This window comes from Cannabis sativa, chromosome 9 (assembly GCF_029168945.1).
Source record: "Cannabis sativa cultivar Pink pepper isolate KNU-18-1 chromosome 9, ASM2916894v1, whole genome shotgun sequence".
NCBI classification, from domain to species: domain Eukaryota; kingdom Viridiplantae; phylum Streptophyta; class Magnoliopsida; order Rosales; family Cannabaceae; genus Cannabis; species Cannabis sativa.
Window position 1 is genome coordinate 57,393,999 of NC_083609.1, and position 69,939 is coordinate 57,463,937.

At 30.3% G+C, this 69,939-nt stretch overlaps 9 protein-coding genes across 17 annotated transcripts; 6 read left to right on the forward strand and 3 right to left on the reverse strand.

Annotated features, from left to right (window-relative positions):
* Nucleotides 1-2,668: 2,668 nt before the first annotated feature.
* LOC115721824 (binding partner of ACD11 1) lies at nt 2,669-6,018 on the forward strand. 2 transcript variants are annotated; one of them, XM_030650904.2, is made up of 6 exons: nt 2,669-3,072; nt 3,954-4,037; nt 4,328-4,431; nt 4,516-4,591; nt 4,793-4,876; nt 5,190-6,018. In XM_030650904.2, the coding sequence occupies exons 1-6, from the start codon at nt 3,067-3,069 to the stop codon at nt 5,772-5,774; spliced, it is 939 nt and encodes a 312-aa protein (XP_030506764.1). In that variant the 5' UTR covers nt 2,669-3,066; the 3' UTR covers nt 5,775-6,018. The 2 variants fall into 2 exon arrangements, with proteins under 2 accessions (XP_030506764.1, XP_030506765.1); XM_030650905.2 differs by lacking the exon at nt 2,669-3,072 and adding an exon at nt 3,138-3,616.
* Nucleotides 5,100-10,341, reverse strand: LOC115721811 (cyclin-SDS). 2 transcript variants are annotated; one of them, XR_004012696.2, is made up of 8 exons: nt 9,054-10,341; nt 8,793-8,960; nt 7,718-7,884; nt 7,166-7,294; nt 6,898-7,078; nt 6,770-6,817; nt 6,465-6,656; nt 5,100-5,906 (listed from the first exon to the last, which is right to left on the reverse strand). XR_004012696.2 is itself a non-coding variant. In XM_030650890.2 (7 exons), exons 1-7 carry the CDS (start codon nt 10,068-10,070, stop codon nt 6,627-6,629), a joined length of 1,740 nt encoding a protein of 579 aa, XP_030506750.2. In that variant the 5' UTR covers nt 10,071-10,341; the 3' UTR covers nt 6,242-6,626. The 2 variants fall into 2 exon arrangements, 1 of the variants encoding a protein (XP_030506750.2); XM_030650890.2 differs by lacking the exon at nt 5,100-5,906 and having other exon boundaries at nt 6,242-6,656.
* Nucleotides 10,342-15,836: 5,495 nt separating this feature from the next.
* Nucleotides 15,837-20,873, forward strand: LOC115721813 (vacuolar fusion protein CCZ1 homolog B). 2 transcript variants are annotated; one of them, XM_061104293.1, is made up of 11 exons: nt 15,837-16,054; nt 16,323-16,529; nt 16,741-16,834; nt 17,166-17,349; nt 17,455-17,493; nt 17,592-17,701; nt 18,281-18,376; nt 18,543-19,004; nt 19,621-19,776; nt 19,883-20,112; nt 20,714-20,873. In XM_061104293.1, exons 2-11 carry the CDS (start codon nt 16,345-16,347, stop codon nt 20,742-20,744), a joined length of 1,587 nt encoding a protein of 528 aa, XP_060960276.1. In that variant the 5' UTR covers nt 15,837-16,054; nt 16,323-16,344; the 3' UTR covers nt 20,745-20,873. The 2 variants fall into 2 exon arrangements, with proteins under 2 accessions (XP_060960276.1, XP_060960278.1); XM_061104295.1 differs by lacking the exon at nt 17,455-17,493.
* Nucleotides 20,874-23,179: 2,306 nt separating this feature from the next.
* LOC115721812 (putative pentatricopeptide repeat-containing protein At5g37570) lies at nt 23,180-26,605 on the forward strand. Of its 5 annotated transcripts, none has more exons than XM_030650891.2 (5): nt 23,180-24,432; nt 24,550-25,663; nt 25,966-26,092; nt 26,229-26,325; nt 26,414-26,605. In XM_030650891.2, the coding sequence occupies exons 1-2, from the start codon at nt 23,358-23,360 to the stop codon at nt 25,194-25,196; spliced, it is 1,722 nt and encodes a 573-aa protein (XP_030506751.2). In that variant the 5' UTR covers nt 23,180-23,357; the 3' UTR covers nt 25,197-25,663; nt 25,966-26,092; nt 26,229-26,325; nt 26,414-26,605. The 5 variants fall into 5 exon arrangements, with proteins under 5 accessions (XP_030506751.2, XP_060960281.1, XP_060960280.1 ...); XM_061104298.1 differs by having other exon boundaries at nt 24,550-25,365; nt 25,470-26,092; XM_061104297.1 differs by having other exon boundaries at nt 24,550-25,365.
* On the reverse strand, nt 25,501-30,257 carry LOC115721823 (ubiquitin carboxyl-terminal hydrolase 2). 2 transcript variants are annotated; one of them, XR_009684573.1, is made up of 8 exons: nt 30,001-30,257; nt 29,619-29,666; nt 28,916-28,962; nt 28,077-28,123; nt 27,832-27,934; nt 26,968-27,737; nt 26,032-26,245; nt 25,501-25,917 (listed from the first exon to the last, which is right to left on the reverse strand). XR_009684573.1 is itself a non-coding variant. In XM_061104300.1 (7 exons), the coding sequence occupies exons 2-7, from the start codon at nt 29,647-29,649 to the stop codon at nt 26,230-26,232; spliced, it is 1,014 nt and encodes a 337-aa protein (XP_060960283.1). In that variant the 5' UTR covers nt 29,650-29,666; nt 30,001-30,154; the 3' UTR covers nt 25,968-26,229. The 2 variants fall into 2 exon arrangements, 1 of the variants encoding a protein (XP_060960283.1); XM_061104300.1 differs by lacking the exon at nt 25,501-25,917 and having other exon boundaries at nt 25,968-26,245; nt 30,001-30,154.
* Nucleotides 30,258-32,669: 2,412 nt separating this feature from the next.
* Nucleotides 32,670-35,965, forward strand: LOC115721840 (V-type proton ATPase subunit e1). Its single transcript, XM_030650924.2, has 4 exons — nt 32,670-32,781; nt 34,372-34,542; nt 35,186-35,233; nt 35,595-35,965. Exons 2-4 carry the CDS (start codon nt 34,439-34,441, stop codon nt 35,659-35,661), a joined length of 219 nt encoding a protein of 72 aa, XP_030506784.1. The 5' UTR covers nt 32,670-32,781; nt 34,372-34,438; the 3' UTR covers nt 35,662-35,965.
* A 6,336-nt stretch (nt 35,966-42,301) lies between these two features.
* LOC115721830 (vacuolar iron transporter 1) lies at nt 42,302-45,755 on the forward strand. Its single transcript, XM_030650911.2, has 4 exons — nt 42,302-42,613; nt 42,719-42,804; nt 43,626-43,740; nt 45,209-45,755. The coding sequence occupies exons 1-4, from the start codon at nt 42,360-42,362 to the stop codon at nt 45,507-45,509; spliced, it is 756 nt and encodes a 251-aa protein (XP_030506771.2). The 5' UTR covers nt 42,302-42,359; the 3' UTR covers nt 45,510-45,755.
* Nucleotides 45,756-49,135: 3,380 nt separating this feature from the next.
* On the forward strand, nt 49,136-52,799 carry LOC115721831 (vacuolar iron transporter 1). The gene is made up of 4 exons (XM_030650912.2): nt 49,136-49,518; nt 49,777-49,862; nt 49,973-50,087; nt 52,253-52,799. Exons 1-4 carry the CDS (start codon nt 49,271-49,273, stop codon nt 52,548-52,550), a joined length of 747 nt encoding a protein of 248 aa, XP_030506772.1. The 5' UTR covers nt 49,136-49,270; the 3' UTR covers nt 52,551-52,799.
* Nucleotides 52,800-54,075: 1,276 nt separating this feature from the next.
* On the reverse strand, nt 54,076-56,960 carry LOC115721819 (heat stress transcription factor A-8). The gene is made up of 2 exons (XM_030650899.2): nt 56,439-56,960; nt 54,076-55,243 (listed from the first exon to the last, which is right to left on the reverse strand). Exons 1-2 carry the CDS (start codon nt 56,682-56,684, stop codon nt 54,281-54,283), a joined length of 1,209 nt encoding a protein of 402 aa, XP_030506759.2. The 5' UTR covers nt 56,685-56,960; the 3' UTR covers nt 54,076-54,280.
* Nucleotides 56,961-69,939: the final 12,979 nt, after the last annotated feature.

Consider the following 69,939-nt stretch of genomic DNA (forward strand, 5'->3'; position numbering starts at 1 on the left):
TGCTGCCTACATAGTTAATCGACTACCAACTCCTGTGCTTCAATTCAAAAACCCCTTTGAGGTGCTCTTTCACCAAAAACCTGACTATTTCTTTCTCCGAACGTTTGACTGTTCATGCTACCCTTTGTTAAGACCTTACCAACCAAATAAGCTTGCCTTTAGAACAACTCACAGCATATTTCTTGGTTATAACCCCTACCATAAGGGCTACAAATACCAACACCCTTCAGGTCGTATCTATATAGCAAGGACAATATAGTTTAATGAAACTAGTTTCCCTTATGATACTTATTGTCTGTCTCAATACTTCCACCAATATTGTAGTCAGGTGTCTTCCCTATTCCACCACCACCAAACACAACTACACCTCAAAAGACCACACACCCACCTCATTTACCTGATGAGTCATTTTTCAATACCTCAGTCACACATACAACAACATCATCCAACACATCAACCTCTCCCTCTCTACCCCAACCTGCTCCAGATCATGAACCAGAACTAGTTCTTATTCAAATTGACAATATTCAACCTGAACCACCTACCTATCCTGTTCCATCACAACAGGTTGCAAATCAACACTATATGATAACTAGAGCCAAGGCTGGGATTCGCAAACCAAAGGCTCCCACTGTGACCTCTAATATAAGTCTTGAGCCTAAGACACTCAAAAAAACTCTTCAAGACCTATTGTGGCTGAATGCTATGAAGATTAAAATATTGGCACTCATTAAAAACAAGACATGGACTCTTGTTCCATACCAATCAGGAATGACATTTATAGACAACAAATGGGTGCATCACATCAAATACAATCTTAATGGTACAGTGGATAAATTCAAATCACGACTGGCGACCAAAGGGTTTCAACAAATTCCTAGCTTAGACTATTTTGAAATGTTTTGTACAGTGATTAAACCCTATAAGGTCCTTGTTATGTCCTCTCTTGTTGTCTCTTATAATTGGCTAATTCAACAAATTGACATTAATAATACATTTTTCAATGGGGACCTTAAAGAATGTGTATACATGGCCCAATTAGTTGGCTTTCAAAGCTCCACTCATCATCACCACGTATGTAAGCAGCCATCTATGGCTTAAAACAAGAACCTTGGGAGTGGTTTGACAAACTCAAACACTCATTGTTGCATTGGGATTTTAGTAATTCTAAAGCAGGCACACCCTTATTTTTATCAAGAAAAATGGCAAGCTCATTTATTCCTCATATATGTTGATGATATTTTATTAACTGGTGCAGATTCATAATTTATTCATCACCTAATCTCCAGGCTACATCAACAATTCACTCTCAAAAACTTGGGCCCTATTCGATATTTTTTGGAGTTTGAAGTCACCAAAAATTCTAATAGACTATATCTCACTCAAGCTAAGTACACATCTGACTTTCTTGCTCGAACAAACATGGCAAAAGCTACAGCCACACCAACCCCAATGTGTCCAAACACCAAGCTCTCTACTACAATGGGTACTCCTCTCAAAAATCCAACTCTCTATAAAAGTGTGATTGGGGCACTACTCTAGTACTTAACCTTAACTCACCCAGACATAGCATTTGCTGTCAACAAACTCTCCCAGTTTCTCAAGGCTCCTACAAATGAGCACTGGTCAACTTGCAAACGTATTCTTTGATATCTTGTTGGCTCGGTTGACTATGGTCTCCACTTCGTATCAGCTACTACACTTGAGCTTGTTGCCTATAATTATAGTTATTTAAAATCGTGTACATTATAGTTATTTAAAATCACCTGTACGTTTTCTAAAAATTTACAAAACATACACGATTATTAAAAAAAATTAGTCAAAATAACTTATTTAGATGTCAAAATAGACATGGAGTCTACTAGGACACCCCTACTTTAGGGGTGCATTCAGAGCTGTAAATACGTATGTATTGTACTAGCCCGACCAATATTTTTCTTACTTTTTTTAAAATACAGGTCTTGTTGTGACAGGCCATAAAAAAATATGGGTCGTTTTATGCCATACGAAAATATCGATCGTGCCATGTCGTGCAACAATTTTATAAGGTAGGTCCGACACGGTCCGTAAGCCCAATAATTTCGTGTCGTGTTCAGATTCGTGTTGTGTTTTATTCGTACTGACTCATTTTTCTTAAATAGACCTACATGTTTTCTTATACAGCTCAAATTCATGCTCCATATTTTTGTATTTTTAATACAATTTATGAGCTAATTACTACAATATATGTGTATTTATAATTACTTTTATATTTTTTTTTTCATAATAGTGACATACAATCATACAAAAAATAATTATAAATATAAGAATTTTAATATTAATATCATTTTAATATTATTATCAAATTATTGAGCTTTTTAATGTATCATATTTTCAAACTAATTTATTCGTATTTACATGTCATACTTTTAGATTTGTCTTACCGTATCGTGCTTAAGCTCATATTTTTTATGACGTGTTGTGCTAATTCACAACACAATATCCTATTATACATAAATTTATATTTTTTCGTGTCATATCGTAGTACTAAGCTCATAACTTTTGTTTTTTGTATGGGATCATACTCGTATCTGGCAAGCTCGTATCAGTTTCATTATGAAAAACCCAAGTCATATTTACACCAATTGGTGCACTAAAGAAATTTACTAATGTAATTTTTTGGATAAAAAGAAAAACAACAATGTATTAATGAAAGGAGAAGACATAAAAAGAAGTGAAAGAAAGAAAGAGTTGAACTTGAAAAAAAAAAAAAAAAAACGCGTCTTATTACAATTAGAAAAGTAAAGGACATTGGCTACCCTATAATCAACGCCCAACCGCCAATATTCCCGCTAATTATTATTATTAATTATTCATTAATCAATCACATACATTCAGACAAAATTCTCATATCTTCTCTCCTTTTTCTTTTCAATGCAAAACTTAGAAAGACCCTTTTCTTTTCACCTCCAATTTTCCCATTTTCTACTCCAAAGAACAAATCTTTAGATCTAAATCTTAAACCCATTTCCATTCTTCTCTTATTTCATTCTTCATTTTTGTGGATAATCTATCGGGTTTGATTTAATGTCGGTAAGCTTACTACTTCTTTTAATTCTTTTTTGGATTATTTATTATTCATTTCTGATGCTTTAGATAAGATCCATTGTCTTTTTATCGGTCTTTTTTTGGCCAATGTACTTTCTGTCCACTCTGTTTGGTTCCTGAGAAAATGCGGTTAAAGGGAAAAAGATGGAAAATTTTCTAGACCCATTAATACAATTTTGAAAATTAAGTTGCAGATATTGACCATTGGATTGTGAATTGTGAATTGTGAATTGTTCACATTAGGTTTTTATTTAAATGCCCCCCTAACTTAACTTACCCAATATGTATACTTGAGTTTCACAAATTTGATTTAAGATTTTGTATTCATGTCATGATGAGACTGCTTTTATATAATTAAACTTTTTTCTTGGGGGAGGGCCTTTGATTCCACTCCTGAACAGAATGGTCTTTAATGAGCTTTACAGAGAGAGAAACTGCTTCTCAGTGACCCACCAATAAAATCTCATGTCTCTCTGCAGATGGTAACATGTGATGTGGGTAACAACACTAACAGTTATGGTGCCCCAAAGTGCGTGTTACTGTAAATATATATACATATACATATATATTATATAATGGGATATTAGAGTACTGACATTGTTGGCATCTGTATATGAGATCAGAGCATATTTCTCTTGTTTTGGCCCTCTAAAGGAATATAATTGGCACATCTTTTGTTGTTGTTGTTAGTTATTGATACTCTTTTTCTTTTTCATCATATTCTTCTCTGGCCACCATTGCTCTTCATTTAAGCAAAAGAAGTATTTATTGGTTAATAGTTATGTTGTTTGTCGTTTCAAGTTTGTCTTAACTTCTCTTTTTTTCTTCTATCATGAAAAGAAATTCATTAAAATTTTCATGTGTAGGCTCTGGTGGACCATACAGATCAAGGGAGTGGAGCACTTCTTCAGTCAACTACTCCACCAAATTGGACTATTCATGTTTCAGATGTGAGAACAGAACAATCTTTTTCTTATTAGAATCTAAGTTGTGACTTTTTTAGGCAAAAATTTCACAAAATACCAATTCTTGAACTAGAAAAAGTGAAAGTAATAACTAATATGGTGTTTCATATAAGGTCTTGTTATGAATAAAAGACTGTTTTTTCAGAATTTCAGTTTGAATCCAAGATCAGCAATTATGGTCAGATCAAAGAGGCATTAATTTAGTACTACTTCTTGATTCTTTATGGGATTGGATTAAACAGAAATTTATATCATTTTATTACTTTTTTTCACAGATAAGGACAGTTAAGGTTAGCAACATTTCTCTAGCTGTATCTGAGAGAGATATCAGAGAGTTCTTTTCTTTCTCTGGTGATCTTCAATATGTTGAAATGCAAAGGTCAGTTGTTTTTTGTTCGAACTGGTTGTGATTCACATGTTATTGAGAGAATTCATCTAAAGAAATTTAAGTTATATTTTTCAGGGAATCAGAAACAACCCAACTTGCCTATGTTACATACAGGGATTCACAAGGAGCAGATACAGCCATTCTTTTGTCGGTATGGTTATTTACCAATAATAATGGATATATATCTTCAAACTAAAGATATCTGAACTAGCAACCTCTTGTGTTTCATATCACATTATACAAAATAAGATAAACTTTATGAAACTTTGCTTCTTGAAAGCTTTTCTTCTGTTTTGATTGTGTTTGATCGAACTAGTCTTTTGCCATCATTTTTTTTTCTTTTCTTTCTCAGGGAGCTGTTATAGATAGTCTTGCTGTTAACATAACACCTGCTGAGAATTATCAACTGCCACCTGAAGCTCTTTTATCAACTTCAGTAAGTTCTACTGGTTCTATTATAGACCATATTTAGGAAATATAGATTACGTTTGGCTTGGAGGAATGGAAATATAAGATACGTTTGATTGGGAGGAAACTTAATATGAAATTAAAGAATTTATAATGTTTTTTTTTTCGTCTCTCATTAGAATGGTCATTTCTCATATTCAATAAATAGTTATTCTATCAAAATGGCAATACTTCATAAATCTTATATTTGAGTTTAAAGAAAACACTCTATTTATTTCTCTCATTTTCTTTTAATTGAAATTCCACTTAATTACATATGTATATTTGTTTTCATTGTGAAGGAAAAAGACCTAGCTCTTAGCAGCCCTGCAGTTAAGAAGGCTGAAGATGTTGTGAGCAGTATGCTTGCAAAGGGTTTTATATTAGGAAAAGATGCTGTTAACAAAGCAAAAGCCTTGGATGAAAAACATCACTTGATATCAAATGCTTCGGCCACAGTCGCTTCCATTGACAACAAGATTGGTCTAAGCGAAAAACTAAGCATCGGAAAGGCAGTGGTGAATGACAAGGTGAGAGAGATGGACGAACGATACCAAGTATCCGAAAAGACAAAATCCGCCTTGGCAGTTGCTGAGCAAAAGGCAAGCAGTGCAGGATCTGCTATTATGAACAACCCTTATGTATTAACTGGAGCTTCTTGGGTTTCAAGTGCATTTAGTGCATTTGCAAAGGCAGCTGAAGACGTAACCATATTGACTAAGGAGAAAGTCGAAAAAGCCGAAGAGGAAAAGAAAGAGACCATTTACAGAGAAAGAACAGCAATCATCAGTGACTTTGCTCATTTCCAGCTCGACGATGCCTCGGCAAGAGAACCTCCAACTGTCCCAGTTAATTCAGTTGATGACCAAAAGCTTGGAATTATATGATACAAATGAATTCGCCATCGATTTTTTCATTTTATTTTTTTGCAATGTGGAATTGTTTGTGGGTGTTAATACAAGATTTGTGTCATCAAATTTTTTGTTCGAATCCCTCTTGTCTGGCTATTGCAACGTTACCTGGAGAATTCATGTAATATTGTTGATAAGGATCAGTAGTAGCTATAGTACGAGAGTTCTGGAATTGTATAAATAAGCTTTTAGCATTTTTAAAATTATATTACTTTTAAAATATGGTTGGTAGATGAGGATGTAGTCCAGTTCATTTCTTGTTATTATTTCCCGCTTTAATTATGTTATAAATGTACTAAATTGGTTCATTCATCTCAATTTGTTGATACAAAAAAGGTCTTTGAAATGATGTGAAAACATTTGATTTGATTTGATTAGTTGGCATGTGTGATCTTGATGGAAAATAATTGCACTAAAGCTTAAAATATAACCACGCATGCTTATGAGGTAAAAAAAAATTGCTTTTTCTACATAAGCTTCTCATTGCTACATACTACATAGTAATGTAGTTACAAAAAAGGGGTTGAATGAATCAAAATTTATGGTATTGGTTAAAAAATAAGGGCTGATAATATGAATATGTATGGTTTTTTCAAAGTTTATAAGAAGTATTCAATCTATACTTTCTTTTTACAGTGAGAAAATGAATCGAAATTATTTTGTTACCTATTATATGATGATGGTATTCTCTTGTAGAAAGAAAGGTCAATTTGGTCACCTTTCAACCTTGTCTTTATGATGAATGAGTGTGTAAGCGAGCAGAATGGTATGGTAATTGATTGTTTTGATTATATGATTTCCTTTTAGCTTGTAATAGAAGCTGATCAATCATATATACTTCCACAAATACTCGAGGCTCTGTTAAATTATTTTAACACAAATAATAGTCATTAGACCCCTCAAAAACACAAGTGCAAAATCACTACCATTTTTCTTTTGAAAGGTAAGTATGATGTTTGATTGGTTCATACCTCAACGCATTCATGTAAATCGTTGCATTTTTTTGTTCTGATATGAGTCTGCAAAGTAAATTACAAAATATTAAATCAGCAAATTAGACCATTAAGAGCACCAATGGAAGACCAGTAATTAAATTTACCTCTATCACACGTTTAACGGGTAATGCTAATCTGTTTTTTAAACAGACCAGGATTACTACTGCAGCTGCAACTGTTGAGGGCATAAAGTACATTTGCATACGGTCTGGTAGCAATAGGGATGCCAAGTATTTGGCCTTCTTCTCCACCTCTTCATCAGCTGTTGCAGCTTTTAAGTAGAACCTGTAATAGTTTCAAAACAGTTTCAGTATAAAGTACATTAGGAAAACTCTTTGAAATGGTATTATATATGTATTAGTGTGGTTGTACCATAAGAAATTGTAGATGGTGGGGAGGAAACACCGGAAGTCGAGAACCTCCTGAACTAGCCATTCCATGGCAACAACTTCGCATCTGCTGTATGTATCTTTTCCAAATGAGATACTTTTTTGCCGAACGCTGAAATGTTCAATTCAATAGAGAAAACATAAGATGGTGTTTCTCACATCAGATTAGGCACACATTTTCATTACAGATAGCTTTGTGTTGGAGAATAGGGGCAAAAAAACTCCGATCAAAAACAAAATTAAACGGGAAGCTATTCATGATATAGGTAGTTATTAAGTTTCAACCTATCAATGCAATCATAAGCCTGAGTAAATTATTGATAAAATTCGGATTGAGAATTGTATGGTTGCTAGATCATTCCTAGTTAGTGATACACAATACAGAAGCTATCGTCATTTACTTTAAAGGGTATCGAATAGAGAAATTACCTATTGTTAAGTGATGTTTTATACTGAGTTTATCTTCTTTCTCTATGAAATAGTCTAAGCAAAGGATCATTGCGAAATTAAAGAGAAGAAAAGAGAGGATTAATACCTGTTATAGGGCTGATTTTCTTCCATTCTGGTTGCCAGAGCAAGACAAGCTATACCAACTATCTGAAGGATCCTTCTGTTTTTAAAGAACCCTTTGCTTAGAAATCGATCGAGCAAGCAAACTCCTAAAAACGCTGTCTCTTGCTGAAGCTCTGTTTCCTGGCAGCGCTGGTTTAACAAAAAAATTTACAAAAATAATACTGAATTAGAACAAAATTAAGAATTAAATCAAATACGAAGTATATAATAGTTTAGTTCAAATAAATAAATGGGCCAAACTAACATAACAAATATTTTCTAAATTTTAATAAATGTTGAATTAATATTCGACTGTTTCGTGGATCGAATTTTTCTTTTTTCTTCTCATAAGGTCTGTTCAAATTATATCATTGTGGTCCTAAAGATAATAATTAATAGCACACTTTTCGGTGTATTTATTGGAATTTTTAAGTTAAATGTGTACCCTTAAAAAAAACGCATACAATTAATCCACACTCTTCTCTCGACATGAGGACTGCACTAGTGACTTTTTTTAAGAGCGATGATGACTCTCTCACGACACGAAAGCCACGGACAACGTGATATTTAGCCATTATTAATATTTAAAGTGCTTTATTATCTATTTTCTATACATTTGCTTATAACAGAAAAATTAAAATTGAGCTAGTAACGAACGACTCACTCACGCACGAGTCACGTTGAACAGTGAAGGTGTTTAGTGTCTAGTGTCTACTACGAGATTTACAATACTCCGTCTACGTGCATATATATGACCCCTTTCAGTTTCGTGTAAGCCCAACATTGTTCATGACAAATACTTACGTGGCATTTTCTTATTGGACACTACGGTACTTGTAGAAAAACGTCACTGTAGAGTATATTTATCGCTCCAACCAATTACAGCTCTACTCTTACTTCCCCCCATAAACCAACATAATACATATGCTCAGCTCTCCCAACAGTTTTGGGCACTACGTCACGTCATGGTGATTTTTCGGTTCCCTATAATTACAACTAAATTGAAGTAATGAAATGAAAACGCGTTTCAAGAGATTGTAAAAAAAAAAAAAACTCACCCTGATAATCCACTGGATCATTTTACGCCGCTGGTGGAGGATAAGACTGCCGTACTCCGTCGTAGAGGAATATTCCTCTATGTAGTCACGCAAAACCACGCGCCTCCTTTCTCTATTTCTCAACATCTGGTAGCTCTCCTCTTCGGCCTCGTCTTCGAATCTCATGTACTAATTAAAAAATACAATTAATTAATAATTAAATAATAGAAAACGAAATATAAAATCAATTGTTAATTAATTAATTAAATTGGAAATCCTTACTTCAGACTGGTCTATGTCCTCTTCTAGGTAGGTCGAATCGAGTTCTGTATCTTGAGCAGATGTTGATCTGAAAAATCCACCTCTGTACTGAATGAGCAATGCGAAAGTAAGCGAAGAAGCTGAATCGCCTTCTGATTTCTCAGAGAATTCGCTTCCAGAATCGAAATTCGTCGGAGTGTAATCAGAGAAATCGAAGTCGGAAGTGTCGAGGAAAATCTCCGATTGAAGCTCGGAGCATGCAGTTTCGTGAGTAGACGAAACTTCAGTATCGGAGTAATTCTCAGCACAAGCAAGGTCTGAGCTAATGCCGAAGCTGATCTCCGGCCTCTGGTCTATGGTAGATTCAGAGTTCGAAACTGTAAAATTGTTATCCAAACAATTTCTCGAAACGCAACATAACTCTAATTCCTGTGCATTGTTGATATCTTGCTTCGTCTTCTCACCTAAATTAACTCCGAAACACGATTCCGAAGCTGAAATGCACGAAACAACTTCATTTTCCTTTGAAACAATACCATTTCCATCGCCAGAAACTTGTTTGATACAAGAAACTGAAATGACAGCCTTAGAATCTTCTTCTTCCTCCTCATCTTCTCTTCTTCCATCAAATTCCTCCACAATTTCATTCCCCTTCCCTCTCTTACTCTTCAACCTCAACCTTCTATCTTCCAAACCTTCATTTTCAGCACCGCAATTCCGATTCGACTCAACACAGGAAAATTCAGAGACCTCCGAAGCTTCAACACCACAACACGATTTCACCGCAAGCTCATCAAACTCTCGTTTCTGAAGAATCGACTTCCTCTTACAACTCTCCGATCCAACCGAAACTCGACTGGATTGACAGGAAACCTCACCATCACCATTACCAAAGTAAGAGCAAGAACTGGAATCCACTGAAAACGAATTAGCAAAAAAACCAGAATTCTTACTTCGATTCCAGATTAGAACAGGAGATATAAGAGTTCTTCTTCGACGAGGGAGTTCCGATCGAAGCTTCTTCTTCACCGATTGCATCTTACTAGATCTGCTGCTGCTGGTTTTGATTGAGGTGAGTTTCGAAATTAGAGAGAGAGAAAGTGGTTTCGAATTCGGTTTGAGAGTAATTAGATTGAGATATTTATAGTGTTATGGAGTTTAGTGTGGGAGTGAGAAATGGAACAGAGAAAATAGGGGGAGAGTGGTGAAGCGGTGTGTATGAGTTCGTGATGAAAGCGGTTATGGAAGTTGCCATACGAAAAGGCGTCTGGTCATTGGTTGATTTTGTGTGGGTCCCACTCTCATTCTCACACTACTAATACTACGTCCGTACATACAAATGGAAGGAAATTGAATATCTCTCTCTTGGTGTTGCTCTATGGGCCTTTATTGGGCCACTGTCTTAGCCGGCCCATTAGTGTTTCTTTTGGAGAAATTTACAAAAGTACTAGAATTTAAGTTAATTTTTATAAAAATATTTCTACACAGAATTTTTTTTAAAAATACAATCTTTCTATAAAATAAAATAACAGTAAAATACAAAAGAGATTAATTAAAGGGCATTTTACAATTTTGTATACATTATTTTAATTAATTACAAAATATGTGCAAAAAAACTTATTATCATTTTCTCATACACTTTTATATATAATTAAAACTTTTTTTCAATTTTTATTATAATATATATATGGTAATAATTATTGATTAGTATATATCAACCATAGAAATAGAAATATTAGTTGAATTCATCTTTGTTCTTCAACATCCTTCAAATCGCTTTGAATGTTGTTGAAACACTAGAGTTTACTTGCATAAACACTTCCGATGTTTAAGTTTGAGAGATTATTTGGAATATACGAGGGAATTAAATTTAAGAGTAACATTTCTTACAAATATATATAAATATATATCTATGAGAAATTCATGGGTGACTTTTTATTTTCTATTAATTAAACATACTAATTTAATAAACAAGATAATAATATTCACATAAGTTTATTATATCACTCTACGTGTGTTATGTTTATTTTTTTAGTAATTTTTTAGAAAATAAATAATATATATATACATAAAAAATTGTTTATCTTTATCTTTTTCTTTGTTTATTAATTGTGTCGTATTTATTTTTTTTTAATTAAATAATTTTTGGAATTTATAAAGTTATGTTTGTTTATTTATTTTTTGATGTAAGAATTATACTTCAATAAAAAACTTGTTCACTAAAACCCACCAAAACTTATCATAATCAATATATAGAAACAATAGAAAGAAAATATACTTATTTTAGTATAATATAAATTGACTATGTCTATTTTTATGTTTACAATTATAATAAACATACTAATAATATAAAATACTTTGTATATATATGTTTATTTTGTTTTCTATTTATTAAACATACTACTTTAATAAACAAAATAATAATATTCACATATGTTTATTATATCACTCTACGTGTCATGTTTATTTTTAGTAATTTTAAGTATTGATTTATATTTATATACATTAATGTTTATAATTTTGATATTGTATTTTATTACAAAAAACATATGCTGTTATTGAAATTAAGTTAAAATAACAAAAAAAAATAGATAATAAACAATCTTATTATGCATTTTATAAAATAACATATGTTAACTTGTTTATTTTTATAAAACCGTTTAATTAATTTTAGGAAATTGTTTATTTTGAGGTTTAATAAACATATTATAAATGTATGGTTTCATGTAATAAGTTTTCAAAATGTATAAATTTTTAAAATAACTTTCATAAGTTGATTTTTTTAATTAAATAAGCTATGTATACCATGTCTAATCATTTTAAATGAAAATACATCACGGTTGGCCGAACACTACCATATTCAATTTATTAACGAAAAATGGTCAATCCAAATTAAAGAAATTTAATACGATGCAACGTATAAAAACTAAATAGTATTTTTGAGAAAATTCCAAAAAAAAAAAAAAGTAACAAAATTATCAATAATTTAGAGATTGATTTTTAATTTTCTTTTTATCTTATACCAATTTAAGTAATGTTTCTTTAAGTATTGGAACATCAATTTTTAATTTATTTTTGGATTAACTTAAAAATATATTTAAATCATCAAGCTTTCTTAAACATTAATATATTGCATTCGGTATTCACTTTTAATTGACAACATTATAAACTATAATATTTAGATACACATAATAATAATCTCACCTAATAACTAATAATATTTTTTCTTTAATTTTTAAATCGCTTTGAATGTTGTTGAAGCACTAGAGTTTACTTGCATAAAGTTTGAGAGATTATTTGGAATATACAAGGGAATTAAATTTAACAGTAGCATTTCTTATTAAGAGTAGCATTAAGCGAAAAAAATAGGAAAAATATTACAAAAAATACATCAACACCAATTTTGAAATCTGAATTCATGCTTTCGAGTTCCTCTTTGGACAAAAAAAAATGTGTCTCGATTTTGAGCTTTAAGTCTTCTTACATATAACTACATATAATTATTTAGGAAACTTTAATAAAATATTTAATCAATTGGTAATGAGATGAGTAGCTTATTTTATGGTATTTTATTTCTAAACATTAATAATGTGAGATTAACTCTAATACATCTTTCTCACGTTTGTGCCTAAAAAGTGTGGGTATAACAAACGATTTTTAAAAGAACAAATTTTTAGGTGTACACATCGAGATATTTGTGGATTTTAAAATAGGTGAAAGACTCAAACTATGAAAACTGACACACATTGGTCGAAAGGTACAATAGAAGTTTTTAAGTTTGGCTCGTCTTTTTTTTTTGGACCGATGTCACTTTGAGCTCACAACAAATTACAAACGACTCTTTTATGGCTCGTGTTTTTTAATGACGACACTTTGGGCTCACAACGCATCACAAGTGACTCTAATATCATTAGATAAGGTGAAAGTAGCTAAGATGTGATTATAGTGCATGAGATGAATCTCAAAACCAATTAACTATGAGAAGAATAGTTCACTAACTCTAATATTGTTCTAATTTTTTTTCTTTTACTTATTAATATATTAGTATCATATAACATTTTTATTAATAATAATAATAATTATATCAAATTTAACTATTAAAAGTAATTTATAAGAGGAAAATTGATCAAATTTATCTCAATTATTGTTCATCATGTTGAATGTAATTAATTAAGTAGCCTTGCTTGTATTACAAGATTGAAGCCTAATGATGCATAAAACTTTTACTTTTGTAATGAACTACTTTAGTAGGCATAATTGCATGTATATATAATATAAGTATAACACATTGTTTAAATACCGCACACAGTTTTGCTGTGTTACATATCGTGACAATATATATTTTATCATTTCTTCCTATATCTATGTATGCAAATAGATATTATATAAACAAAAAAATATATATATATTAATTATTACTTTTCTTGATCTTTATTTTGGAAAAGACAAATTATATATATATATATGTAAAAATAAAAATATATTAGTGAGGTATCAAAAAACTCATCAACATCTATCAAGTACATATCCTCAATGCTAATCCAAAAACAATAACATTTTGGAATGATATATAATAACTATAATAAAAAAAATATCATATAATTTTTTTTTAATTTACAATTTAGGTCACTCCGGTAATTTTTATGTGAATTTTAATTACGATTTAGGTTGCTCTGTTAATTGTTACTTAGATTTTTATAAAAATACAAAAAAAAAAAAAACTGCTTATAAAAATATAAAAAAAAACACACTAAAATAAAAGAGAAATATGCTAAGAAATATCAAAAAATACCTAAAAATCTATAAAGACACTTAGAGATAGAAGCTAAAAAATAAGAAAAAAAAAACTTCTTCTACTATAAGTGAAAAAAAACTCAAATATATAAAGTAGTAGTACTTAATTCACCATTAGCATACATTATGTTACACTATTAATTCTATATTAGAATAGAGACTATTTCTTTAGGGTTCACATATGAAAGATTTGAAGAATATTAAATAAATCCCATAACAAATTTTTTTAATCAATAAACTAAATTAAAATGAATCTAAGCAAGACTGAGAACGGATACATTTTGATGGAGGCTTATCAGTACTATACTACTATATTTATTTGTTTATTAATTTCTATTGAAAGGACAGTACTATATATAATTATATAAATTGTTGTTTATCATATTTTCATTAAAAAAGAGAAACACTATCTTTTTCCAAGAATTGGATCTTTGATCTCCAATGCATAATCGAATCATGAAAACGAAAATAATACTATATAATAAAAGAGAAATGCTAATGCCTACCATCCTCCCTATATATTATTATCGCTATTGGTCAAATTAAGTATCAAATACTTTAATGTAATAACTTTTATAGAGTATCACTTTAGAGGTGTTAGATACTACTAGTGCCTAATAACAATACTCATAATATAAAGTTAATTCATAGGGTGCTTCCGTGAGTGCATAAATATTCACTTTTCGTGTTTTCAACATCTAGATAGTTATAATCTAAATATTCACTTTTCGTGTTTTCAAATATACTTTTACTTATATATTACATACTATCATCAACTCTTTCTCTCTCCCTCCCCTCTCTCTCTATCATTTGTTAATTCCACATATGACATGGCAGCGAAATTGTATAGTCATCACTAGTAGTGTCTAGCACCTTTAGACATGTCGTTTTGCGATTGGCTAGCGATACTCCCTAAAAATTATTATATTAAATTATATGAACCTGAAATTTAGTTGGACCAATAGCGATATTGATACATAGGAAGTTGTTAGACACCACTAGTGCGTTTTAGCATTTCTCATTAAATGTATACATAAAACTTTAAAAAATATTAATTATATTAATGATTATGAAAAGAGTAAATAAAAAATATAATATTTATTGTGGTGTCGTGTAAATTTGACTTATACTATATTTTGTTACAAATTTTATACAACTTTTAATATGTGTCAAATTTAGTCAAAATAATACTGGAATTTAACTATAAGTTTAAGAATTATAAGAAAATTCTATGACGCGCCCCCTAAAAAAAGAAAAGTGATACATCCTTATTTATTTCGACATTCAAGGTCAAAAATAGAATTCAAACAATATATCATACACATGACTGTATTATTTTATATGCGTGTGAAATAAATTGTTTGAACACTATTTTTTATATTGTAAATTATTTTAAATTTTCTAAAATTTTATATAATATCTTAAATAAAAAAATTCTCAAAACCCATTAACCCCCGAATTCGAAACTCGAAACTCGTAACCCGCAACATGTGAACAGGTTCAAATTCATTTTTTATTCACCCGAAACTCGATCAACCCACCCAATGTTCACCCCAATTAGAAGCACCCTATATTTACTAGGCTAATTAGGAAATTTTCCCCCTAAACTTTGACATGTACTAAATTATATCTCTTGAACTTTTAAGGTCGTTAAAAATTTCCCTTGAACTATTGAGATTGTTAGATTTAAAAACTTTTGTCTATTTTTAGTAAAAAAATTCTTATATGGATGAAAGTTCACGATGCATGATTTAGTAAATATCAAAGTTTGAAGGACATGATTTGGTAAATATCAAAATTTGGAGAGCATGATTTAGTACATCAACAATTACTGAAACAGTAAAATTGAATGAAATTAAACAGCCTTTAAATCTAATAATCTCAATAGTTTAGGGGAATTTTAAGGGCAAAAAAAATTTAAAAGACATGATTTAATACATATTAAAATTTAAGAAAAAAAATCTTAATTAGCTTATTTACTATAGTCCTATCTACCAAATTACCTACTATTCAAATAAAACTATTCTAAGTGGTAATTACAGTCTTCTCCTTCACCCTTCAAAACTCAAAACTCAAAACTCTTCTCTCTGCCTTTGAAGGAAGGAAAATCGGCTTATCGGCCGATTGATTTTTGAAAACACTTTTATGAATTCAAAAACACACATTTTCCAAAAGCAAATTCGAATCCCAATCTGATTTCCACGGCGCACTTCTCCACTGCTCCGGTGGTAAATATCAATTTCAAAGGACTTGCTCTGTGCTTTTGTATACAATATTATTTCGGTTTCAATTTCACAAACTGATATTGTTTTCTCAATTTTTCAAATGCTTATTATTGTGTTTTCAATTTTTCTTTTTCGTATTCCAACAAAGTGTCTTACTTTGGCCGGAAAAATTAGGGGAATTAGCTCTTTTTAGGGTTTTCAATTAGCATTTCCTGAGATCAGTATCAGTTTTGTCTTTAATATAATAATTATTATTATTTTTTTTAATTAGGGTTTATGAATTGGAGGGAAATATGGGGTTGTCATCTACTGCTACTACTACTGCTGAAGGGGTACAGTTTTGCATATTTGATTTGAGGAGAGGACAGCAAGAAGGGCAGGAGCTGGACAAGATATTGTTCTTTTATCCGCCTGATTTGCCCTTTTCTACCCAGCTTTCTGTGATTGGTCTTAGTGAAGGACTCATCACCTTTACCAGGTTAGCAGTCATGGGGATGTCTTTAATATTATGTGGGAAATATGTCAATTGAATGAAACTTACATCATATTTGTATATGAGTGTGTATATATGTTTATATATTTCCGTGTTAAGGTTGTTTGTTTTTAAAAGTGATAAAAACTTATTGGTTTGATAATTCCCTCTTAATGTTTTGATTGACTCTTTGATTGGTGGTTTAACTATTATGCAGAATCTTCTCTCCAGAGGCTGCATGTGAAGACATAGAAGCAGAGAGGCACTCCCATGTGTTTTTTGAGGCTGAGCCTGACATATGGATGGTTATGGTGTGTTATATCTTTCCCACTAGTGATTTCCATACATAAATCAAAGATATTTAACCTAAATAGTTGTTAAGTATTTGTCGAAACTGACACTGTTCAACTATTATCTCACTGCTGGAATTTCCTATTTATGAAATTAGACTTATTCATTGTTTGACTAATTTGATTTGTATACTTGAGGCGCATGATAATTGAGTCATTACTGTGTTCGGAATTGATTGCTTGATATTGTCTATTAAAACTTAAAATGAGATTTTGTATGAATTGCTAAGTAAGCTGGTTAGCAATGAGTTCTTTATAAGAAATCCTAATTAGTCAATATACATTGTGGTAGGTGGTGGAGAAAAGCAAAGAGTCTGAAGCTATTTGGCGGACTGATGCATTAAGAAAAGTTCTTATGGAAGTCCATTCTCTTTTTGTGATGTTTCACGGATCTATAAGAACATTGCTTGATAAGGGGCCTGGTGGAGAAGCAGCTCGATCTTATTTGTATCCATTTATCAAGGATTATTTAAGTGGTAAGTAACATTGCAATGATTTTTTCTACCGAATCAATGAAATCCAATTTTAGTTTGTGCTTGGTTCAAAATGTTTCATTTCATTGTAAAGTCACTAATTGCCAGCATATGAAAAGCGGTCTCCATTGGATGGGTGCTGCTGGGGTAATTCTGAAGTTGCAGTATCAATTGGATTTTTGCTACCTAAGTAATGCTGAAGTTGCTGTATTCATTCCTGATACTAGTTTTCCTCTCTGAGGCAGATTTTCTTGGAGGGAAGAAACTTCAATTACCATCGTTCCGTGACTGTTTGAAAGAGCGAGGGACTGTACAAATGTTAACTGTGAGCCGGGAGGCTGCACTGGAAGTTCAGGTTGTTTAGTAATATATATATATATATATGTATAAAATGAGTACATATACATCTGTGGTAATCATATCTTCGTTGTTATATTACCTTTTTTTTTTCTTCCCATTTATTTTCCTTTGTTTTCAGATGCGTAATGATGACCATGTTTTGACCTTGATGACTTATTCAAGTATTTAACATAATCAAACCATCAAGAATTCTACTTTCTCATGACTCTGCCCTTATTTAACAATACTATGTTATTGTTTGGAAAAACTATCAACTTAGAGTGCCGCTATAATCTTTTATATCCTATTTTATTTTGTAAACATCTCTTCCCCTTTTGTGGACCTTAGCTTATCAAAGATTTATATTTAAATCGTAAAATTCCCAACTTAACTGCTGCTTTCTTAGCCAATTTTTACTTTTGGAACATACTGCTTTTGTCTACAAATGATTGCTTTTGCTCCCTTTTTTCTTTGGGTTGAATCTTCTCACTATACTACTCTCTTGCTGAATATTCATATTTCCATGTAATGATCTAGAAAGTAGTTTATTGCAATTCTTGTAGTCAGTATTCTAATTTATTCAAATACTTTGCAGTCACTTGTCAAGGTAATTGAATCTAGCATTGGAAGCACGCTATGCCACTCGTTGATTTTCTTTCAGGATCTGCTGGTTTCTACATCACTTTCTTCTGTATGGTTCAATTTTCCTTACCTATTTGATCATTATTCTTTTATGTTTTATATCATTTCTATTGCATATTAGTCAGAAATTTAGGGAGGGAGATGTTATTGAACTGAACTTGCTTGGGATATGACCTTCAATAGTACTGAGTGTTACTTTTGTTTTTCCTTCGCAGGAAGATACAGTAAACTTATTTACGTATGCTGTTTTAAGGATGACCCCACGTGCTTTATCCGCTGGAGTAAGTTCATGGTCCTATTTAGGGAAGGGAACTTCACCTCACCTGTCCAGTGCTTTTATGATGGCCCACACTGGTCCTTTTCCAGAACAAGTATATGTCTCTCATAACACCACTCCGGCTCCTGCAGGAGATAATGGCCATAGGGTTATACGGCCCTTATGTCATGACAAGTGGTCAAAAGGGAAGGACGGTTTTCTTGTTACTGATATTTGGGGCATGGAGGCTGGCAGTACAACTCCTGCTACTCCAACAGTATTGCTTCATCAAACAGAGGAGAGAATGTATTTATGTTCACATCAGCATAAAAACCTTACTGTTATGTTTCTTCTTCCCGTGTCTTCCATCCCAAATGGAGAGCAAGGTATTTCAGTGGTGAAGCAGCAACTTCTTGAAAATGTTAGTTCTCTATGCTTATCTGGGAATATACTGTTGTGGTTTGAACTGCTTATTTTACTAATTTTGCTCATTCTCCAATGATGCCATTTTTTTCCCTTTACAAATTAAATAGAGATCAATAGATGATAGGATCCATATGAATGACACCTTCAAATAAAAGGTGGCAAAAATTGTAGAGTTAAACTTATACTTATCAATGCTTTTGAAAACAATTCCAAAACAGTATAAAGGTTTAGAATCCATTTAGAGTGTAGCCTTTTACTACTAATTAGAGTTTTAATTCATACAAGGACATAAAACTAGAAAGGGTAATGCTTTATTAGTAGTTATTTTCATATAATGACTTAGTTGGAGCAAACAGGTCTTCTGACACCCATCTTAGTATCTTAAGTATATATTGTGCAGCTTAATGAACTACAATCTTATTGACACACTGCATCTTTCCGCTGCTCAGTTTACGCCAACTTCTTTAGTTGTTTGTTTATTTTTAGAATAGAAGTGTGCAACCTTTATGCTGGATACTGATTGAATTTCAATTTATAGTCATTACTTATTTTATGTTAGTTACCTTCAAGTTTTAAAGTATGTTTAGCTGATTTTACTTTGTATTTACCAGGCTTTGGTAAAGATAGTAAAAGTTGAAGAAAAACTATCAAAAGGTTGGGGTGGTGAGAATGCATATCATGTTGGCGGATACCGTTATTTATTGTTGGATGGCGATAGAAACGTATCAAGGGCTTCTCCTCCCGGAAAAGTTACCACATTAACAAAGGTACTAAAAGGCACATATCTCTTGTGATCCAACCTTTTTCTTTCTAAATGTATTCAAACATCATTATACAATCTCTTTTGTGGGGTTCTTTTTTCCTTCATTGCAGGAATCTTTACTTGCTTTGAATAAGCTTAGAGAAGAGGTTGATTTGGAAAAATCAAGATCAAAATGGGATAAATCTGGCCATGAAAAAGAATTGGAAATTAGCATCAGAGCAAGAAACAGTGCTTGGGTTATTGCCAGGGTTACAAGAGGTAAGGAGCTATATATGGTACTGGAGAAAGCTAGTGAAACACTTCTTTATGCTTCTGATGCTGTTGAGAAGTTCAGCAACAGGTATATTTGTCTTTTCTCGATTCTTTTTCATGGTGAAATAGCTTCATTTTCATGCACTTGCAATTTTGAAAACAGTAACATACTTATTTGAATATAAGTTTTGGGGTGCTTCTACAATGCATCCTCTTAAAGAATGTACTGATGTTCTCTCTACCTGTTTCGACATATCCAAAAGAATTTAGAAGAATTTCTTCTAGTCCAATTTATTTATATATATATATTCGTACATGTTATAATTATTTAAAATATCTTATAAAATTTTAAAAAAATTTGAAATAATTTATAAATAGAAAGTAATGTTCAAACAGTCAATTTTACACAAAATAATCACGAGTGCAAGATACTATTTGAACTTTATTTTCGATGTGTTAAATTTTTCTGAATTTCTTAAAATTTTACAAGATGTTAACTATAACTTACATGATTATAAGAAAAAATTTGACTAAAAAATTATTTCAGATACCAAAACAGATAAAGTGTATCGATGCATTTTTTTTAAGGGAATACGAATTTTCCTAAATTTTGTATTGTTAAGGTTCTATTTATTTTAGATTTTCTGACAAAATTAGAAGCTTACTGTATTTTCTTTTGCATTATGCAGATATTGCAATGGAGTTTTTTCGTTGGATTAGGGAGAGCATATTCTTTTGTGCCCAGTTGTAATTTATTTCCTTCTTTTGTTGATATGAAATATGAATAAATAATTAATGTAACAAATCTTTAATTTGGAAACAAAAAGAAAGAAAAAAAAAACAGAAAAATAGATTTTCTGTATATGATATTAGATTGATCATTTTCTTTAGCTAAAATTAATAATGCTTTTATTCAAAAATAAATAAATAAATAAATAATAGAAAAGAGAAATTTAGACAGACTAAGCAAAAAAAATTGTTTTAATATTATACAAATACGAGTCTCTACAGATATATTATAGCTAAAATAATGAGAACCTATTTTAAACAACCAACTAAGGGCTTGTTTAGAACAATGTATAATGTATATTGTATTGTATTATATTAAATTAGATTATATATTATATTTTTATGTAATATTATGTAATGTATTAAGTTGTATTGTATTGTATTATATTAAATTGGATTATATATCATATTTTTATGTAATATTATATTAAATTTTAATTTATACTAAAATAATATATATTTAAGTATCCATAAAAATTAATACCACATATAGTTTTACATAAAAATATTGTATAAAATACAATTTAATATAATACTATACAATACAATACAGTGTAATAAGGCTTACCAAACGAACTCTAAATTATTAGGGATGTAAACGGGACGGGTGCGGGGATTGTTTCCTCATCCCCATACTCGCTTCTTAAATTCACCTTATATCTATCTCAATACCCGTTTAAACTAAAGTGGGGCGGGGCGGGAATTACCTGACCGGGGAAAGATTCTCATCGAGTATCTATTACATTTATATTTTTGAAAAAAAATGTCTGAAAAAGAATTAAAAAAAATAATCATAAGTAAAACAATAAACTTAAGTGGAATAGTGTGTATAGTAAAAAAAAAATGAGTATAATCAATATAAAGCCTAAAGCATGAAATTATTTTCATTGTAGTAGTTATGATTTTAAAATTTAAATATATACATATATTATATCGGGGTTGGTATCTATTCCCGCGCTCCCGTCCCGTTTCTAACTCGAGTATGAATCTTTAAACCCATACCTATCTTCGCCCCCGAAAGTCACTAAAATAGAAGGTAACAAAACACAATATTACAAAAATACATATATAACAAATATATGTATCTATAATTATTAAAAAAATATTAATTAAAATATAAAGCACCACATACGATAATGTACAAAGAAAAATGTTACAAATATTTAAAGTATTTTTCTTTAAAATAGTTTATGTCAAAGAGGTAATAATATATATGAGGTAAATATCATTTTAAATTTTATGTTTTGTAAATGTTATTGTTTGGATTTTTTATTTTGTTAACTTTATGTTTTGCAAAATGATACAAAATAAAATTTAATAATAATTTGATATAACTAATTTTTTTTTTTGAGAAAAAGCGTTTAGTTCATAAATTCAAATAAGTTAGACCTCTCGGTCGTTACAAAATATATTGTCAGGTAGAGAGGAAACCGGGATAGTCCCAAACACCTTATGAGCAAATGCCCATCTAGCCACATTATGAGCGGCAAAGTTACAAGTCCTGCAAACATAAGAAAAATTACAACTAATAAATAAAGGAGAATAATTAGTACAAAAAGAGACATAGTTTTCAATAGCCCAATGAGAATCAATCCCATTGAGAGCGTTGATAACCATCCTCGAGTCATTCTCCACAATACCTATTTACTATAAGTTGGTTATAATATTATATTATAAAAATAATAAAAATTAAGTTCAAGATTTTATTTTTTATACAATTTTAAAATATATATATATAAAAAAATAGATATAGTTAGGCAGATGGGAGTAACTATTTTAAAAAACTGATGATACAATTCATGTGAAAAGCTTAGATAAAACTTGTTTATCATTTTTGTCTCTAGGAAACAATGATGGTAAATTTGAGCAATGAACAAAATCAAGTACAAACAACATCAAGATCAATGTTGATACAATCTTGTTTCAGAAAGAAAATTTATATGGCTGGCAAGAAATAGTTCAGAAAAGCTTTTAGACTTAAAAGTCGAGTATAAGGTTTGCAATCAATTAAGGTTGTTAAAGCTATGGACATTGAAAGGAAATGCAAGCATTGAAAGGAAATAGAGATTAGAACTCTAATTACAATACAAGACATTCATAGTGATCAACAAATTTGGTTTGATTATTTATAATTGTAAACTTTTACATTCTCTTTACAAAATATCAAGTAACATTTTATTAGAGATTCAACAAATTAAGTAATTTACTGTGTAACTAAGTACTCTTGATATTTTTTTGATTGTAGCATTTTTTGAGCACAATGCTCCGACAAATTTTCAAGTCGTATTGTACTCACAAGCTAAATTTCAATAAAGTTACTATTTTATTATTTTATTATTATTTTTTAAAAAAATAAAAACACAAAAAGAATTGAAGTACCACCTTATATTCACTCAATATTGCTTAGCAAGTGAAAAAAGAATCCATTGAAGAAACTCTTCTTACATAGGAAAAGACAACCAGTCAAAGTCAAAAGTCATTTCTTTCTCATAACCAAAAGACCTTGTCTCATTCTTACCATCACCATCTTCATCTTCATGGTCAATGAAGTTTCCATGCTCTGGTTCTAGTGTTCCCCAGCAACTGTGCCACATATTATCATCATCACTTCACCACCATAATCATTACTTACGCACTCTTCCCCACTTGAAACAAACTCACACTCTACTACTCAAATTCTCCACTACTCACTCTCATCATCATCCTCTCAGTTACCATCTTTTACTGCCTCGATTACTCTCTCAGCTGCTTCTTCTCCAATCCCCTCCTGCTGCTACTGCTGACACTCTACGTTATGCCCTCAACCTGTTTGATGAAATACCCAACTGTAGAAATGAGTTTATTTGGAGCTCTCTAATACGTTACAATGTGGTACTTGATAAGTTCAAGGAATCTTTTGTTTTGTATGCTCAAATGCAACGAAAGGGCGTTTCGCCATCCGGGTTTACTTTCTCTTCGGTGCTCAATGCTTGTGCTCGCTTTCCGGCAATATTGGAAGGTAGAGAAATCAATGCCAAGGTTGTACAAACTGGTTTTTTGGGGAACAAAGTTGTGCAGACTGCGCTTCTTGACATGTATGCAAAATGTGGGTTTGTTAGGGAGGCTAGAGATGTTTTCGATAGGATGGTTGATAGAGATGTGATTGCTTGGACAGCCATGATTTGTGGTTATACTAAGAAGTGTATGATGGAGGAGGCTAGGCTATTGTTTTGTAACATGGGGCGGCGGAATGTTGTATCTTGGACTACTATGGTTGCAGGGTATGCGAATTGTGGTGATATGGAAGCTGCGAAAGAGTTGTATGATGAAATGGAGGAGAAGAATTTAATCACTTGGGTAGCAATGGTTGCAGGGTATGGTAAGTGTGGTAATGTTATGGAAGCTCGAAGAGTTTTCGATGAGATACCACAGCATGATGCATCTTCTTGGGCAGCAATGGTGGCTTGCTATGCTCAGAATGGTTATGCAAAGGAAGCCATTGACATGTATAAGGAAATGAGAAAACAAAATGTGATAATCAATGAAGTGGCAATGGTGGGAGCTATCTCAGCTTGTACACAACTTGTGGATACTGATATGGCAGCCACCTTAGTTAACCATGTGGACCAAGGGTGTTGTTGTAGGTTTTTTCTCTCTATTGTTGTACTATTGTTATTGTTTTGTCATCTTTGTTGATTTGTTTTATGTTCTAAAATTGTGGTTTTAATATTTTGTTTTTTGTAAAAATACTTTTTAGGTAGATCACTTTATGTGTCCAATGCCTTGATCCACTTGCACTCAAAATGTGGTAACTTGGATGAGGCAGTGAAAGAATTTAATAGAATGAACGAAAAAGATGTCGTCTCCTACACTGCATTGATCACCGCCCTCGGTGACCATGGAAAAGCCAAAAGAGCTTTGCAACTTTTCTCAAAGATGCAAAAGGATGACATAACACCAAACCAGGTTACATTCATAGGAGTGCTTAATGCATGTAGTTTTGCAGGCCTAGTTGAAGATGGGTGTCGATATTTTGAGCTCATGACTCAGGTTTATCGCATCAAACCGTTGAATGAGCACTATGCTTGCATCATTGATCTTCTTGGAAGGGCTGGGCTACTTGGAAAGGCATACACTTTCATTAAGAGAAACGGGAATGCCTCTGATGCAAAGATATGGAGTTCTTTGTTGGCATCTTGTAAGGTTCATGGTGATGAAGAATTAGCCAAGATTGCAGCCATACATCTGTTCGAAATAGAGCCTGAGAATACAGAAACTTATGTGCTTTTGGCAAGTATATATGCAGCAATGAATAAGTGGGATGATGCTGAGAGAGTGAGAACGATGATGATTGAAAAGGGCACACGAAAATCTCCTGGATGTAGCTGGATTTCACTCATGTGATGAAAAACCAACAATTAATTTTAACTCTCTCTCAGGACTGGATGGAGGCTACTGGTTCAGTATAGTTCCTGCTACTCCATCAGCATGAAAATCTTACTGTTATTTTTCCTTGTTCCATATCAAATGTGGAGCAAGGAATTACTGTGATGAAGCAGCAACTTCTTGAAATGTTAGTTCTCTATGCTTATCTCGGAATATAATGCCGTAGTTTGAACTGCTTACTATACTATTTTTCTTTCTGTTAGACAAATTTTGCTTTTTCCAATGATGCAGTTTTCTTTCTTTATGCAAAGTAAAATAGAGATCAGGGAAGTCCTTGCCTATCATTACAACACAATTTTGAAATTGCAGAAATTGAACTGTTTTGTGTCCTGTTCATATGTGATGATACGATCTATAGGGGGAACTGTAGAGTTTTATGCTTATTGAAGCTTTTGAATTCATATTGGGAAATGAAACTAGAAAAGGTAATGCTTTTTTTTTTCTTTATATGTATAATAACTTTGAGAAAACAGGTATTTGACACTCATCTTGAGTATCTAGCTTGCTGCATCTGCAGTAGGCACTCTCTCATAAATATATTGTGCAACTCCATGGTGCTCAATGTTAACTTCTTTTAGTATTCAAATGTTGCCTTTCTGCTGGGTGCTGATTGAATTCCAATTTATAGTCATTACTTAAGTTCTTATAGCCATTCTTTTCTAAAAAGTCTGCTAGTTACCTGCAAGTTTTAAAGTATGTTTAGCTGATTTTACTTTGTATTTACCAGGCTTTGGTAAAGATAGTCAAAGTTGAAGAAAAACCATCAAAAGATTGGGGTGGCGAGAGTGCATACCGTTATTTATTGGCGGATGGCGAGGGCTTCCTAGCCACAAAAAATTGCTACTCTAACAAAGGTAAAGCATCCTATAGCACAAATCTCTTGTAAACCAACATCATTGTATTTGTACAATCTCTTTGGTGGGTTTTGTTTGTTGCCTTGGCCCTCCTAGTCTTGCTCAAAATTTTTTTGTTTGATTTGGAAATATCAAGATCAGAATGGGATAAATCTGGCCATGAAAAGGAATTGGAAATTAGCATCAGAGCAAAATACAATGCTTGGGTTACAAGAGAGAAGGAGACATATATGGTATTTTGTTTTCTCCTTTAAGCTTCTAATTCATTGAGATTCTCTGACAAAACTAAAAGCTTATTATATCTTATTTTGAATTATGCAGATATTGCAATGAAGTTTTTATAATAATCTATGGGATTAGGAGGATATTCATATGGGGCCACACTCTTTAAGAGTTTTTTTTTTCCTTTGGTTGATATGAATAAATAATTCATTTGACACTCTTTGATTGTAAGAAAAAGAATCTATTTTGGTGTATAAATTTATCAATTTATTGATATACCATATTCCCCTCTATCTCTCTCACCCACCCACAAACCTGCATTTTTTCTGAAATCGTAACCGAACGGTCCAAATTAATCTGACTATCGACACCGAATTCGAGAACCATGCCTATTCCTAGGTATTGGCTAAAGAATGCAAACAAAGAAGATTAAAGTATATCACCTCAAGTTCACTCAATATTTATTGCCTGGTATGTTAAAAGATCCATGAAACTCTTACAAGAACAGATAAACCAGTACAGTTAACACCTTTAATTCACTCAATATATGCCTTAGTAAGTGAGAAAGAAGAAAAAAAGAAAAGAAAAAAAAACCCACAAACCTCTTTTTCAAAAAGATAACCAATACAATTAACAATCTATGCCTTTATTACCTAGTGCTAGTACCTCCAGCCTTGTGCTTTGCTTTCTCAATAAGTGGTTTCAACTGCTTCTTCTCAGCAAGAATCTTGAGAAAGTTGAACAAAAACGGTATGTAGTTGTGTTTCCTTCGAATATTTTCGGTTCTCCAATTCTTGAACTTCTCCTCCTCCATCACAATCTTGTCAGTAGCAGCCTCAATCCCTGAATTTACTTCTGAAAGAGATTTGTTCAGAAGTTCAAATTTGCTAACGTCTATCGGTCTTTCCACCCGTGCTGCGTTCAACTGCTGCAAAATACCCTCCCTCCTCCTCTGCAGCTCCTTCAGCTCAATAGTATAAGTCTCTTTTCTGTTCTTGATAACTGCCATTAAATTGAATCTAATCTCACTCTGGGAGTATTTTTCAATGCGTTCCTGGATCACCGGTTGCAACATCTGCAACCAATCCTTGCCACCCGAGCACTGTCCAAGACTAATGGGTCCCTCCTTCAATCCATCAAGCTCATACAGCACGCCATCGACAGGCAAATAGCTTATGAAATGGAACACATCATCGTCTTTTTCCGCTGCCTTCTGCTCCTCGGGAATGAAAGGCTCAGGTCGAGCAAAGCTATTATGCGCCAGACGTATGGTTTCACTGTTATTTATGGCCAAACCTTTGAGTTCAGGAGGAAAAGTCTTTGTGAAATCTTTTAATTTCGATAGTTCGGGGCCAATGTCAATATCAGAACAGTTCAACAGTATGGACAATATTGCCTGGGTTGCACAAGCATTATTGATAACCTAAAATGACACCATGAAGACAAGACAATGTAGATAAAACGAAGCTTAGTACATACTTCTTCAATACAGCAAGCCAATTGTCGAGGCAACTTACCTGGCTTGCGAAAAACAGGTTGGGGTTTGGATCTTCAATAACACGTCGGTAATCATATTCCCCTGGACGCCATTTGAATAAGAAAATCAACCCATATACAGGCCTGTAAATCCACAAGGGAGAAAAAACATAGGTGGTACTATAAATAGCACATACGTGGGGCATTGTTTACCATGAGAATATGGACAACTATATCTGCTTATAATTTAAAAAAAAAAATTCAAAGAACTAGAAAAGCAGCTCACCACAGATCTTTTAGAGAATCGAAGTCCAATGAATATAACTCCTCAACCTGCAAAAACATGCCAAGACATCATATTTTGCCATGCAAGTGTAACAACAATGAGAAATCCACATAAACAACAGCAACAACAACAAGAACTGAACCATTTTGTTACTCAGGAGGAAAAAAGTTCTACAGTAACCTCATGGCTGGAAATTAGAACTGGCGAAAATCATGAAATGTGCTAGCTTAAGAAACAATTAGTTTACATTTTAGTTCTCAAAAGAACTTCTAATTTATAGAGCCAACTTTCTTTGATCAACTGAAGTTGGTAACTACAAAGTTGCTAGATACATTGATTAAAGAAAGATAATAATAAAAACACTATGCATATACATGGGACAAACATATGAATATAAATAGAACATGAGAAATATAGATTGATATGCATTACAACCCTTGGAAAACATTGCATACTGTGAAAGATAAATTAACATTTATGGGTCATACTAGAATATAATCCGATACTGATTAATTACATTATATAGAAGTTTAACAGCAAAATGAATTATGGAATTGTAAATTTCTTTTGGACTCTCATATTGTCAAACCTAAGCCTACTTGTGAAAAAAATGAAAATTTGTTATAGATAGAGAATATAATTAAGATTTCACAATAGGTAATTAAATAAGTGGAGTGATGTGCATTGCATTAAACAGGTTTTCATTGAAAAATAAAAACTGAAAAGGTAAACATATGGGTTCAATTAACATTGAAATAACTGAGAGAGTATAATTATGCAAAGCATATATTAAAATTGATATTGTCGATTAAATTGACTGAGGGTAAATGAAAGCTTACCTGTACACCTTTAACTTGCATTTGTTGTATAAGTTCTGTGAACACCCCTGAAATGAGACAATATGGTCAGAACTTCTTCCATGGTAGTAAATATTATATTATGTTGAAGCACTTGAAATATGTTGTAACCCAAGTAGAGGATGTACATATGAGAAGGTCTTTGTGCTAAGAAGAAGAGGTAAACAACATAAAGCTAATCTAAAGAAGACACTTTGGGAAGAAAAAAGATGAATCCCAATGAAATCAGAAAGCACAAACAAAGCATAAAAGAGAAAGTGACTAATTGGCTAATTCTAATTGAAGTAAACATTTAAGGAATGAAGATTATGGTTCTAGAAAACCCAATAATCTAAAACATGATTAGAACTCTCTCCAAGCTAATGTAGAGCAAATATCAAGAAAGTAAAATGTTAACTTCTACCAAATATAGATATGGTTCTAGGAAGGCATTCTTGTGTTTAATAGTAAATGAGATTGTCATTCTATAGCATTTTCCTTAGAGTCCAAGTTCTCTAACATTCCAACATGGTCTTTATGATAATAATCGTCATATTTCGGGAAGATTCGAACTTGGAACCTCATAAAACAAAGAGGAGTAGTACCATTAAGCTAAACCTATGAACCCTCATATTTCACCTCATTATAACATAATAAAGATTTATGAAGACCAAGAAAAAGTAAATAAACTGCACAAACATCGTACCTGGATCAGATTCAATTGTGCACCAAGACATTATGGGAAATTCTTCACCTGTCATGAAAAACACAAAAAAAGACATTTATGAAAAACTAACAGAAACTAGTAAACACAATTTGCTATAACATTTAAGTAAAAGATTACTTAATCTTCGAAGCAAAACATAAAATTTTCAACAACCAAGTAAGTGACATTTGATAAAGATTTGAGAACAAATAAGGAGTCTCATCATTCATCACGAAAGAAAACATTTTGAGAAATCAACTTACAAATTACAATAACCTAAGATCGGTTACATAAAGTAAAATTTCTGGGAAAAACATATAAATAGAGAAATGAAAAATGAAAAGAGTTAACATAAGATAATAAGAGATGAAATGTAGGGAACCGGAAAAGTGGATTGATGGGAGAACAGAGGCGCCGGCAGAGAAAGAATTTGGGAAAAGAGAATATGAGAGAGGCAACTAAGAACTGTATTTGTACTTGTCTGAAGAACAAAAGAAAAACAAGAACAAGAAGAACTTTTTTGATATTTTGGAGTGAAAAAGGAGAGGCCAAATCTTATAACAAAATAAAATTCAAACTTTCTTCTTTTCTTTTTCTTTATTATTATTATAATTAGAAAATTATACAATACACCTCAATATAATACACTTTATTTGTTTTGGTATGTTGGAAAATTTTTCAATCCAATTTTTAAGATCAAAATTTTAAGAAATTTAGATTAATTTAAGACATCGAAAATATGGCTCAAAAAATCTATTTTGCACGCGTATAAAATAAAAAAGTTTCATGTGCAATAAATTATTTTTTGACGTGCTAATTTTTTTTTTTTTTTGAATTTATTAAAATTTTATAAGATGTTTTGAAATTTTAAGAAATGCATTGTAAAAATACTAATTATTATTATTATTATTTTGAAATGTTTTCTTTTCTTTAATTAATTCATATTTTTTTAATTAAAAAGGATCATATGGTGATGATCTCTTCTATACTACTCCTTCAGTAGTTTTGATAATCTTGGGGATCACGTGCTAGCTATAGGAGTCTTATACTTCATCTTGTCTTAATTAGGTCAGTATGCAACTTATGAGGAATCTCATCACATTAAAGATGACATAGTGCTCCCACATCAAGCTAGCCTCTCAAAGAGTCAAATCCTCCCAATAAAGCATTGTGGGAGATTCGAATCCATAACCCAAACAAGAAAGGATGTCAGTAAAAACTTCCCTACTACTACACTAGTACACTTAAAGGCTTCTTTATAATTCATGTGTGTGTAAGTGAAAGATTTTAATGATTTTTATTATTTGTTAACTTTTTTTTGTTATGTTGTTGGAATATCATGGATTAATCGTGTAAATGGATGAAAAACTTATTTAGCTAGATAGGTTTATATTTTTTCTTTGAGATGTAAGTCCTTTTAACCTATTGTTATATTATTTTATAATATAATAATAAAGTAGATTAAAATGTGATAAATATATGTGAATAATATATATTAAGTGTATGGTAAATAAATGTGTAACCTATGATTTTATAACCTACACTTTTGTAACCTACATGTTGTAACTTGGAGAGGAGTTACAATTTGTTGTCACTTGTAACTCATGTGTTGATCACACATTATTAGTGTAATAAAAGGGTTGTTACATAATTTGATGATAGGATTCAAATGGTATGAAATATAGTTGTTACAAACTATATTAATACTCATTTATATGAGAGAAATGAGTGTTGTGTATTTTGAATTCTAAGTGATCACCTATACATTATAAAAGGAGGTCTTTGGTGCTCATTTGTAAGAGATGAAGTTTTCTATCAAGAAAGCACTTTGCTAGAAAACCCTAAGGCTTGATAATTCCCAAAGCTATTTCCTAGAGAGTTCCCTTAGTGCTTAGAGATAAGGGGAAATAAGCTTTTGGACAAAGGTGTAATACCTTGTTCAAGTCATGGTGATCCCCACTAATCTACACTCAAGGTTGTGAGTGAGTGTATATATATTATTCTTTTTTTATATATATACATATTTTATATTACATGTGTCCTTATCTTCTTCTATATTTTTTATATATAATATATATAGTGTATATATATTGTATATTATCTTGTTGTAACATTTATTTAATCTCTTTGTTGGTCTTTGTATTGTATTACAATAGAGTTGTAATATCTTGATTTTCTTCCATTGTTATAAAATCTCTAACACCTATATGATATTATTTTCATAGATAAAAAAATTATGTGCATGTGTGTGTTTTTTTTACTACATTACATCTAACTACACTGCCTACTAAGTAAAATAGGAGACCTGTTATAAAAAAATCCTTCAATTTCTTCTAAATAACTTTATATTATTTAATTATAAAAAGAAAAACTACTATCATAGATATATTTTTTTTATTGAAAAAACAAGCTCACAACCGTTTGAGAAAAAGACTAATGTAGCATTAATTTCATAGATAATATTGAGAGGTAAGTTGAAAAATGTCTCTTTTATTAATTAATTAACTAAATTTACCTCTAATTTTTATTTAATTGAATCATACTTCTTTTTATATGTACTGTACCCAAAATATCTTGACATAAGGGAGACACATGGAAAGTATCTTGAGGTGACAATGACAAAATTAGTACAATGTTTAAAAAAAGAGGTAAAAATGATAGAATTTTAAAAAGAAGGTAAAAATAAAAAAAAAACAATATAAAAAAGGTATAGAATCTAATTTCCTCTAACATTGCTATACCGTAATTTATTCAAAATTTCTCAACTACTAAATAAATACATACTATAAGTACACTATATTATAACATTATTAAATACTAAGAAAGCTAACATTATAATTATCCAAACATAAAAAAAAAAAAAAACACGAAGAGGTGAGTAGAGTAGTGAAGAACTCTCCAAGATTTATATATGAAAACAATATAGTTGCCATTTTAACAATATATAGACAAAAGTTGACTAAAATCCAAACAAGCAAGAAAAATAGCCCAGTTAAGCAGCTGAGAACATATGTTTAAAAGCCCGGCCCAAATAAACATAGGCCCAGCCCAAACATGAAAGCCCATAAACAAATATAGGCTGCTTCCTTCCTTTGTTGTCATTCTGTACTCTCTCCAATCCATCACAGCCTCAAGAACCTCTCTCTCTCTCTGGTACACTGAGGTGAGGGTTCTTACTTTCTTCATTCTATTTATTTTCTTGATTTACTAATCGTATTCTTCGATCTGGGTTTTTGATTGGTTTGTTTATCTATTTTTCAATTTTGATCATAATTGAGTTCGTTTTTGTTTTGATCCATTCCCATCTGAGTTCATTGTGTTTGATTCAAATTATCATATATTCTTTTTGTTCTTTGAGTCTTGTTAACGAAGATGTAGATGGATTTATATAATTTCTTGATTTCAAATCACGATTTCTTGTTGTTGATCACGACTGAATTGTTATGTTGGTCCTTTGCAGCATGAAACATTCTTTCTGTTGTTTGGTTGCTGAGAAATGTGTTTGAATGAAAGAAAATTTTGCTTATATTGTTTTTTTTTTGTGAAATTATAGGGGAGAATCAGATATTTTGGATGCCCTTATGGTTGTTAATATCAGTATTATAGTTGGTAACTGATTATTTGAAATCTTAAATCATTTTGGGGATTTGGGTTGGGCATTTTTTGTGATAGTAAATACTGAGTTTGATCACTTAGACTGTTGATATTGGATTTCATAACTTGAATCATATATCATGTTTATGGGAGGAAACTCTGTTGTTTCCATTCTTCAATCGATAAATTATGTACAAATAGCTATGACTGTATAGATCATATGTTTAAGCTTAACCAAACAAGAAACATAGGCTATGTGAAATATCTTGTTTATTAAATGAGTAAGACTTTCAAGTAGTTTATAGATCATATGTTTCAAGTAATTTAAAATTTCAGGCATTGCGTTTCTTAGCTTCTAATGTAAATGTTTTCTAAACATGAGATAGCTAGCTAGCTTTGGCAGAGAAGCTAGTTATGATCAGATCAGATCAGACTACTGAAGAAATAATCAAATAAAGAGAGAATAATTGTAGAAGAAAGTTATGTCGTTACATGTGCATTTATACCATAGATGATGTTATTTCAGTATATGAATTTTGAATAGTGTCGAATATCGTTTTCTTCTTTAATGGTGTTACCTTTTAGTCGTTTGCTTATCAAGTGCCATTGGTACAATATAGTAGTGTTTAACCAATGTACTAGTGTGGCAATCAATGTATCCTTTTAATTTGCTTTGTACATCTTTTTGTTGCAAATCTGTATATTATATGCATATACATAAATGAAGTTCAATAAGTATGTTGTAGGAAATACTACTGTAAGACTACGAAAATGTTAACCAAAACTAAAACAGATCACATAGAATCTTTTTGCAAAACTCAGGAAACACGAGAACTAAATGCAAATGCAAGTAAGTAAAAGACAACTGAAAATTATACTGGTTCGGCTCCTAATAGCATACATCCACTCTGTGTGAATCATCTAAACAGAGTTACACACTCCAAAACAATCTAAGATCAATCTCACTAGCTCACAATACAAAATAATGGAGATACTACACACAAATTTTATATATAAAACATGTATTATAATAATTTTCTATACCGCTCCATATTTTTTATTTAGTTATCATTCTTAAACTATTTTACTCATTTTGTGTTTGTTGGAATACCCAATTTGAGTGCTGAGAATTTTGTGGCTGGGATTTTTGGGTTTGCAGATCGACTGTTCCAGCCTTTCGCCGATTTGATTTCTTGAAGAAAGGGTTGGAATCAGATACAGCCGTGATGGGTTTCGTGATTACAACTCTAATCTTTGCTGTTGTGGGTATAATTGCATCTCTTCTGGTCCAACTCTGCTTCAGCAGAAACACTTCTAGCTCTACCAGTCTGTATGTTTTCCATCCTTATTTAATTAATGGTTTTCTATGTAATGTACTGATTGTTCCTCTAGGTCTGATTTATAGATATTTTGTTTGAGGCCCCTTTTAATTCATTTATCATCTTGGTTTTCACATATCTCATTCTAGAATAATGAATGACCAGATAGAATATGATTTGAGTGCATTTTAGCATTGTTTGGAATTTAGAGAGCTATGCCTTCTGGATTATGAGAGAAGATTAAGAACTTGGTCATAAGGAATGTTGTAACTATTGAAATTGAGATTTTGAGTACTTCCGATTTTATGCGAAGAATTTGATTAAGCATCTATTCAAGGAACGCGTAACCTTTTATATTTCTGATCGTTCTCCCTATTGTTTTCTGTGCACTTAGGAACTGTAACTGAATCAAATTTATTGACGAAATTTACGTAACACCATTACTTTGTCCAACTTAATAGTGTAACTTGTGAAACTAATAATACGAAAGTGTGAAATTTGCTAGTTCCTTGTTATATTTTTCATGTAGATTTTTGGAGAAGTTACTAGTTATATCCCAGATATTATTTAGGTCGCAAGTTCTTTGAATTGCTTGCTCTTTTGGAACTCCTTTAACTCTGTAGATAACTAATTTAATCTTTATTTTTTGTGCAGGCTTCACTTGACATTGGTTGTCACAGCAGTAGTATGCTGTTGGATGATGTAAGTTTTTCCCTTTATTATTATTATTATTATCTTTTCATTTGAGTTTCTTTTTTATGCATGATGCAAACTTCATCAATTCAAATATGCATTACCTGCTGCCACTTATAAGAAATATGTTAAAAAGAAGTGTTTTGTTATATAATTAGTTCATGTTTTTTATATTTCTTATTGAAAATGTTTCTGGGAAAATCTATTGTAAAATCTGGGATTTGGATTGAATGTTGCATTTTGTATGTTATTTTAACTCAAGAGGTTATTTCACTTCCTCACACATTCTTTTCTCAATCTAGATTTTATTTAGTGTTCGGATTTCTCTTTCTCTTTCTTGACTTGCTGTATCTTTTTCATATCTTGTTAGGTGGGCAATTGTTTACCTTGCACAGATGAAACCATTAATAGTTCCAATCCTCAGTGAAGGAGAGTAAGTTGAATAAAGAAAATGTACCATCAATATGTTTCTGCATACTAGAGGTTTCCCTTCATTGTTTCGAACTCCATACGGGGTAGTTGTGTACTTTTCGAAGAGAATTTGGCAGCCATATATATTAAGATTGGTTTTTCTTTTTTATAATTTGCCCTTTTAAGTTGTTCATTCTGATTCATTCTTCGGAACAAGTTGAACCAGTGAGACCTTGGCCACAGTCAATCTGGGGTGTCTGTCTGTAACTATGTACCTCTATAGTTTCGATTTTAAGTGAAATAAAAAGGCTTTATCGTGGAGTTTTGTTACTTGATATGTCCAGTTGACCTTCAAAGTAATAAAATGGGATATATTGGTAAGAAATAAGAATTGTAAAGCTTCTCATTTGTTTTGCCTTGCCTTGTTACCATACTCTTCAACTATAAAGTGCCCTATGAAAGGCTCCTGCTCCCCCAAATTGCCTCTTCTTTGCAGACTGTAGACTCGATCATCTACGTGTCAAGCTCCTTCCTCGTCGGTTGTGTTCGAGACGAGTAGAGCAGGTAGTGAGTCTAACTAACCCTTGCCAATCTAAACGTAGCAAGAGGCAATCATGCAGACTAAGAAAATAACATTTTCGCCACCGTGGTGGTTCTTGGCCGTCGGGACCAATTTTTTCGATCGAGTCAAGGTGTTCTTGTTACGCCACAAATTCTAAAATTTTAGTTTGCAAACTAAAGTTGCATTATAATGCAAATTTGTGATCACATTCTGAATCTTAGGAACTTCAAATTTGTGATCTCACTCTTTAATATTATGGCCAATATCGGTGTTATGGCAATCGTACGGATCAGGGACATTTTTTTAGTTACCATCCTTGTAGGGACAGTATGATTATTAACCATCAAATATATATTCTTAATTAAATGAAAGGTAAATACTAAGTGGCAATTTAAGGTGTCAGAAGTGTCATATTGTTTTGGTGCATTTTAATATTAGATTCTGTATATTATAATTTAATAAATAATATGAATAACTATTAATCAAGATGCTACATCAGTTTAATGTTAGGCACCTTAAGGTGTGAAATAACAATACTCCAAATAAAATAATTATTAATATAAAATGTAATTAAATTGTGCATCACGTCGATCTCATACTTTGATATTTAATTATATCAATAATTATATAACACATGATCGAGGTGAGCCGAGTCAGGTGGGTACCCCTGTACGCTCAGGGCTCTAAAATTGTAAAAAAATTATCATTATATAGATAAAATATTCAATAATACTAAAATATAACAAAATAGTATATTTAGTGTAGTAATAGAAAGTGTGATTTTAAGCGAAGATCAATTTTCAATCTCTACTTTTATAATTTTTTTAAAAAAATATTTAATATGTAACTATAAAGGATTGAACCTTAAAGCTCCTCAATATTTGAATTTTTTTACCACTATACCAAAATACAAGAATTATTATTTTGATAATAATTAACATATTTATATAAGACCCCAAAATTAAATTTTGTCTTAGGCCCTATATACATTAGTAGGGCCGACCTGAAAATTTGTGGTGGACAAAAGAGTATTATTGAGCCCTCGTAAAAGAAATGTGTGGTATTTTTAAAAAACCTTAAAAATTATTTATATTTTTTAAAGGAAAAATTAGTTTTGGAACTCTGAGTTGGATGAGCTCTAAGCGCTGATCTAATTCACTTTAGTCCTTGTACCTTAGGATCGGCCCGGACAAAAATTGAAGAAAATAATGGGCACGCGTCCTCCACACACCATAAGGATGAAGCCAAAAAAAAAAAAAAAAGAAGAAGATGAGCTATCACAATTCACAAGTGATAGTAATATAGTCTTTGTTTTGTTTGTATATATTCCAATAAGGCACGGCAGCACTGTAAAATTATTGCTCCACCAACATATATAGTGGACCCTAAAAACCCTAACCCCACCTAACCTTTATCTATCAAATTTCTCATGAAAAATCATATCAATTATCAAGTGCCAAACCCAAAGCCAAAGTAGTGGGACGCATATTTTGTACTTGAGCACAAATATTGAATTTTCACCAACCAAATTTCCATTAAATATTGTCCCTAACTCATATATAAGTGTGTCCATAATTAATCATAAGATATAAATATATGTAGTTTCTAGCTAGCTCACGTTTATTATTTTTTTGTCCAATTATAATTCCTTGAAACTATACATATGTAATAAAAAAAATGGACACAGAGACAGTATATATATGTTTCATTATGAACACTTTATAATATGTATATATTTCTTTTATAAAATTATGTATATATTAATTATATTTATGTATGGTTTTTAAATTTTGATGCCCATATATGATGCATGCATGTTGTATTAATTATTTGTTGGAGAATATCCAAAGCATACATAAGAGAGGGTGCTAGTCACTTTTAATTAAGAAGAATTGTTCTTACAATAAATAAATTAATTAATTAAGGGAGATTGTAAATTAATGAATTTAAGATTTTGAATTTTCAATTTATTAATAAATGTAATGATCATCGTATCATTAATTTATGAGAAATGTTAGCATATTCTTAAGTATCATATTATTATTGATATTAGTATAATTTAATATAGAATTCTATATATATATATTTGCAAAGTAAAATTTATTTAAAAAAGCATTAAGTCAAAAGCTACCACAAAAGGTGGCAACTCTCCATAGTTGAAACTAAGCGAGAGCTCAGCTCATTTGGCGATAGAGTTCGCAAGACCATTAAATGATCTTGGAATGAAAATAAACTCACAATACATAAATTGTTTAGAGAACACCCTAATGCGATTGGGCACCGAGATCAAAGGCCAATCTGGACAATTAGAGATATTCTCCAAAGATTTGATGAGTCGTTGACAATCTAAGAAGACAGTAATCTTTCTCAAAGGAATTACAACAAAAAAAATATAATCAGTGCCTTCACTTACAAAAGATCTCATATAATTTAATGTAATAACTTTTATAGAATATCACTAACTACCTATATAAGTGGTTAGACAACATTAGTACATAATAATGTTCTTAATTTATTACTAATTATTGTCTCCAATTCCAACAAGAGAGGCTTGTGCAATTTTAAAACTATATATGGACCACTTCAATTATATATGTCTAAAAGAAACAATATTCTATCTTCTTTTTTTTACTTTTGTTGCCTTCTTCTTTTTCTCATGGGTTGGCTCAAAAAGTATAAATATTATGTTACTAGATTAGATTATATATACATATAGAAAGATTCATCATTATTAATTTGATGTATAAAGTAAAAGAATTTCAACCACAAAAAACTAATAATTATGATTCTTTTGCAGCTCTGTGATTAAGAAGAATAAAAAAAACATGTGTATATATCATATAGAGAAGAGTTAAATATGATATCAATTAAAAAGAAATGACATGTATTTCTTTATAATATTTAACATAAATTTTACAATCGAAAGAATATCTCTTATCATGAATTTATAGTTTATTTATTTCAAAGTTATATAGAAAAAGAAAATAAAAAAACCATTTTAAACAAAATTATATTATAAGGTGTAGTTATTTAACAAGAATTATTATTTTAATTTTTAAGTTAAAATTAACACTATAAATTATTTTTCTTAAAAGATCTAAAAATTATATATATATATATATATTACATTTTTAATATGTAATTATTGTATTTATACTCTCTCTTTGGTGTAATTTTTTATTTTGTATTAATTTATGCCAATTTTTAATGTAATTTTTGCTAAAGAAAACTTAGGAGTCAACAACACCACTAAATGGAGAGTATTTTTTTTTTTCCATGGAGATACATATTATTTTTTAACATTTTTTATATATATAGTAACAATAATGCTCTTTAATTCATAGTAGAATGGGACAGTAGTGAGAAAATAATTAGTAAGCTTTGTCATTTGATTGACTCAATTTTGTAGCATTAAAAAATTGACTAATCACCATCTAACAAAACAACAAAAAGTTGGATAATTAGGGGATTTTTCAAAATTAAAAAAGAAAAAGTTGGAAAAAGGCATGGGATGGGCTTGTGCCGCACACACTCTCCACTCATTAGTGGGCCCATTTATACAAGACCCGTGCCCAACACACGCACTTCCTTGCCTTATTTTCTTTATTTATTTTCACTCTTGTTCATAATATATGGGTGTTCATCAAATCGTAAAAACCGTTCGCACCACACTGCATAAAAAATGAGGTTTGAAATCTTTTACAGTGTAGTTACGGTCTGTATTTTTGCCAAACTGCATAGTACGGTGCAGTTTACGATTTTAAATTTAATAATTGTGGTTCAAATCGCACCACACTATATATTACAAAATTATTAATTTTTATAATATGATTTTTATTCTCTAAGAACAAATATATATAGGGGTCTTTTTAATATTATACCAAAAACTGATTTTATTTATAAAAATATCTTCAACAAATTTTTTTGCGCATATACCGATGTGCCACGTCAGCCTAAGTACCGAAATTCAAAATTATTACCGAAAATAGGAAAACTTTGAAAATTCTCGCTTCCAGAATTTTCAATGTTTTGCAAGTTTTAAAAAAAGCAACGTTTTGGTTGCTTTTGATGTAAATAATATATCAATTAGTTACTTTTTATTATAAAAAAATTATATGAAATAATTTTTTTCTTATACACATTTTTAGTTGCTTATTTTAATCGGATAACCTTAAAACTATGATTTTTTTTTTTTTAATTTTTAGACTATATTATATGTTATTTTATTATTTAAGATACCTTGAGGTTACTTTTTTTTTAGCAATTTTAAACCATATTTTGAGTTGTGGGAAACATATATATTTTTTTTGATATAAAAAAAAAAGATGAACAAGATAAAAGTAACCTTTCTCTTTCTTTTATAAATTATTAACAAAGAAGTAACTAAATATTATATTTGAACAAAATAAGTATACTATCTAATTTTATAGGTTGCTACAATAAATATTATAATATATGTTTCCCATATATTAAATTATGTGGTTGATAAAACTTTTAAAATAATAAAGAAAACGAAATAAAGAAAATGAAAAAAGAATATGCGTCCTTTATTCACATAAAAAAAGCAATTGATTGTATATCAATTAGAATATATAAAAAGAAAAACAAAACATGCAATTCATTATATATCAACTAAGAGAGAAGAAAATGTAAAAAAAAAACGTCTCGTCAACTTTAAATTTCGGTAGACGTGTTTATCGGTATTTGAAACAATAGATTAGTCTAAGACAATTTTATAAATAATTTAAAGATGACGTTGATTTGTGCAATTATTTCATATATATAACATATATGTATATTACTTTCGTTTAGAGAATTCAATATAATAACTTGATGAATGATGATTATTATAGACGTTAAAAGTTTAATATGATTTTTTACTTTATTCTATTCTATTCATATTCTCATTTTCATTCCTATTTCTATATTTTCATTCCTTCTAACAAAACGCAACCTAAATAATTTAAAGTAAAACCCCGAAACATAATTATGATTTGGCCTAGTTAGGCACTCACGCAGCTGCACTAAAAAGCAGGCCATGAAATTCAGTATTCAAAGTGGAGTAGTTGTGGACCCAAAAACAATGTGCTATATATAAATCTACCAAATATATGTTAAAATTATTGGAAAACTATCATATATATTTAAATTAAATATATGAGACTTGCTATTATTTTGAACCAATGACATTATCCAAAATATTTGAGTGTCTTATGGTACTCATTTATCTAAACAAACCTTTTCCTTTTCTTTGAGAATATACCTAAAAGTCTCACTTTTTCTAAAAATTAATAATCATATCTTTATTTTTATTTTTATTTTTGGATAAAAAAAATAATCATATATTTATTGGTATTACACCAAGATGTCGTAAGTATTAATTTTTATATAATTTAATATATAATTTTTTTATAAAATATTTTAAAAGTACTCTCAATAGTTTCTCTACTCTATTTTTTAATTAAATCATCAAAATTCTATTTTTTATTTTATAGCATATTTTTACATTAAACCATACATCATCAGTTTCTTTAAAATACATCATTATTTAAAAAAAAAATTAATATATTTTATTCATTTCAAATATATAATATTAATATATAGGTATATCCTTATCAAAAAAAATAATTATTAAAATAAAAAATTAATAAAATATATTTAGAACAATAAATAGTATTTTAAATAAATTTTAAAATGAAAAAAGAGTTTAAAACATCACTCTAACGTATTTATAATACAATTCTTTAAATTTTTTAAAACTTTTGTATTTTAAAAAATCTGTTGTAAGTGCTCTAAGGAGCTATAGTAGTAATATTTTATGAAATAACAAACTTTAATCTCATATTTAAATTATTTTATGAATACAAAAATTAAAATATGAGGGTCACTTAAAAGAAGAAATATATGAGCTCATCTCATAGTAATGACACATAAGTAGATTGTACATGTATCATTAACTCTTTTCAAAAAACCACATTATTTATAATTATATTTTTAAATTTACTTTATTTAATTTATTAATAATTAAACATAGCTAGAGAAACTTTATTGCCCCACATTTTTGTTCTCTCATTCCTCTATAAATAGCCTTCTAATAATTCACTACTCCTCACCATCTCTCCTATAGTATATCTTTGTCACATTATTATAGCATCATATATAATGGGAGAAAATATTAATAATGGAGGAGGATATGCAGACCTAGAGAAGCAGATGCTAATCCTTCATGATCATGAAGAAAAGCATTTCATGTCAAGTGAGATCGTCAGAGACATCATCATCGGTGTCTCTGACGGTCTCACTGTCCCGTTTGCCCTCGCAGCTGGTTTGTCGGGGGCAGACGTGTCCTCTTCTATTATTCTCATTGCTGGAGTTGCTGAAGTTGCTGCTGGAGCTATTTCCATGGGTCTTGGAGGGTAAAATTACCAAAATAACCCTGCAAATTAAAATAATAATATCATTAATATATGTTAATTAGTTGTGTTTTAATATTAATTAATGAGTTATTATGTGAGTAAAAGGTACTTAGCGGCAAAGAGTGAAGCTGATCATTATGTGAGAGAACTCAAGAGAGAGCAAGATGAAATTGTTGCAGTTCCAGATACAGGTATTAATTAATATTCATTTTTTTAAGACATTATTAATTACTTCTTAATAATTATTATTATATATATATTTATGTGTTTATATATAGCCTCTCATTCTTTTTAGTTCCTTTTAAAACAAAAATAATTAAGAAATTAAAAAAGAAAAAAATAAGCATATATTATATACATACTCATCCTGAAGAGAAGTGTGTTCTTTTGTACTTTCACAAATATGCATTGTTAAGGTGTGAATTATGGTTTAGCAATTTTTTATATTATTTATTAGATAGAAAAATTCTGAATAAAATACCTTGTTTTTCTTTTTTCTTAATTTCAGCGAGTTTAAGAGTTCACTCGAAAATAGCTGTTAGATATTTGGTTTGAAACGATTTCGCCTTACCCCTTATAGTAAATACTAATCACAAAGGAAATAATTTTAATTAAAATGTATAAAATCCGAAATTATTACATACTTAAATTAATTATAGTAAGGTGGTATAGAGTTAGATAAGAAAATAATTGGTAAAGTATGCTTATTTATTATAAGTAGTACAAGTAGTGGTGATTGGTGAATGGTGAGAGAGCAAAGCATCTTTTTGTGAGTAAAACAAATAGAATATGGTCATACTCATAATATTAGAGAGAACAGTTCTTTCCACTATACCTACTTTTTTTACTTACCCAATATAAAAACTATATGTATATCTCCATTAAGCTTGGAGCCAAGAGCCTCAAAACAGCTAACATAACATTATTATTTATTTATGTCTTACACTTTATTTTATGAGTAAATTTATAAGAATTAATGTGTTAAATTAAATGATATAATGAAATAAAACAGAGGCAGCTGAAGTTGCGGAGATATTGGCCCAATATGGAGTGGAGCCACATGAATATGGCCCAGTTGTTAATGCTCTCAGGAGAAATCCTCAAGCTTGGGTTGATTTCATGATGAAGTAAGTATGCATACTATTTCTCAAAAAATAAAAAGATATATTTATATATTCTGAATTTCTTTTAAAAAAAGTAACATAATATTTATAGCTCAATAAAGAATACTTCTCTATATGTAGCTATAAACACTATGAACTAAATCTTTGAGCTATAATAGTTCATTTGATGGAACATTATTTTTTACCACTTACCTAAAACTTTTTAACTTATTTACCTTTATATTGTGGGTGCTATAAAAGGAGTATTTGTGAAAAATTGTGACCAATATAAAATACAATTTTTTTTATATTTATTATTATTTAGGGATTTTTAGGTTATTTTAAAAAAGTTTTTTCATTAAAAGTATATGCTATACAAATTATAATTTATTGTGATTATTTTTGTTTTTAATTACTATACTAATTGTGATTAAAAAAAATTAATGAATTTATATTTGAATATTACTTTTTAGTCATAAGTGACTTTTGGTGTGACTAACATTTATTCATAAAAGAATCACTAAAAGGCTGATTTCTTTTAGGGTTATTACTTGTAATAACAATAATTATTGGCATAACTTTAAGTACATATATACTTGTATACAGAAAAGACAAAAAGATTAATTAATATAGATGATATGAATAAAATAATAAACATGGGTATCACTACATATACTCGTGATCATAGATTCATAGACAAATAAGGTCAAATTAATCAACTAACTTTTTTTTAAAAAAAAAAACAAAATCACATGCATAGGTATCTCCAATATATTTTATATATACTTTTTCTTAAAAGTGAAACTTTTTATACACATTTAACAATTTTTCTATATAGACTATATAGGATTAGATCCATAAATTTACAATAGATATTTTCTTATTGATGAAAAATATGATGCCATAATGTCATCATTTTCAAAATGACACCCTTACAAAAATCATTTTCCAAAATGGCATTATTAATTATTATTTATTATTGTTATATTATTATAATTATTATTCCTTTCTCAAAATTGTTTATAATCTAATTAGAATGTGACTATTTTATTTATAAAGATTTATCAAATTATTATATTATTGTACAAAACAACAATATAAAGAATTAAAATTAATTTGTTCAACACTCAGCTGCTCTTGTTGATATTAAGGATTTTCATGTGGAAACTAGAAAAATTATTATTAGTGAACATTATTAATATATTTCTTTTTCAATAACTTCGACATTTATACTTTTCTAAATGTTGCAATTTAGTATAATCACTTGATGCTAGCTCAAGTGGCCATATGTGGGTGTGTATATTGGAAGTATTGGGTTTGAGTCACAGGTAAAATATAGTTGTAATATATAAACGTTTAAATTAAAAAAAAAATATTGCAATTTAATACTTTTCATTAAAAAAAAAAAATCAATATGCTCTAAATTTTTGCTTTTAATATTCGTTCTTAATAAATAAATTTTCTAAATCCGTCACTGATTATTTATATACAGATTCGAGTTAGGATTGGAGAAACCAGAGCCAATGAGAGCAATACAAAGTGCACTAACAATTGCATTTTCATACATAATGGGTGGATTTGTGCCATTATTGCCTTATATGATATTTCCAATAGCAAAGGAGGCAGTTGTGGCTTCAGTCATTTTGACAATCGTGGCATTACTCATATTTGGTTTTGCCAAAGGTTACTTCACTGGCAGCAAACCCTTCAAGAGTGCTTTCCAAACTGCTTTGATTGGTGCCATTGCTTCTGCAGCTGCTTATAGCATTGCCAAGGCTTTCCAAGCATTCTAATTAATTCTTAATCAATTACTCTATTGTTGTTTTGCTTATCTTAATTAATTACTCTATTAGTGTTATTAGTAATCTTGTTATATTTTAGCTAAGAAATATATGAGGGTATTATCGATTTCGAAAATGCCTTTTGTCCAGGGTTAGCCCTGAACTTTAGTGGGCCTTATGAAAAAAAATTGGATCCTTATTTAAAAGATATAGTATTTTCAAATCAATAAAATAATTTTGTATTTTTAAAAGAAAAAATATTTTTTGGGCCCTTGAACTAGGTAGGCCCTAAGCGCAAACGTAGCCCGCTTTAGCTTATGGTAGGCTCTAATCACGTGGCCTAGCTCGAGCTGCCCAATTCTATTGGAAGTAATAGCAGTACTTTTTGTGTGTACTTTCTACTCTAATTTTTCTAATGAATTTTTAGTTAAAATATCTGTCAATTAATATATCTACGTGTAAATATTGATCTCTTTATGCAATTATATATATGTAAGATGCTGTATCATATATCTTCATTGGTATATTAGTATAAGATTTCACTCTAAAAATGATAAGAAATCTTTATTAATATTAGAACTAGTTTAATAATCTATTTTATTTTAATTTGTTGTGAAAAAAAAAAAAAAAATTGGCAATAAAGGTGTAACAATATGTTAGAGTGTTGGAAAAATAATATTAAAATGTTTGATAATTTCATCGATGAATAATATAATAATAATATAAATTTAAATAAATAGTAAAGAGTGATACTGTTAATCTTTTATTATAATTTTTTAGTCAACTTTTATACTTGAAAATACATGTCGCAATGTTTTTTTTCAAAACTTTTTTTTTTATAGCTATATTTGTTATAGTTACAAAATTATCATTGTAAATTTTTGAAAAATTTCAAATAATTTACGGTACCAAAAATAGATATAAAATTTATCAAACGCGCATAGTAAATTGAAATATTAAGTTTTCTATTTTTGGTATTGCAAATTATTTGAAGTTTTTTAAAAATTTATAAAAGTAATATTGTAACTATTATATAAAAAATAAAAAATAAATATTCTAATATGTAATCTCTGTTATATTATTATTATTAAATAATATAATATATAGATTAAATATGTGTAATAAAACTAATAATATGTAACATATGACAATTTATATTATTTGTCACTATTTTGTAACATATAGGAGAGTTACTTATTACTATGAGTAACCTCCACCATTATCACCAACATTAAGAGTGTAAAAGGTGTTACACATCTTAATTTGAAATTCTTAACTCTATAGGAGTTATGGTGTGCATGAGTTACATCTCTTTATTGAGTCCATAACATTCATGGAGGTTAATTTGAATTTCAAATGGTGATATCCTAAACACTATATAAAGGAGGTCTATTGTGCTCATTTGAGAGTAAGAGATAAGAAGTTTTCTATCAAGAAAGCATTTTGCTAGAAAACCCTAAAATGCTTGATAATTCCCAAAGCTAAGGTGTAATACCTTGTTCAAGTCATGGTGATCCCCACTAATCTACACTCAAGGTTGTGAGTGAGTGTATATATATATTATTCTATTGTTATATATATATATATACATATTTTATATTACACGTGTTGGTTTTTATCTTCTTCTACATTTCTTATATATAATATATATAGTGTATATATATTGTATATTATGTTGTTGTAACATTTAATTAATCTCTTTGTTGATCCTTGTATTGTATTACAATAGAATTGTAATATCTTAATTTTCTTCCATTGTAATAAAATCTCTAACAATCTCTACATAGAAATTGATTAAAAAATTATAATTAGTACTCAATATAATTATCATAATATGTAATGACACATAATATATATTTTTCCAAATAATTTATCCATATATCCCTAACCAGTCTTGTCTAATCTTTCCATTAATATCGATCAATCACCCAATTATTATATGGTAAATACACACCATGAAAATGAAATCATTCCTAAAATGTTCAATAATTTTTTTTGTCATTTACTAATTTGACCTACAAACATCATTTTCTGTTTTGAAATAAATTAATTAAACAAAAGAAAAATACATTTTCAAATTTAGTAAATAATAAATTAGAAAATAGTATGGATTAAAATGTTTATCTGTAATCTACTGTTAATTAAGATGAGGTTATATATTGCTATATACAAATTTAGAAATTAGACAAATCTTGTTTGAGACGGAAGATATCACCCAAAATCAAAGAAAAGCATGTATTTGTAATTTTGTATATGAAAAATTAAACCATATATATAATTTTCCAATTATAATAATAACATCATTTTTATTTTATTAGGCTAATTAATATTAAGGTTTATACCATTTTATATTTTATACTAATTTAGGTTTTATGTGTATATTTTTTAAAAATTATTTTAAATCCTAAATTTTGTAAGATATTAAGGTCATCAAAATCTTTTTAAATATCATTAATAAATATCCTTAATTATTAAAAAAAGAGTTATATTATTTTGAACCTTATATTTTAGGATAATCACCTTAATTTTTTGAAAATATATTTTGAACCTCATTTTTCTTAAAGATTTAAATTAAGAGTTAAAATCCATTTTAATTAAAATATTTTCAAATATAACCAAATACACTGTATTTATAAATTAAACATTTTAAAAAACCAAATTACTATAGATATTGTCTTTTTTTTCGGCAGGCCCACCAATTTTTTTTAGGCATAGATGCGGTTTGGTCGGAATTGTTTTGTTATTGTGATTCGATTTTTACTATTGTGATATTAATCCTGTTTCTGTGCATGATTTTGAATGTTTAGTCTTTTCTTTATGACATAGTTTTGAGTATTTTAGTAATATCCATGTGACATGACATGATTTTGTTTTGTTTCGTTGGTAATTTTTCTTTGCTTTTTGATGACTTGCTATTATATTGATGTTAGTAATTAGGAATAACAAGTTCTCTACGATTAAGGAAATTGTTAGTAGTGCAATTACGTACCTTTAGTTAAGTACTCAAACTACAAAGTTGAATGATCGAACGTGCTGCAATAGTTTTTATTATTGTATCTTTTAAGCGATACATACAACTAAAAATAAGTATTCTATTCCTATGGTTTCATACTTTGAGAGTATTATTTCAGATTGTAAGATGTTGTTAAATGACTTGTGAGATGTTTATGTCAATTTTATTAGACGTTCTGCAAATAGTGTTGCTCATTTCTTAGCTCGAGCATCCTATTTAGTTGATGATCGTGTTATAAGGAGTAGTGATGTTACTCTAAATTTTAATCATGTAATCACTATGGATTAATTAATAAAAAGGATGAATTTTTTCAAAAAAACATTATACTACTACAATTTTTTTAATCTTTAATTTTTTTTTTTTGAAAGTGATCTTGAAAATTTTCCAATTCTAACTTATTTAAATTAATAATAAAATTGAATAATTAATTAAAAAAATTACATTTAATCAATATTAATAATAAATATTTGACGTGGATAGAAAAGAACGTGTCGAGAGGTTAGAAGCACGCGTCATTACATTATTTTATTATTATTTTTCGTTATATTCCCATGTACGGTCAATCCCAATATTAAACGCCAATAATAAAAATAATAAAATAATTTATCCTAATAAGAGCACACTCTTCTCATTTCTCAACTTTTGATTTTCTTCCTTTATATATACTTCTCTCACTCTCACCATTATTACATATATATATATATATATATATCACGTTATTATTACACACAACACAACACACACTCTCTTCTCTTCTCTAATGGCGGCCAACGAAGAAGGAACAACCGTAGACCCTGAGAAGCAGAAGCTTCTCATCAGTCAACACAAGGAGAAACACTTCACCGCCGGCGAAATCGTTCGCGATATAATCATCGGCGTCTCCGACGGTCTTACTGTTCCATTCGCCTTGGCTGCTGGTTTATCCGGCGCCAATGCCACCTCATCTATCGTCCTCACCGCCGGTATCGCTGAAGTTGCCGCCGGCGCTATCTCCATGGGACTCGGCGGGTACTCTGTTCATTTTTCTTTTCCTAATAATAATAATGTGTGTTATTATCAATTTTTTTGAAATCGATTAAATTAATAAATTAGATTCGATTCGATTCGATTGAAATTTATTGCGAAATGGATTCGGCGAACTTGTTCCTGAATCTGATGATCACGTTTTTTCATTTCATTTCCCGAGTAACCAAACGAAAGATAGAAACAGAAGGCGCGTGAATTTTATTTTGATAGGATTGGTGTATTGGTTATTGTGCTGTGCAGATACCTCGCTGCGAAAAGTGAAGCTGATCACTATTTGAGAGAGTTACGAAGAGAACAGGAGGAAATTATAGCTGTGCCTGAAACAGGTTTTTGAAACTCGTTCTTTAATTTTCTTTTCTTTTTTTTTTGGTTAAATTTATTTAAATTTTCTTTTATAAATATATATATAAAATAAAAATTGGATTAATAATGGCAGAGGCAGCGGAGGTGGCTGAGATACTCGCAGAATATGGGATTGAGCCACATGAGTATAATCCTGTTGTTAATGCTCTTAGGAGAAACCCCCAAGCCTGGCTCGATTTTATGATGAAGTAAGCTTTCTTTTCTATTTTATATATAGATTTATAATTACAATGTGTACATATTGCTAAAACTCTATTATATATGCTTTTGTGAGACTTATATTAACAAATATTAACTATTTAAATATTTCGATTGAGTGATTCGTGAACAAATATTAACTCTATTATAGTTTTTTGCTAATTATATGTATGCTATGGAGAAATCTACTAAAAAATAAATATTTTTGTGTCACATGTGGAAAATATATATAAAAACAAAGAGAGTTGTTGTGAATATCTTGTTACAATTTTTAGTCAATTTTTATTCTCGAAAATACATATCAAAATATTTTTTTCTCAATTTTATTATGGTGGTGTTCGTTATGCTTATAATATAATTTTTGTAAATTTTTGAAATTTTTTAAATAGTTTATAATATCAAAAATATGTTCAAAATTTTTTAAACATGCCTATTAGGAACTCTACTTTTAGTATTATAAATTATTTGAAATTTTTTAAAAATTTATAAAAATAATATTGTAACTATAACAACTACTGCTGTGAAAAAAATTGAAAAAAAAATATTCTAGTATGTAATTTTAAAAATAAAAGTTGATTAAAAAATTGTAATAGTATGAGAATTTTCAATGGTAAAACTTTAGAGGATGTTTGGTGAGGTGCACATATTATATGGCGAAACATTGAGATGCAATACTATTACAGAGAAGATGATGTCATTCTAGAAATTTGTATGGATGCTATGTTGTAGCATTGATGCTATTTAATATTTTTTTAATAAAAAATTGAATCTAAAAAGTTATTGTAGCTAAAAAATAGAATATATATTAAATAATAATTTGTGATATCATAATTATAGTATTTTTTAACAGTGTTATACATTGGAGTATTTTTATTAGAAGTAAGAGTGTCAAAAATAATGTAGAAGAAATATAAAATAAAATATTATTTTTAAATGATGTGTAAATTTTTAACATTTTTAAAGAATACTATTATTCGAGATGCTCTAACAAAGTTTTCATAAGCACTCCTCGTTCTCATAAAAACCACATGTCCAAAATCTTAGGATATGCATTGGGTCATTTATTATTTTGGAATAATAAATATTAATTATGTTTCTTAGGGGAGTTTTATGTGTAGTCCTCTCGTTTTCCTATTGGTACAAATATATAACTTTATTTTAAGTATTTAAATAAAGAGCATTGTTATTGAGTATTTGTAGTGCCTAGCCTAATATTTTTAGATATGTCGTCTTGCAATTGATTAGTAATACTTCTTAAAAGTTATTATATAAGATTCGATACTTAGTTGAACCAATATCAATATTAACACATATAAGAGTATTAGATAGTACTAGTATATTAGACAGTACTAGTGTCTGTTAGCATTTCTCTTAAATTAATTTTAGTTCTAATTTTTTTAAGACATCATTCATTATAATCACAAGACTCAAAATAGATCACCGGCAAATTTTTAAAATAATAACGTAATTAGAGTTAAAAACATATGTTGTGCGCATAGTCACAATAAACAAAAGAGTTATAATCAATTTGCAGAGTTAAAATAAGTTCATACCGTACTGTATACCTACTTTATTAGTTTATCTTCATGGTGGGTAGTGATAGATAAAAAGTTACAGAATGTTATGTGTATAGTGGGTTGTTGCATGTTGAACTGGAAGATTCTTGGGAGGACCAGTTTGGGAGGATGAGTGTGTTCATATAGGTCCATTCGCTATGGCCAAGCCACCCACTACTACTACTAGTACTCTGATATAAGAAGATCAAATCCCACTAAGAGGAACAGTCGTATTTTAAAAGTTGGGTAACTTTTGGAATGTGGACAAAACCCATGTGACTGGGCATTGGGGATGAGAGTGAAAACCATTAACTATATTATATCTGAATTGATGATTACAATATCCAAAAACTTTGAATCAAGAATATCCTTTTTAACTTTCCTTTCACTAGAAATAGTAATAACTTTGACACTGTCCTGAATACTACTTGATGGGAATTTTCAAGTCCAATGAAACCATAAATAATAGTAGTGAAAATGATACATTTTATGGTTACCTAAGGGACTAAAGAAAACAAAGGGAGCCTTGGAAGGGTTTTAGTATTACACGAGTTGTTTCCTAGTACTGTCTTTAATGTATATATGTATAATTGTTACAGGTTTGAACTGGGACTGGAGAAGCCAGATCCAAAGAGAGCATATCAAAGTGCCATAACAATAGCTGTTGCTTACATCTTGGGAGGGATGGTGCCACTCATTCCTTACGTGTTCTTCGAGAAGGCAACCGAAGCTGTTGTTGCCTCTGTTGTCGTAACCTTGGCAGCATTGATGATCTTCGGCTATGCCAAGGGTTACTTCACCGGTAGCAGACCTCTCGTGAGCGCTTTTCAAACCGCTCTCATCGGTGCCATTGCTTCAGCAGCTGCTTATGGCATGGCAAAGGCTATCCAACACTGAAATTTATTCAGTATTATTCTTGTTTGTTTGCTAGTTCTGCTTTATTGTACTAAAGATTTTTGCATGTTCCTAGTTTGGTTAAAGTTTTTTGTTTCATTTATCTTTGGGATCTCTTTTGTTGTTTTGAGCAAGTAGTTCATGATCCTTAGGTAGACCACAAAAGATTTGAAAGAGAAATGGAATGTATTTTGTGTACTAGCATGAATAGTATAAATTCAGCACAAAGGTGCTTTCTTATTGTGCTTAAAATTCCCTAGTTCCCACTTCTTTGTCTTGGGAAATAAATGTAAAGTTAGTGCCTTTTTAGTGGACGGATATATCATAAATATGCAAATCAATTTGGGCCCATTTTACAAGTAAAAGGAAAAAAGAATTTACAAAAATACAAATCTACAAATGTTTCAACATTTTTGTGAACTGAATTTTTTTTCTTAAAAAAAAGTGCCCATTGTTATTTTTTTGTGAGGAGTGTTAATTACAGTCTTTTAATCAATTTTAAGTATGAAATTACATGTTAGAATATATCATTTTTTCAAAAAAAAAATTTATAGTCGTATTCGTTAAAATTATAATGCTATCCTTGTAGAATTTTGAAAAATTCTAAATATTTTACCAAATTGAAAATTTTGATATTTTAGTTTACTATGCGTATATTCAATAAATAGCAAACCTATTTTTGATACTATAAATTATTCAATTTGTTTAAAAAGAATTTACAGAAATAATGTTGTAACTATAACAAACACTGTTAAAAAAAATTTGCTATGTGATTTCGAACATTGAGATTGAGTAAAAGGTTGGAATAAGAGGTTAACAGTAGCACTCTTATTTGTATATTATTTACAAAAGAAGAACTTATACGATATAGTTTAGGAAATTTATATAGTAGACCTCCCTGAATGATCGTTCTAGTAGACCTATATGTGTTTTAGGATCTAGGAGAGCTTTTTAGTCTAATTATTTTTATAATTACATACGTTGTCTTTATTTAAAGACTATTTGTAAATTTTTAAAAAATTATGAATAATTTACAGCTCCAAAAATAAGATTTAAACAGTTATTGACCACACGTATAAGAAAAATAGTCGCGTGTAAAAAAAATATGTAAATATTATTTTCAACATTATAATCTACTTAAAATTTTCAAAAAATTTACAGGTGGTCCTAAATAGCTATAACATATGCGATCATAAACAAAAAATAAGCTACAAAGCATTTTTAAATACCAAAACAAATAAAGAATCTACCAAAACACCTCTTTGTAGACCAATGTTTGCAAGATGTTGTTTACACGTTTTTGTTTGGCTCAGTAGAAAAATAAATCATAGAAAAGTAAATAAAAAAAATAACATTTTAGGTATTTTGTAAAAATTCTCAAATTAATACTTGAGAGAGCAAAAAATGCAAAGCTAATATGGGCTTATAGTATGTGGCATATTCCTTCCTCTGCTCTGCACATGCCAAAAATGTGTCTTAACATTTAAGTTATCACAGCAAATTTTCTTAGCTTTCTCAAAGAATGATATTAAGGGGAAAAAATACCTATTTTAAGGAAATATAATTCTTCGAGACATAAAGAGAAATATGTATGTATGGTTTGTATATAAGAATTGAGAGTACTACCAACTTACATTTTGTGTAGATTACATAACTAGCTTCAAAAAAGGTGCATAAAAATCTTGAAATATCTTAGCTATAAAATGTCTTGTGAGTTGTGACCATATTTCAGTTCATGCCACACCATTGTTTTCTGGCTCAGAAGACAACAGTACTCCCATTTCCTCATTTAAACTTTCCAAACTTTCCATGTTGTTGTGAGACATTTCAAACTGACCTTCATAAACTGCTGGTTCCATCTCAAAGTTGTGAGATGTTTCCATATGTTCTAAATAATTGAAATTTCTACATTCGCCTTGTGGGGTTTCGGTGTTATTGGTATCTTCGTCGTCTTTTGTATCTTTATTATCTTCACGAAAGGGACTGGCCAAAAGAAGCTGCTCCCATGAATTGTCATCGGCTAATTCTGGTAGAATAAACGGGGAGTGAGTTTCTAATGGACTTAATTTCTCATCCATGAGAATTTTCATAAAATCTGAGTTCAAGAAAAAATCCTGCATCCCATCTGGATATGAACTGGTTTCGGTTGGTTTCTCTGTTGATGTAAACACGGGGTTTGAAGTTTCATTGGGAGATGGTAAGTATCTTACTATCATACCACCGTCCGAGGCTGCTTCAGGATTATCATCCTCTGTAACTTCCTCTAGCCTACTTCCTGCTTCACTCATGCGCCAATTGTTTTCTTTCGGTTGAAGCAACTGAACAAACAACCCGGGATTTTGCACAGCCATTACTAGAAAGGACAACATCTGCTGCTGATTCTTTTCCATTCCCTGGAGACGATCTCCCAAGACCAACATCTTATTGTCAGCAGTTTCCTGGTGCTGCTGAAGGTTGACTAATTCCTGAGCGAGTGCACCTTTGTCGATTTTTAGATTCTCAACCTCTCTCCATAGACCATCTTCAACCTTCTCATAGGTTTCTTCTGGATGGGATTCTTTCTGTTGGAATGCTTTTCTCTGGTCTGGATCTTGAGAATGTTTTCTTCTACAAATATTCTTCAATAAATGCTTCTGGCCTCGAATGAATCCATCGTTTGCAAACATCCAACGATCTGGATGAACTTTTCTAAATCCCTGTCAACATTTATGGTTTCCATTATTTGAGTATCTCAGTCAAAACCATGTAAACCAATACTAATATTTCAATACTTAATACCAACAATATTGAGAAGAAATAAAAGGGGTGTTCTAGCTGGGCACCACTGTCTAGTTTACCAATCATGGAAAGGAAAACACAGCATATTGATACAATAGAGTTCATTGGCCAATCTAACCAAACACACAATGTCATGTAAATAAGAAAAGTAAGGTTGTTACTCATGAATTACTAAATTTGTCTTCTGAGTACAATATAAAAAGAGTTGAAAGAAGCTTATGCTTAGGGAGAATGAGTTTGTATTGAGCACTGAGCAGTAGCTCTTGGCTTTGGGAGAGCACTGAGTCTCTCGAATACCGAGATATACTAGTATTTTCTACTATTCTCTTGTTGTTCTAGACAATTTGATAGAAAATTCCTATCAAGTGGTATCAGAGTCATACACCCACAAGTGGGACTGACATCGTGAAAGGGGTGACTTGTGGATTAGGCCCAGAGTAAGCCACCATAGAGCGGGGGTGTATTGTTAAGATTCCATATTGATCAAGTATGGGATTGCTTGGTAGTATATAATTACTTAGACACCTTTCTCTCTCAGGCTAGCTTTTGTGTATTTGTTTGATCACGTAATTATATTGTAACTGCATAATTTGAAGTAATTTCACACTCTTAGATTCTCATGCCCTGATAAGAATCAGGTGTAATTACTCAAAAAATTTCATACTAAAAATTATTATTTTCATATGTAATTACTAATTATTTTCATACTAAATTCCACTATTGATTGATTTTCAAGAAGCTTTTTCCACAGCATAAATTGTACTAGTAATTAACAGTTGTTACTTCTATAAAGATCAACAAAGTTTGAAGAAATTTCTGTAAATTTACTAAAATCAAATTAGCATACACTTCACCTTAATTCACATAAGTTTATTAACAGAGTTAAACCATTCAAAACTAAAACATGAGCCACAAACAATGAATGTGATGAGACCATTCAAATCATCAAAATGAATCCAAAATGGGCAAAAGGTCAATGCAAGAAAGGGGTAAGTCCATCAAGAAAGGAAATGGCATAAAATTTGCCAGCCAAATTGATCAAAAAATCCAAACATAAACTTTTAAAGCAAAATCAAAATTGCCCAGAAGAAGAAGAAGAACAAAAAGACTCACATAGATATTAAGTTGCCTCATAAAGCTAGAGAAATTACTGTGCTTGAAATACTTGGGAAGCAATCCGACTGAGAATTGAGTCATATCCCAAATGACAAAGCTGTCGTTGGTATCGTTCCAAGAGATTATGGAGTCTGTTGAATCATCGTTCACCATCTCATAGCACTTTTTTAGAAAAGGAGCTATTGAAGAAGCCGAACCAGACCCACCATCACCACCATCCCCAATCTGGGTAGACTTCACCATAACTGTACGAAAGATCGATTCTTTTGAATATCCCTTTTGAGAAACCCCAAAAAATATGACGACCCAGTTGAATTCCGACCTCGAAAACCCCCAAAGGAGAGAAAGATTGGTAGTACAGTTACTTACAGAGACTGACAAAGGAAGAAGAAGAAGGCAACTTGGTTGTGTTGTGTTTGGATATTTCCAGCTTCTTTCCGTGAGATATGGGTTTTAGAAGAATATGCTATTTTTAATATTTACTTTTTCCACCAATAAATAAATAAATAAACAAAATGAAATTAATTGGGAACTAAGCCTAAAAAATTACTTATAAGCCTAAAAAAAATGTTGGGGTTTTAAAAAAAAAAAAAAAACTGAAGTTTGAGTAAAAAGTTTATAATTTTATTGTTACACGATTTTTTTTTTATAAAAATACTATTTTTTTTATAAAATAACCGTAAAATAAAAAAATTGAATAATTAAAACAACAGTGGAATAACTAAAAAAATAATCATAGAACAATTGTAAAAACTTAACACAGTACATAGTATAAAACTTACACAGTATTTATGAAATAAAAAATATAGTATTTTTGTAAAAAATTCTGCCTCACAGTAAAAAAATAAAAAAGTTATAATTTCAGTATGAACTATAAAAACTCTAAAAATATATTTTTTTTTTTTGAAAATAAGCGTGAATGTCTCATTAATAAATAGAGTTAGACCTCTCGGTCATTACATAAAAGGTTCTCCAGAACCGAAGAAACCGGAATAATCCCATACAACTTGTTAATAAAAGCCCAATTAGCCACATTATGGGCTGCAAAATTACAAGTTCTGTTAACATACACAAAATTACAACAAGAAAAGGAGGGAGAGGACTTAACACAAAAAGATATATAGTTGTCAATCGCCCAAATAGACTCTGATCCATGGAGAGCATTGATAACTGATCTCGAGTCACTCTCAACCAGAATAAACTTGAAACCTTCTTCTAGAGCCAACGAGACAGCTGCACAACAAGCCGCGGCTTCTCCACACAAAGCATCTGAGAAGTCCAAATGATCTGTGTGAATCCGGACCACCGAGCCAAAATGATCTCTAGCTACCACCGCTAAGCACATACTTTCTGAACCCACCCTTACATCACAGTTCAATTTTATCCAATCCTGGGGAGGCGGCTGCCAGTTCCCCCTCAAAGGTGGAGTAGGGCTAGGTAAGAAAATAGCATGAAGCTCTGCATAAGAGTTATAAACCTGGTCAATACAATTCAAAACATCCAGATGAGAGTTATTATGTATAATATCATTTCGCACTTTCCAGATAGTTTCGACAACAATCGAAGCAAACAGGAAAACATCTTCCACTCGGATCCCCCTAGATTTTAGATTCCAAATAAATTTGACCCAATCCCACATTCGAATCCCAGTATTGCAAATAGGGTAGATGCCCCACGGGGACGATCGCCATAAATGCATCGCCACATCGCAGGACAAGAAAAGGTGTTCCATGGATTCCTCCCCCACACCACATAAAGGGCAACAAGTTTCCTCAATGTGGAAACGCCTCCCAATCACATATCTAATAGGAAGTGCATTGGACAGGATGCACCACCACAAAATCTTATGCCTTTCAAGAATTTTGCTATTCCACAACTTGTTCCATAGAGCCGGAGCCACTTCACAATGAGGAGCTCTTTCCAGAACTTGAGACAGATAAGCAGATTTGCTTGTAAAGCAGCCACTCTTCTCCAGCGTCCACACCCATTTGTCATCCCCTTGTGCAGAGGGATTTCCCCCTTTGGCAATTGCAGACACCGTGTCTTTGTCAAATAAGTCATGCAGTTTTGGGAAGTCCCAATCTCCATTTCCCAACAATAAGTTATCAACACAACTGTCATTGGTTAAGACCCCGCCTTTTGGTTTCGGGATGAAACCTTTCAGGTGAGGAATCCAGGGATCCCTCCAAATACTCGTCGCCCTGCCATTCGTTACCACTTTACAAGCCCCCTTCCTTAGAATGGATTTGGCTTTCACAACATTCTTCCAGAACCAGGAATCAGAGTCCTTATAGTTACAGTTGAAGAATTCCTTCCCTTTTAGGTACTTAGCTTTCAAAATATTGCAACATAAGGACTGAGAGCCTTTTAGCAAGTTCCAGCCCCATTTGGCAAGAAAAGCTAAATTCATCTCCTTAGATTTCCTAAAGCCTAGACCACCCAAAGATTTGGGAAGACACAGCTTATCCCAAGCCTTTAGATAGAGACCATGATTACCCTTGTCAAAGCCCCACCAAAAATCTCTGACTAACCCATCAATCCTCGTGGCCATACTATTTGAGAGTTTGGTGGTTTGCATAGCATATACCGGCATCGACAAACCCACAGACTTAATAAGAGTAGCACGTCCCGCCTTAGATAACAACTTTTCTTTCTATCCCTGCAATTTGGAGGTGAGATTATCCAGAATAAAATTGAAATCTGCATCCTTCTGTCTGGATCTGAATAGGGGCAGACCCAGATAGTTTATAGCACCTTCCGGGGATTGGATACCCAACGCTTCCTTGATCCCTCTTCTCATACCCTCAGGGGTGTTATTGCTGAAGAAGATCGATGTTTTGAGTTTATTTACTCTCTGACCAGACCAAGAGCAAAACTCCTCCAAGCAACTCCAGACCCTATTAGCTTCTAAGATATTGGCTCTACCCACTAGAATAAGGTCGTCTGCAAATAGAAGGTGGGTTAAAGTCGGCCCACCTCTAGAAAGCTTAATTCCATGGATAATGCCTTTACCCAGAGCTTCATTCAAAAGTCTCGAGATAACCTCAGCAGCACAAATAAACAGATAGGGAGAGAGAGGGTCACCCTGGCGCAGGCCACACAAAGGCGAAATCTTTCCTACTTGACCCCCATTGAGACAAATATTGAGAGTAGATGTGGAAAGACATTGGGAAATCCAAGAACGCATCTTCGAACGGAAACCAAGACAATCCATAACATGGTCAATAAACCTCCAACTAAGTTTGTCATAGGCTTTAACAAGATCAATCTTGATTGCAAACAAGCCCTCCCTACCTTTCTTTCGTTTGAACGAATGGATAATCTCTTGAACAATCACATTGTTATCTTGAATATTTCTTCCAGGAACAAAAGCTGCTTGGGTAGGGCAGATGATAGAAGGTAAAATTGGTTTAATTCTATTCGCAATTATTTTGGAAATGACCTTATAAATAACATTGCAAAGAGAAATGGGTCTGAATTGACTGGGTCTCTTCGGATTCGGGACCTTAGGGATAAGCACTACATTCGTAGTGTTTATACCTTTATGCATTTGACCATTCCTGAAGAAGTCTGAAACCGCATCACAGAAATCATCCCCCACAGACTCCCAATAATGTTTGAAGAAGAGAACTGACATTCCATCCGGGCCTGGCGCCTTGTGACTATTCATAGCAAACAAAGTGTTCTTTAAATACTCTTATATGCTAAAATATTAAAACTTATTATTTTTGAAATTTTTAAAATATTTTTTTAAAAAATAATAAATTAAGTGAAGTGCTTGCAGCATAAAATTTTAAATATTTTAACTATATGAAAAAAAAAAAATAAAGAAATGGTCTCAACTCTAAATACCAAAAGCAACAAGTATTTTACTAAAGTGGGGGCGAAAATTTATTTAATTATAGCATTATTCGCTATCAACAAAAATACAAATACGATTCTCTAGCTACCAAATTATACTTTTACCTGCCGTTAAAGCAACTTTAACCAAAGTATAGGCAACGCCATTGCAAAATTAATAGCTTGGAGCCTATTACAAAGACCAAAAATATAATCTAAAAGTAGACCCACTGAAGTAATGGTAGAAGTATTATTTTTAAGGCTAATTAGAATTTTTTTTCCCCTAAACTTTGACATGTACCAAATCATGTTACCTGAATTTTTTTTGCCGTTAAAAATTCCTCCTGAAATATTGAAATTGTTAGATTTAAGGACTTTTTCCTAATTTCATTCAATTTTACTAGTTCAGTGATTGTTTATGTGCTAAATCATGCTCTTCAAATTTTGATATCTACCAAATCATACCCCTCGAATTTTCACATGTACTAAATTATGTCACCTGAAATTTCATCCATGTTAGACTTCCTTACTAAAATAGACAAAAAGTCCTTAAATCCAACAATCTCAATAGTTCAAGAGGAATTTTTAACGACCATAAAAGTTCAGAGAGCATGATTTAGTACATATCAAATTAGCCTATTTTTAATGTTAAGTGTTATTATTTTTTATTTTTCTAACAAAAAGGAGATCATGTTAGCAATAAAATTGGTTATTATATTAAAAAAAAAAAGAATCATGCATAAAGATCATTTTCCTACCTCTTTGATCTTTTTGATAATTTTGGGAACCACGTGCTAGCTATAGAGGTCTTATACCTCAACCTACTTTGATTGGGTCATTAGTAAATTATATTGAGGATTTCTATCAAACAAGATAGCACCACCTACAACAAGCTAGATATTAAGAGCTTAAATCATAACCATTGAAGCAAGTTTATAGTAAAATAAGATAGTTATTTTTTTGAGAGCACCACCTACAACAAGCTAGATATTAAGAGCTTGACCATGGGCAGCGTGTCAACCTACACCTCTTGGAAGAAAAGTGCGATCAAGCACAATCTAAGTGGCCGCATACCAAAAACGCACTTCCTGATATTACAACTTGAAGTTCAGGGAACAAAAGTTGCGAATTGGAGACATGGTTCTTCACAAAGTCATGCCCTATACTTGCAATCCTAGGCATGGTGTGTTTGGTGATAACTGGGAAGGTCCCTATTGAATCGCCAAGGTAATAAGCGCAGTTATATATCACTTATTTGACCTTAATGACTCTGTCTATGGTAGAGTTTGAAACGTCGAGCATTTAAAGTATTATTATTGATATTTCTATAAAAAATACAGTTATCTAGCTTTTTGTGTGCATTAGTTTAGTTTTGTTCTCAAATATTTTTAAATTATTTTGGTAAATTTTAAATAGAGTTTTGAACAGATATTAATTTTAGTTTTCTTTTATATTAGTTTTAATTAGTTTCTCATTTTATATTTATTTTTCTCAAGGGTCAAGATGTAAAATAGTCCTAAATCTAACAATTAAGTTAATAAATGTCCATTTTTTTAAAAAATTAACAAAATGTCCTTTTAGTTTAAAATTTGATGATAAAATTACAATTATAACCTTGAATAATTAAGTGTTTGGTATAGTTATTTTGCACAATAGTATATCGTTTTTATGTGCAATAATATATTAAAAAAAACTGAAAGGTAGTATATATATATTTTTTTTGAAATAACTGAAAGGTAGTATATTAGTTTAAGATTGTAGTTTATTATTTTAATGTGCTATGGTATATAATGAACGAAAGACGGAAATTAAAAAATATGGAATATTAGTTTAAGTTTGAGGTATAGTTATATTTCACTAGGAAATATTGTCTTTATGTTCATTAGTATATCATGAAGGAAAGAAAAAGAAAAAAAAAACATGTGGAATATTAAATTAAGTTTTTGGTATATATATATTTTCCACTATATTGGTAGTATATTAATTTTTCACTATAGTATTTATGCTTATGATTGCAGAATATAGTTTTTATATGCTATTGTATATCGTGGAAAAAAAATCATTTAATAGTATATTAGTTTAAGTTTATGGTATATTTATATTGGTCTAAGGTATATCGTTTGTATGTGATATGTATATCGTGAAGGATATAAAGAAAAAAAAAACTATTAAATATTAATTTAAGTATGAGGTATAGTTATATTTGACTGATGTATATTGATTTTATGTTCATTAGTATTTCATGAAGGAAAGAACAAGAAAAAAAAACTTGTGGAATATTAAATTAAGTTTTTTGTATAATTTTTTTTTTCACTATGCTGGTGGTATATTAATTTTTGACTATGGTATATCTGCTTATGATGGTGGTATATAGTTTTTGTATGCTACTGTATATTGTGGAAAACAATTCATTTAATAGTATATTAGTTTAAGTTTGTGATATATGTATATTGGTTTAAAGTATATTGTTTGTATATCATACAATATATTAATAAAAAACTAATTATATGGTTAAATAACATATTAGACAGCAACAACAGCAGCAAAATCTAATAGAATAAAATATATAATACCTTTAATATAATGAAAAAGTAGTTGACAAAAATTCAATAGATAAGTTTTGATCTATTGTTTTTTATAATTTCTATTAAAGGAATAAAACATATAATACCTTTTATATAATAAAGGGTATTTAAGGTATTAAAAAATAAAAAAGGACATTTACTTTATTATTTTAAAAAATGGACATTAATTATCTATAAAGTTAGAAATATGATCATTTACTTACATTTCTCTTTTCTCATAGTGTGATGTTGTAGTGACTTAAATATATAGATTTGTGACTTGTTGTTTGGTTCGAATTGGTTAAATTAATTTTGGGAAATTTACACAGTTTACTGTGTTTTCCCATTTTCTTTCTTTTATACTGTTACACGCCCAAAATAACTTTTATACTGTTTTTTTTTTTTTTTCGAAATTAACTTTTTTTTTTTTCTTTTGGCTGCCAACAATTTTATGTTATTGTTTTGTTTTTTTTTTATTGATTGGGACATGGGCTCAATTATTTATTTAATTTTTTATTTTAATGGATGTAAAAGTTATTATTTATTATTTTTAATATTTAATAATTATTATTTTTTGAGATAATTTAATAATTATTATTTTGATGAAAAGGTTGATGGGATGTGTCATAAAAGTGACATGTTTTACTTTTTCTTTTATTTAAATAAATTTAAAAATCACACCCCATGTCTCACTCTTTTTTTTTATTATTTAAATAGATTTAAAAATCTCACTCCCATTTCTCACTATTCATCTTCTTCATCATCTTTATCTTCTAGCTTTTCACATAAATCTCACTCCCATGTTCTAATATTCATCTTCTTCTTCAAGTTTTTTTTTTCTTCATCTTTACCGTTGTTTTAGTATTGTTCTACTGTTGTTTTTCATGATTTTTATTTTTTTTTAATGTTCAGTTCTTCTTCTTCATCTTCTTTTCTTTTTTTTTTTTTTTTTTTTTTTTTAATTTTTTGAAGTTCTTAGTTATGTTTTTTTTTGAAAATATAAGAGTTAGTGTGGTTTTTTTTTGTTCTAATTTTCTAGAACTTTTCTTGCAAATATAGTGCATTTAGTATTGAGAATGTGCACAACATAGTTAATTTTTGATCATTTTTTTCTTTTATTGTTTTTTTTTTTGTTTTAGTATTGTTTTAGTATTGTTTTACTGTTGTTTTTCATGATTTATTTATTTGATGCCGATTTCACTGCCCTTGCTCCATCTCGCTGGAATTAATAGGTATTTTCTGGGTGTTCTCGTGTTGTTGTGATGGTTATGTCTGTGAGTGTGGAAGATGGAGGCTATAAATACATTTATTCTTCGTTCTCTTTGGCTATTTTTGTGGTTTTTTTCTTTTGGTTGTCCTATAAATATATTTGACGAGCTCACTCACAAGAGAGTTTTGAGGTGTGTGTTTCTTTTATATTTTTCTAAGTATTTATATTTGCTTCATTTGTTTTTGTGTTGTTTCAGTGTTGTTTTAGTAGTTTTTTTTTTATAATTTTCTAGGAATAGACTTGCAAATATAGTTGATTTTGCATCTGGTGTTGAGGTTGTGCAGCAGATTGTTTGTTTTTTTTAATCATTTTTTTCTTTTGTTTTGTTTGATTGTTTTAGTGTTGTTTTACTGTTGTTTTGCCATGATTATTTATTGACGTCGATTTTACTGCTTTTGTTTATTCTTGCCGGATTTAATGGTTTTTTCTTGGTGATGTCCGTCTCCGGCGACTCCCCACACACGAAGCAGGTTGTTTTCCCGTGTGTTTTACTGTTCACAGTATAAATGTTATGTTGTTGGGCTTGGGCAGTACAAAAGTAAAGAAATTGGGCTGGGGCAGTAAAAATGTTATTTTTGCCGTATCCCAGTATATTTGTAAAGTTTTGGTCCAAAAACAGTATTTTTGTAAAATTCCCTTAATTTTTTATCAAATTGTTCATGGACTCACTAAAGCCCATTTATTTTGTACAAAGTGTCAACTCACTAAAGCCCAAATTCTTCATCTTGTTTTTGTTTCCATGTGGATATTGCCTCATTAAGTGAACTTCAATGAAAGAAACCAAAGAAAGATTGGGCCAACAAAAGTCACGTAGAGGGCTTTATTTTGGAAAAATATTTAAAAAAGAACAAAAGTTATCATATATAAATGGGCTATTTTAAAAAATATAGGAAAAATTATGGGATTTTTTTAAGAATATACTAAATTAAGTAACTTTTTACAAAAATGACATTTTTTTTAAAATGAAAACAAAATGACGTGACACGTACAAAGAGTGTGTGTTTTAAAAAATTGGGCCGAAAAAACCGGGATTACAAGCCCAATATACAAATCGTTAAAAATAGAAAATTACTATAAAAACGTCAACTACATATACAGAAACTTAACATAACAAAAATAACGTCATTTTTAAAAATAATTGCCAAAATAAGGTGGCCCATGAAAATTTCCCAAAAATTATTAAGGTTATGATAAATATGACATAAAAAGTAAATGTCACTAAATATCGTATTATCTAACCAATCAAACTAAAAATATGGTTTTTTTCCTAAAAAACCCCATATAAAACATTAAAAAAAAATTTGAATTTAAAATTCATAAAAAATAAAAACTTAATTAAATTACCATAAAAAATATTAAAATTCCCTTCATATTTATTTTTTTAAAAAAATAAAACAAATAAAACTATAGTAATTGCCGAAGTTGTCACTCGTGCCGGAAAAGTCACCAAAGTTTACTGTCGGCACCGGAAAAGTCGTCGGAGTAGCCGCCGGTGCCGGAAAAGTCACCGGAGTTGCTGTCGGCGCCGAAAAATTCGTCAGAATTAGCATTGTCGCTGGAAAAATCACTAAGAAAATGGTTTCTTGATGAAGAAACCGGTTTTTTGGTGATTTTTTCGGTAATTTTACCGGTGACAATGCCAAGTCCGACAACTATTCCCGAGTTTGATGTCGGTGCCGAAAAAGTTGCTGGAGTAGTTCTTAGTGTTGGAAAAATCACCGGAGTTATTGCCGGCGTAAAAAAAGTCGTCAGAATTGGCACTGTCGCCAATAAAATCATTAGAAAAATCACCAAGAAAGTTATTTTTTCATCAAGAAACTGGTTTCTTCACTAAGAAAGTGGTTTCTTCATCAAGGAACTAATTTTTTTACACAACAATAATAAAGATTATGAAAACAAAACAAAAATGATATACACTGAAAATAATTGAAACCAGTTTCATCAATCAACCAAATAGAGAAAAAAATACAAAAAAAAATTACCAAGAAACTGGTTTCTTCATCAAGAAATTGGTTTCTTGATGAAGAAAAAAAACCAGATCTTTGGTTATTTTTTCGATAATTTTTCCGGCGACAATACCAATTCTGACAAATTTCCTAGAGTTTACTGTCGGCACTAAAAAAGTCACCGGAGTAGCTGCCGGTGTATTAGTCGTCAGAGTTGCTACCCAAGCCAGAAAATTCGTTAGAATTGCCATTGTCGTCAGAAAAATTACCGAAAAATGACCAAAAAACCAGAAACCAATTTCTTGGTAATTTTTCCGGTGACTATGCCAATTCTGGTGACTATTCTGAAGTTTACTGTCGGTGCCGGAAAAGTCACCGGAGTAGCTGCTAGCGTCAGAAAAGTCGTCAGAATTAGCATTGTCAACGGAAAAATCACTAAGAAACCAGTTTTTTGGTGATTTTTCAGTGATTTTTCCGGCGACAATGCCGATTCCGACGAATTTTCCAGCGCCGGCAGCAACTCCGACGACTTTTCCGGCACCGACTGCTACTCCAGCGACTTTTCCGGTACCGACAGCAAACTCCGGTGATTTTTCCGGCATCAATGACAAATAAAACTTCCTAAACAAATAAAAACATTAAATATGAGATTTAGAAGCCTAATTACATATATATGACATATCAAGTACCATAACAAAACCTAAAAACAGAAAAATACCATATAAATTGGCCAAACTTAAATGTGCCATATTTATCATAAGAGCTTTTAAAATCCCATACTAAGTGTAATTTCCTCTATATAAATATATACATATATTGATTATAAAAAATAAGAAATTACATTGTATACCCACTTTACTTAATTTGTTTTAATTTTTACCTCTATTTTCATATTTTTTTAGATATACCTACTTTTATGGATGATGTTTTCATTAGACCCATTAAGTTATGTAAATTATATACTAAACTTAAGTAGAGAGTGCGGGTATATTAGACAATCCAGTTAAAAAAAGTGGGTATATTTTAATAAAAAATAATAAGAGGGTATTTTTTTATTAATAGATATAAGAAAGAGGTCTTTTTCAACTTATCCCTATAAAAAAGTGGTTTTTATTTTACTGTCACATGGAATTTTTTACAAAAATACTGTCTTTTTATAAAATAATTGTAAAACAACAAAATAGAACAATTAAAACAACAGTGGAACAACTAAAAAATAACCGTAAAAAGTTAACACAGTACACATTATAAAACTTACATAATATTTTTGAAAAATATTCCGCCTTATAGTAGAAAAGTAAAAAAAATAAAAATTTCATTATATGGTGTAAAACCTCCTTATAAAAAGGAGGTCTTCAGAAGGGAGGCACGATAGTGGAGCTATTCAACCCAATATAATTAATTTGTGGATTAGAAATCATTAATATTCGAATTACGTAAAATTCTTCATCTCATTTTTTATCTATTTAATTTATTTTCTAAATTCTTATTTTATTATATTTAATTTTTTAAAAATCTCAGTAAATAATTACATAATAAAATTAATGATAAAATTATTATTTATATATATATTAATAAAAGATTTATTAGAATTTTTGTCCCCTAAATGTTAACATGTACGAAATCATGCCCCCTGAATATTTATGACCGTTAAAAATTCTCCCTAACTATTGAGATTGTTAGTTTAAGGACATTTGTCTAATTTCATTCAACTTTACCAATTCGATGATTGTTTATGCCCTAAATCATACTCCCCACACTTTGATATGTATCAAATCATGTCCCTCAAATTTTGACACGTATCAAATCATGTCTCTTGAATTTTCATTCATGTTAGACTTTTCTTACTAAAATCGAATCGAAGTCTTTAAATTTAACAATTTTAATAGTTCAAGAGAAAATTTTCAACAGCCTTAAGGTGCATGATTTTGTACATGTCAAATTTTAGAGGACAAAAATCTTAACTAGCCTTAATAAAAATATCAAATTTTATATCAAGTTTTGCAATTGTTCATTGGAGCATAAAACTATAAATTAATAGCACAAATACATTACAAAATTATTTTCTTATATGTAAAATATAGCACAATTTTTATATTTTCAGTCTTATATCAACTATGAAAGTGAATGAGATCAACATAGCTAAAGTGATAGTCTTATATAATTTTCATTTATGTATAATGTTTCTTGAGTCTTCAATTTTTGTCACTTAAATATCTTAGAACAGGCAAGAGATCAACTTTACCAAAGAATGTTTTTGATAAATTTTAATCACACTCATAATTAATATTTAATTATCCAATTTTATAAGACAATGTTTACCTATATTGTGTGATGACCCCTTTTGTTACAATATAACAACAAATTAGTAATTATACACTCATTTAATTTGTGGGTTAAAACTCTCGTAGTGTAGGCGATATGGCGCCATACCATCAAAGTTGGGAAGTTTTGGTACACCAAATTGTAAAGACCGCTTAGTTTAAATTTAAAAATTAGTAGATAATTAGAATTTAGTTATGAAAATTATTTATGAATATTTAAATAATTATTTATGTTGATTTATTTGAATTCAGAATGCATTTTTATGTCATATAGTGAAATTTCATAATTTTGCATTTTCGGTGCCCGACAACATGGAGCGCAGTGTATGGCTCAGTAGAATCAATTTAGTCTTTTAGTAGAGTGGGATGGTTTATTTAGACATTGGAAATATCGAGATTGGTCGGGAATTTAGAATTTTCCAAATTACCCCTTAGTTCCTTTTTTATAATTTTTATGGTGTGAGGGCAAAAAGGTCATTTTGCCATATGTGCCTTGTCTTTTGTGGATTTTAATTAAAGTTTATAAATCTGATTTTTCTAATTATAATATGCTGAATATTAAGTGTGGAAAACCTATTTTTCATTTATTTTGTTGAAAATCAAAGAAAGAAGCGAAAAACCATTTTTCACTCTCAAACTCTCTCTTTCTCTCTTTCGGCCTAGAGCAGCTAGGGTTTGGGGATTTTTTGTAGTTTTCTAGCTGATCTTAGTAAGGTTCTTGTGATCTCAAGCTAAGGTATAGTTCTTTAAACTTGTTCTTTGTTTTTCTTTTTTGAAGTTTAAGAAATGAGAATTTTGCATGTTTGGTGTTGTTGTTATTGTTAGTTGTTGTTGTTGTTTTCTATAGCTTATAAAGGTTTAATTGAGTGGATTGGAATAGGTTTTGATGCATGCTAGTTGGTTTTAACCAAGTTGGAATTTTAAACTCAAAACTTTAGTTTTTATGAGTGAAATGTGAATTGGATTGCTGTAGCTGCTGTGGTGATTTGTTGTTGTGCTCTGAGGTTTAGATATGAATTTTTATGTTCTTTTATGCTTTAATTAGTGGCTGTTAGTGGTTTGAGCAAGCTTTGGAGTTTTGAATTCAAGCTTGGCTCATTAATGGTGAAATTCGTTTCTGTGAGTGAAGCTTGGTTTTATCACTTGGTTTATGTTCATTGGGGTCTAATTAGCAGGTATAGAATGTAAAACCCGCTTAGTTAATTTGGAAATTATCAGTTAATTGTGATTAATTATGAATTATTTATAGCTATTTAAATAATTTATGATACTGTTATTTATGTTATTCAGTAGCTTGCATATTTTGCATTTCCGGTGTCCGGTATTTGGAACTCGGCGTTTGGCTCAGTAGAAATCACAACTTAGTACGTTAGTAATTTGGGGACGGGTTTTAGACATTGGGAATGTCGGGAATGGCCGGGAATTTAGAATTTCCCAAAATTACCCCTTTAGTGATTTTATGTGATTTTAGAATGGAGGGGCAAAATGGTCTTTTTGCCCCAATGACTTTTTGTCTTTTAGTGGCTTGTTTATTTGAAAAATAAGTGTTATTTG

Coding starts and splice junctions, on each gene's coding strand:
- LOC115721819 (XM_030650899.2), bottom strand. CDS start 56,684: ATGGTGAAGTCTACCCAGATTGGGGATGGTGGTGATGGTGGGTCTGGT. Junction 55,244..56,438: donor TGAGGCAACTTAATATCTAT/GTGAGTCTTTTT, acceptor AAATGTTGACAG/GGATTTAGAAAAGTTCATCC.
- LOC115721811 (XM_030650890.2), bottom strand. CDS start 10,070: ATGCAATCGGTGAAGAAGAAGCTTCGATCGGAACTCCCTCGTCGAAGA. Junction 7,295..7,717: donor GAAAATCAGCCCTATAACAG/GTATTAATCCTC, acceptor TGAACATTTCAG/CGTTCGGCAAAAAAGTATCT. Junction 6,657..6,769: donor ATTTACATGAATGCGTTGAG/GTATGAACCAAT, acceptor ATAATTTAACAG/AGCCTCGAGTATTTGTGGAA.
- LOC115721812 (XM_061104296.1), top strand. CDS start 23,358: ATGAAGTTTCCATGCTCTGGTTCTAGTGTTCCCCAGCAACTGTGCCAC. Junction 24,433..24,549: donor TGTGGACCAAGGGTGTTGTT/GTAGGTTTTTTC, acceptor AATACTTTTTAG/GTAGATCACTTTATGTGTCC.
- LOC115721823 (XM_061104300.1), bottom strand. CDS start 29,649: ATGTCTTGGTGCACAATTGAATCTGATCCAG. Junction 28,124..28,915: donor TGCAAGTTAAAGGTGTACAG/GTAAGCTTTCAT, acceptor ATGTTTTTGCAG/GTTGAGGAGTTATATTCATT. Junction 27,738..27,831: donor ACCTGTTTTTCGCAAGCCAG/GTAAGTTGCCTC, acceptor GTGTCATTTTAG/GTTATCAATAATGCTTGTGC.
- LOC115721824 (XM_030650904.2), top strand. Junction 4,038..4,327: donor GGACTATTCATGTTTCAGAT/GTGAGAACAGAA, acceptor TTTTTTTCACAG/ATAAGGACAGTTAAGGTTAG. Junction 4,877..5,189: donor AAGCTCTTTTATCAACTTCA/GTAAGTTCTACT, acceptor TTCATTGTGAAG/GAAAAAGACCTAGCTCTTAG.
- LOC115721830 (XM_030650911.2), top strand. CDS start 42,360: ATGGGAGAAAATATTAATAATGGAGGAGGATATGCAGACCTAGAGAAG. Junction 42,614..42,718: donor ATTTCCATGGGTCTTGGAGG/GTAAAATTACCA, acceptor TGTGAGTAAAAG/GTACTTAGCGGCAAAGAGTG. Junction 43,741..45,208: donor TGGGTTGATTTCATGATGAA/GTAAGTATGCAT, acceptor ATTTATATACAG/ATTCGAGTTAGGATTGGAGA.
- LOC115721813 (XM_061104293.1), top strand. CDS start 16,345: ATGGGGTTGTCATCTACTGCTACTACTACTGCTGAAGGGGTACAGTTT. Junction 18,377..18,542: donor TTTCTACATCACTTTCTTCT/GTATGGTTCAAT, acceptor TTTCCTTCGCAG/GAAGATACAGTAAACTTATT. Junction 20,113..20,713: donor GTTGAGAAGTTCAGCAACAG/GTATATTTGTCT, acceptor TGCATTATGCAG/ATATTGCAATGGAGTTTTTT.
- LOC115721831 (XM_030650912.2), top strand. CDS start 49,271: ATGGCGGCCAACGAAGAAGGAACAACCGTAGACCCTGAGAAGCAGAAG. Junction 49,519..49,776: donor ATCTCCATGGGACTCGGCGG/GTACTCTGTTCA, acceptor TGTGCTGTGCAG/ATACCTCGCTGCGAAAAGTG. Junction 50,088..52,252: donor TGGCTCGATTTTATGATGAA/GTAAGCTTTCTT, acceptor TAATTGTTACAG/GTTTGAACTGGGACTGGAGA.
- LOC115721840 (XM_030650924.2), top strand. CDS start 34,439: ATGGGTTTCGTGATTACAACTCTAATCTTTGCTGTTGTGGGTATAATT. Junction 34,543..35,185: donor ACTTCTAGCTCTACCAGTCT/GTATGTTTTCCA, acceptor TTTTTTGTGCAG/GCTTCACTTGACATTGGTTG. Junction 35,234..35,594: donor GTAGTATGCTGTTGGATGAT/GTAAGTTTTTCC, acceptor ATATCTTGTTAG/GTGGGCAATTGTTTACCTTG.